This window comes from Magnolia sinica, chromosome 15 (assembly GCF_029962835.1).
Source record: "Magnolia sinica isolate HGM2019 chromosome 15, MsV1, whole genome shotgun sequence".
NCBI classification, from domain to species: Eukaryota; Viridiplantae; Streptophyta; class Magnoliopsida; order Magnoliales; family Magnoliaceae; genus Magnolia; species Magnolia sinica.
In genome coordinates, this window is record NC_080587.1 from 70,498,523 (window position 1) to 70,570,611 (window position 72,089).

Here is a 72,089-nt window from a genome sequence, read left to right on the forward strand (position 1 = left end):
TTCTAAAAACTAAGCAAATCCAAATATCAGGCGGACAACACCACCGGAAACAGTGGTAAATGAACATTAGAAAACTCTTTATGGACCACGAAAGTTTCGGATCAAGCTGATCTTTGTTATTTCCGTTCATCTATGTCTGGTTGACATTATCAACAGTTTGGATGGAAAATAAATATTACAGTGGGCCCTAGGAAGTTTTAACGGTGGGTATTCAATCACCACTGTTTCCTATCTGAGATTTATATTTGCTTAATTTTTGGGGATCACATCCTAAAATGAACTTTAAAAATGGATAGACGAAGGTGGACCCCACGTTAATGGTGACACCTATTATGGTTTTACTCGGTAACAACTAATCTGATCACCTGTGTTGACTGCAAGGGGGAAGTTTTATTCCGTCCCTACTCATCGATCCGTACATGTAATCGTGGATGACACCGGCTCACGGAATCGGATTGCGCTGGTCGAACTTTTAAGCGTCTGACCAGATTTCCGTGGGGCCACTTGATGTATCGGTTTATCCACGCCGTGCATCCCTTTTCTCACGTTGTTAATGTCTCAAATATTTTCAGTAATATGGTCCGTTGATGTCATCAACGCACCATTTGATATCATCGAGCTCTGTTCGATTCCATCGAACCGCTGCTCAATGCTATCATGAAAATTCAGAATTTCTCAAGTTAGTTGCCGGACTATTTGGCTATTCTATTCGATGCCATCGAAGTAAGTTTGATGTCATCGAAGACCCATTGAAGTGCAATCCAGAAAATCTGAAATTTTCATGTTTTGTCTCTGGAGCAATTGGTGTTGTGATCAATGACATCGGATTTAGTTCGATGTCATCGAAGCCCCGGCAATGTGTCCTCGAATGATCGCATAGATTTACACAGCGTATCTACGGGATTTGTTTCTGACTTCGGTTGTGATTCTTCCAATTGCTATAAATATGGGTGAAAATCAGAACTAGAACATAGACAAGAGCTTTATAATTCATTCTTAGGGTTTCAGGGGTGTAGCTTGGGTTGATTTGAGGCTTGTTCGAATCGGTTAATCTCTCTACTCTTGTAATTTTCTTCTTTCATAGTAATATCTATCACTTTGTGTCATAGTTTTCTCTTGAAAGAGTTTTTCCACACTAAAATCAGTGTTTGTGATTGTGTTTGTTTGGTATTATTAGAATACTTCACTTAATTCATCTTTGTGTGCTTCTATGGTCCCCCAACAAGTGATATCAAACGTTGGGGCACAACTTGAATACGAAAGTAGATTATCAATGGCATCTAATCCTAAGTTTGATGTTGAAAAATACTCAGGAAAAAATAATTTTGAATTATGGAAGGTCGACCTTATAGGCCTATTAGATCAACAAGGATTGGACGAGGTTCTTAAGAAGCGATCGGAATCTATGGAAGAAGATGAATGGAACAAGTTGGATAAGAAACTAAGAATCTCCATCCAATTTTGTTTAACAGATGAGGTTCTCTACAATGTCATGAGAGAGAAAACTAAAGCATGTTTATGGACAAAGTTAGAGGACATCTATGTGATGAAATCTCTTGAAAATCGCCTATATTTGAAGTTGAAGTTGTTCAATCTAAAGATGGTAAAGGGAGGACATGTTGAGGCCCACATTAACAACTTTAATAAGATGATTTACAAATTGTTGAATGTAAAGTAAATGGTTAAAAATGGATATTAGGCATGTATCTTATTGAATTCTCTCTCATCTTCTTATGTGTCTTTCAAAGACACATTGTGCATTAGTAAAACGTTTCTTAGTGTTGATACTGTTATCTCAGCCATTCAAGGAAAGACGATAAGAAAGAAAAATGGTAATATGGGGCCTCTACTAATGCATTGTTTATGAGGGGATGAAATTCTGATTGAAACAGTGGATCTTCTCGATCGAGATCCAAATTTAATGGCAAGGGTAAGGGAGAGTTAAAGTGTTGGAACTGTGGGTTGTTTAGGCACATGAAGAATGATTGTACAAATTCTAAGGCAAGAAAAGAGAACTCAGAGGCTTCTTACAAGGAAGTCAATATTGTCGCATCTGATGAAAGAACGAGTGGAAGTGATGTGTTATATGTGTCATTACTTGGACACTTACGATGATCGTAAGGACGAGTGAATTTTGAATACTGGAGCATCACATCACATGACTCCTCATCGGGGTTGGTTCACCAGTTACAGAGAATATGATAGTGATCAAGTATTTATGGGCAATGATAATACTTATAATGTTGTGGGTGTTGGTACAGTGTGCATCAAGATGTTTGATATGATGGAGCATACCTTGAACCGAGGTGAGACACATTCCTGACACGGGGAAGAGCTTGATATCTCTGGTGCACTTGAGGCAACTAGGTGCAAATTCACTGGTTTCAATGGTGTCCTTAAAGTGTAAAAGGGGGCACTCGTAGTCATGAAAGCATAGAGGCATGTGAACCTTTACAGGCTAATCGAGAGCACTTCATCGGGTGGAGCTGCATCGGCTATAGCGAATTTCACGTTTGCACGTATGTGGCATGCACGCTTGGGCCACATGAGCGAGCAGAGCATGAAGGTACTCTTTGATCATTGTTTAATTTCAACTTTTAAAATTTTTGATTTAAGTATATGCGAGCATTGCATATATGGTAAACATTCAATGTTATCTTTTAAATCTAGTAAACATGTACGTAAGGGTTTGCTTGATTATATGTATTATGATGTATGGGGGCTGTCGCCCGTAATTTCTGGTCGAGGGTCGTCATGGTTTGTCACGTTTATTGATAACTACTCCAGAAAGGTATGGATTTATTTCATGAAAAATAAATTTGATATTTTCACCAACTTCAAGCAGTGTAAGACAATGGTGGAAAATTAGACAGGACAAAAATTGAAAATATTAAGGATAGATGATGGAGGTAAGTTCACTTCAGGCGAATTTAGTCAATAATGTAAAGATGAATGGATTATAAAGCACAACATAGTGCACCACACGCCCAAGTAAAGCAGTGTGGCTAAGCGGATGAATCGAATTCTCTTAGAGAAGGTCCAATGATGATTAGTAATGCTAGATTGGACAAGGATCGATGGACGGAGGCCGTTAACACGACTTGATACGTGATGAATCGGTCCCATTCTATGACGATTGATTGCAAAAATCTAGAAGAAGTGTGGAGTGGTCGGCAGGTAGACTACTCAAGATGGGTGGTAAGGATCTTCATACCCGAAAATTTTTTGGGGTGTGCTCCATCGTCAATGTGCTCATGAAAATTTCCCATAAACCATCTAAATGTATATATTCTGTATCCAATCTATCTATTAGATGGGCCATCCCATACAAGAAACGGATCCAAATCCTATGTGAATCACACCTTAGAAACAGTAACGATGAATGTCCACCTAAAAAAATAAAGACACTTCATAAGGCTTACTGTAATATTTATTTGTCATCCTAACCCTTAAAATAAGGGCCCACACTGGACCTGGCTTGATATATAATGACACCGTCATTAGGTATGCCAACCTCCAAAAATTGAAACAGATCCAAAATCTCATGAAACAGTCCGAATTGAATGGCCATGATTAAAGCTTTACTATGGCCATCATAAAACCCTACCATGATGTATGTAATTATATCCATGTTGTCCATTCAGTGGTGAAATCCCACGGCGTGCGTGTGTGGGGTGTGCGCGCGCGAGTAAAAAAAAAAAAAAAAAACTTCACTGCAATGTGCTTATGCACACTGTTTGTACCTTCGCAGAAAGGTCCTGTGGTGATGTTTTTGAGAAATCCACTCTATCCATCCGTTTTGTGAGCTCATTTTGGAACATAAGGCCAAAAATTAGCCGGATTCAATATTCAGGTGGGCCAAAAACGCTAGGATTGAACATCTACGGTTGAAATATAAGTGTGGCCACAGAAGCTTTGAATCAAGCTAATATTTGTGTTTTCATTTCATCCCCGTAGGAAAGACGTTATAAACGGTATATATTACATGTAAACATCGCTGTGGACGCCAGGAACGTTTCAACGGCGAGAATTTCCTTACACACATTTTCCTTTAGTGCGGCCCACGTAAGTCTTGGATCCTGCTCACAGAACGGATGGACGGGGTGGATTTCCCAAAAACATCACGGTAGGCCCTACCTAAGTTTCCAGTGTATTGCAGGAAATCCGCGTCCAGGATGAACACGTCTAGGACGCGGATTAGGTACAGGCTGGGTCTTTGAGGGGCCCACAGTGATTTATGAATTTATCAACACCGTCCATCCATTTTTTTTTTTAATTTTTATATATCATTTTAGAGTATAAGACCAAAAATGAGGCATATCTAAGGCTTCTACTGCTCCCAAGAAGTTTTTAATGGTGTGGGTTTAATCCCCATTATGTGTTCAACATGATCCTTCGATCTACCTCATTTTTTATAGTTTATATCCTAAAATGACATGGAAAAATTGATGGACGGTTTTGATAAACACATACATCACGGTGGGCACCTCAGAGGCCCAGCCTATTCCGTGCTCCGGACAGGCGGGGTAGTACCTAAACCGCACTGTGCTGTATAAGTCCCAAAAGTCATCATGATCCAAAACTTAGGTGATGGGAAAACATGTTAAATCACGACCAAAATCGTTGATTCTCTTGGTGAGGCGCACCTGATTAATGAGTTAGATGAGAGAAAAACATCATGGTGGGCCCACACAAAAACCCAAGGTCGGTATTTGGTCATCTCAGTTTTTCACCTTACATTGAAAGGGTGCACATGACGAGCTGAAAGAATGTTATACTTATATACACCAAGGTGGACGGGGTAGATTTACCACAAACATGGCAGTGGGCCTACCCAGCTTCTTGCGCAGGAACTCCTTGCGAAAAGCCTTCCTTTTGATTAAGGATCGTAATCTTGGTATGTTTTAAGCTGAGTGTAAAACACTCATGTTTTTTAGGGCCTACTATATTTTATATATGAAATCCACTCCGTCCAAGCTGTATACGTAAATCACCTCCGTCCATCAAGTGGAAGCCTTCATTTAAACTGTACATACAAAAGACTAGCCTGATATAGAGTTCCGATAGGACATAACAATGTAAACAGTGTAAAATTACTCCTAAAACCTTTGTGTTCATGCAGTATGTCCCACCTGAGTTTCAGTGACAAATCCACTGCTCCGTCCATCTGTTTTGAAAAGACCAAACTACCATAATAGGATCCAGGACTTAGAAGTAAGTTTATTTTTAAGACATAGGCCTGTTTGTTAAATATGAAGTCTAAACTCTAAATCTGAAATATGAATATGAAATCCTTAGGCCTCGTTTAGCTCACTTCAATTGATCAAATAAATCATTTATCCTTGGCAGCCGGTACTTCTTCTTGATAATCACCTTATTAAGTTGACGGTAATCGATGCATAGCTTCAATGACTCATTCTTCTTTCTTACAAATAATATTGGTGCACCTTACGGTGACGTACTGGCCCTAATGAAGCTTTGGTCTTAGAGCTGCTGAAGTTGCTCCCTTAATTCTCTCAATTCAAAAGGAGCCATACGGTATGGCACTCTAAATATTGGTGCAGTCTCAGGTACTACATCGATTGCGAAATCAACATATCTCTTTAGAGGTAATTCAGAGATATTTTGAAATACTTCTGAAAATTTTTTATCAATCGAAATTTGTTCTACTCCTTAAGGTTCAACTTCCGAGATGGCTGACAAACTAACCGCTGCTCTCTTCCTTTGTGTCCTATGAAATTGTAACGGTGCTCGCCCATCGATATTCAATATGACTATCTTCCTAAAACAATCGATTTTGGCCTGATATAAAGATAACCAATCCATTCCCAATAAAATATTGTATTCTCGCATCGGCATAACTGTAAGATTAGTTGGTAAATTCACTAAGTTCTTTGTGCTCCCTCCTACGTCAACGGATGCATTATAGCGAGTTTACGGTCTACGACCCAATTTAATTTCAAACCATTATTTTGATACTAACTTGTAACGCCCTGAAATTTGGGGGTCAAGCAACACTCGACTTTCAAGTTCCTGGGTGTCACTTATATCTTAAGAGTTAGTAATTTTGTATATAAATCAAATGAAATGAGCAATAGAAGGATCAAATGGAATATAAACCACAAACTACAACTAAGCTATTGAATAAAATGCTGCTAAATAAATGCAAGTCCAATAAGGAAATATCATATGGGACGCACGAGACGACGCTCGGTAATATATACAAAATGGAAGTCCAAAATGTATGATGTGCAACTATCTCCTCGCCCAACGGCCCACCGCTAATCCCATGCGGTCTATGGGGATCCGCCCAAAAGATGGAAGTAGGAAAGCTCCTCTTCCTCATCTACGCTCACCCTGTCCAACGCGTCGAGCCCCGCATCACCTGCATCTAACGAAGTGTCTCGTGTTTTAAAACACCGTCCCAGAGTGGGAGTGAGTGATCAACTAAGTGAGTGTCATTAGCAATGAGTTACACAAAATATTAATTCCAAGGCGAGATTAATGAAAATCATACAAACACCAATACCTAACTACTCTTGTTAGTGCATATGCATGCATTATGGAATGATGCATGCCCTCACCAACAACACTCCCTCAAGCGACTTCATCTAACGTTCACATATGACAAACACTCCCTCATAGCGACCTCATGCTGCGTCGCTAACCTAACTAATGTGATGCAGTCATGAATGTGTTAGCCGAGTGTTTAGTTATGCTCATTCATCCGGTAAATTGGGAAAACTGGAACACTCTGAGGAAGTTAATGCCCTTATCCGTTTGCGAGGCCTAGGCCCCACGATCTTCGATCCCATTGGGTTCCTCGCCCCCGATGAATGCACGTGAGGAGTGCTAGAAAGGTGGATCACTCGCGGTCACTACAGGGAGGCTCGTCACCCCAGCGTATGCCGACAGCTCGGGCATAGTGTCTCATTCCACCATGCCTGACTCACGAGACTTGTGGATCAATTCTAACTGTTGTCAGTGGGCGTCCATGGGCGTGAGGTGTTTCAGGTTCCAAATAGGCGTGAGCAAACATGGTTAACGAACATGGTTGGTCAGTTGGTGGACCAATCTGTCCAAATTCAGGCGAGCACATAACGCATGACATCGGGTACAAGCATCTCACGTAGTCCCACTACTGTCGTCCATTCGCGTTCGCCCAAATCAGACAGTTTAGCCACGGGACAGCCCAACCGACGGGGCCACCCACATAGTTTGTGGCTTACTGACCAACCCGAAGCATGGGCTACATTCCTTAACATTTCCAGACAATTATGAATTATTCTTAGTTACAGAAGAAATTAAAGCATACATTCAATCACGACATAGATTGTAACGTACCAAAAGGGAATACGAACTACTCCTAATGGTAGTAATTAGACATGCATGCATACAGGGTTAGATTTCCTAAAAATAGAGAAAAGATCACATGTTACTCTTGTTGCAGGAAATTCAGTCATGCATGCAACAAACAACGAATATTTAAGTAAAATATGATGCATAGATGAACGCACAACATAGTTTTCAAGTTCAATCAAAATTGGGGGATGATCTAACTTTAATTATTCATGATAAGAAGGAAAATTTAGGAAGGAAGGTAATGTTCAATTCAGCCTAGTCTATTTGTCTTAAAATTAAGCGTTGATTTCCCTATGCATGTTAGGCAAACTACTATGAGAGTTCATTAACGAATTTCCTACAAATCGCACATGTGCAACAATTTCAGCAACCACAATCATTAATTTCATTATAGAATTGATAATTGGCCACCTAAAGATAATGGTCCGCACCTAAGGGTCGCTGAGAGCTTGCAGAGTCGTCCTAGGGGTGCCGAACTTGTGGGTCGATGCGCTGAGGTCTTAAGTCAATTGAACTCGCATGTTAGGATACAAGCAAGGGCATAGCTTACGAAAATATGAAAGAAATTTGGGTGATTACCTCCCAATCGGTGAGAAGTCGTTTCTATAGTGGTAGAGGCGTGGTTCGAAGCGAGTGGTTGTGGGAAAGGGAAGGAGGTTCTTCAAGGTTTCAACTCCCTTGGCAACTCCTCCTTCTACTCTCTCCTTCTCTCTCTTCTTTCTCTCTTGCTGCTGGGATTTGTTGTGGGAGTGAGTGTAACGCCCCGTGTTTTCAAGATCCGAGTATATGACCCGTTTTCCAAAAACTCGAGTGTTTACCTAAAAAGAGCCAAATTCCATATATAATCTTTTTCTTTTATCAGAGTTAGCAGATAAGCGTAGAATGGACAAGTCAGTATAAAGAAAAATCTTCATTTAATTTAGAATATACAAGAGGTTACCCATAATGACTTAAACAAACCAATGCCTTAGAAATTAACAAGTACAAGATTTACATGATTTGATATATGAAAAATAACAGAAAGTACATAAATATAAGCCATAAAATCACGTAACTCCTCTTAGTAATACAATCGTGCATCCCTGGCACTTGTACCCGGCTCCTCATCAGTCTGAACCTGAAAATTACTTAAGCCACCTGTGCTACTTATACAGTTATATATTTGATGGATTAGTGGCTAACTTAGTATGAATTCCCCTCAAGATTACACATTGTCGCCTCAGACAACTATATATGAAAGCAACAAAGCAATCAAAACATAATAAAATGCAGTCTTATTATATGCATAGATGTGAGAATGCATCATCGCCTCGAGGATGCTCATCCGTGCAGATATCGGGCTCGTCACCCAGTGCATCACGTACCTCATAACGACTGCTTATCGTACATCAAGTACGTTAGCGATAGACGCTGGTCTGTGCCATGTATGCATGATTAGCCAAACCATTATTAGTCCAGTTACAATCAGCCAATTTAAATAAGCTCAAGGTTACTGCGAGGGCTCGTCACCAGTGTAGGCCGACAGCTCGGGCATAGTGTCCCATGACCACCATCCCCGGCTCATGAGTCTATCGCCTTAGGGTGTGTATAAAATTCATCAACACGTGGCCAATCAATTCTCAATGTATGAGAAACTACCATCGTAGGTTGAGTAGAAATGACTGTCAAAGATACTAAAATACAACGATTAAAATGAGTCGGTAGGCCTGTCTTAAATACGAATAAGCAGCGGTGATAAAAATATCAAACAGTTTATCCCAAAATCAAATAGGTGGATTCACCCCATAGATGGTAAGTCCCATGAATAAATTGCCACTAACATAACCTCCATGTTGAAGGTCTATTTCTATCACAATCAGTCTCATTACACCTTGAGTATGGACTCTCTTTCTTAAATAGAGGTTCACCTCACAAACTAGAGAGATTTCGATTCACGTGTGTTTTGCAAGTAGTATAATAGCATATCCAACTAACATAGATATCAAGTATCGAACTAAGATACCATCCTAATAGAGTACAACCTAATTGCAAGTAGAAATACAGTTCAAGAACTATTAAATGAATCAAGGTCTAGCATATGCATTTGATATTCATGATCAATTCTCAACATATATCCAAGTAAGCTTATCATATAATTTATTAAGTTCTAAGACATCATTCATAATGAATTTCAAAAGCTATCATTGACCTAATTTAGAGATGAAAAACTTAAGGGGAAAAGTTATCACTTTATTTGTCGACTCACCTTCTAATGTTATTAGGAAGTGCGCACGCCCTTAGACTTGGATCCTATCATAAGTTATGAAATTGTATCATTAGATCCAAACTTATCTCACTATTATGTTCAAAGTATTGACCTACGGTTTAGATTACTTAGGGTCTTGATGTATAATTAGGGTTTTATCCTAGAGTTTAGTGCTAGGCATATAATTTAGGATTTGAACGCTAATTAGTGTAAAATTAATTACCATGCTAACTTAGAAACCATAACATAATTATTAACATTAATAATAATATCAATATTAGCTAATCATGGTAATAATAATCATTATGATGGTAGTAATTAGTACACTTCTACTGTCAATGATAATATTTAGGAATGGTGAATAAAATTCTAATATTTAATAGTTGAAATTTTTTCTAAAATAACTAATACTAGTGTAAGTGATATGCTAGTGGCTAATCAAGTTTAATAACCGCGATAATTTTGGTGATGCCAAAGATAATTAAAAACAATCTACTTTAGGGAGAAAGTTGACTTACGTTAGTCGGCTCAATCCAACCCACAAGCTCGATTTGCTCCCCACTTGAGTGGCTCAACTCAGCGAGTCTCAGCCCAGTTGACTCGACAGCACATATCAACTCCCGCTCCCCTCCTTTCCTTCCTTCCTTTTCTATTCTTCCTCCTCATCCTTTCCTATCCTCTTTCTCATGGAAAATAGGGTCATCAACTCGATCGGAACTCGAATCCACTTGGCTACCAACCGAGTCAACTCATTTGGCTAAGGAGGGACCCGGTCAGCAAGCCACCCCTTCCCTTTCTCTCCTTGCTTTCCTTCCTTCTTCTTCTTTCTATTATCTTCCATCTGCTAGAACTCCAGCCGGCCTGAACCCAAGCCCAACTCGACCCAGCTCATATGGGTCACCCCCTGACTCGGCAGCGAGTCAGACTCGGCCCGGTTCAAGCTGGTGCAACGACGCACCTACCCTCTCACCCTCTTTCTTTCTGATTCTTCTTCCTCTCTTTCTTTCTTCTCTCTTCTATTTTCTTCCTACTGGAAACACCCAGCAATGGAGTGTCGAGCTTGGCCTGACTCGGCCCAAACTCGGCTCGGTTTGAGTTGGTGCGGCATGCACCCTTTCTTTCACCCGTTTTCTGCTTCTCTTTTCTTCCTGGTTCTCTTCTCTCTTTCTCACGACCAGAGAATGTCTGGATTTGACCAGATCCATCCCTAGCTTGGACCGAGTCCGGGTGTGGTGGTGCGGTGCAACAACTGCACACCTGCATCTTCTTCTTCTTTCTTTCTTCTTTTTTTTTTTTTCTTCCTCTCTTCTCACTGCTTCTTTCTTCTTCCTTCCTTCCATCTGATCCTCCTTCCTCTTCTCTTCCAGATGGAAACATCCAGCAATGGACGTCAAGTTAGGATAGACTTGGTCCGATTCGAGTTAGTGCAGCAACGCACGCTCTCTGTTGGACTTTTGAACGCATTGGGCTCTATATAGGTTGTAGACCCCAACAAGTCATTGTTGAAACGTCCATCAGACAGACCTCATTACCACACAAACAGAGCTTGAATCACGACTCAGACGGGTGGTGCAACGGTGAGGAAGATGCTCGGCCATTAATGGCGTTTTTTGAATGGCCATGTGTTCCTTCGAAACGAGGCTGGTGGATGTCTTAGATTGATCCTTGGAAGCTTGCGGATAAGCTTTTTCGAAGCTTGGAGAGGGTTAGGTTGGTGGGTTCGAATGGAGGAGCTCTCGGCCAGTTTTTCTTGGGCGGCCGCAATAACAGGGAGGAGCCCTAATGCATCCAATTCCCAGCTTTTATATGGGGTTTTTCCAGTAATCCTAGACCATAGGATTCGAAACGTGTGGCTCGGATGGTGTTGTTTCGCAACGGCTCCAAATACAGCCGCTAATACGAAACCGGTAGCTGTTTCGGTTGCTGGTTTTCTATGAAAACCACAATTCTCGTGAATGGAATGAACGACTAAGATCTTCCAGGTTAAAGGGCAGAGATTTTTGGGAGCTAAGTTCACGCGGATTGCCATCGTGGCAATCCGAAGCCGATTTCCATTTTTGGAAGTTCCCATGGTGCAACTCCAGTTTGGCAGAGAAGTGTGTGTCCATGCTTAAATGAAAAATCGTGAGACCGATTGAGTTTTTGTCAGGCCCAGGTTCTGAATCAGATGGATGGTTTGGATTGGATCTAAGTGGCCCACCTTAACCTCAATGGAACAGTTTTAAAGAGGCTAGAAGCACACCTCCGCTCGCACGCTAGCCCTGTTGCACTCGTCGCTGTGAGCGTGCACGTGTGCATGGATTGTACAAACAACATATTTTTTGTCAGTTTTGTCGTCCCGACGTGATGGACGGTTCCGATCATCTTGGTGATCAATCCTGATGGCCCACCGATCCATTGCATCTCATAGTCCGTTTGCAAAGGACGTTGGCGAGACGAAAAAGGAGAGGAAAGGGTTTCCTCTTCGGTGTTGATCGGGTGAAAGCCCGGTCCGACCACTCATGGGTCTGGTGCATTGCGAGAGTGCACACTCTCTATGCACACACACTGCAACTGCAGGGCCCACATCAATGCCCTAAGGAATCCACTCCGTCTATTTCACTTGGAGGTCTCAAGCAGGGTCCGTGATCGAAGATCAGGCCAATGAAATGCCTAGATTTTGGGTCCTTTATATGGATTCTTACCGATCTGACGGTCAGAGCGTCCATAATTTAAACGTCAACGGTTAGAAGAACCTAATGGGTCATTTGTAGGACTTTTATAATAGATTACTATCCAACAATAAATTTTAATTTTAATTTATTTTATTATTATTACCTGTATATCTATTTTGTCGTGTTGTGGTCCCACTCTCATCAGGACTAACCATCTCATGATTTTATATTATTGAATATTTAACCATCATTACTATTATTATTACCTATACATTGTTATTTATTTATCTTCTTGTTTATTTATTTATTTATTATTATTATTAGTTCCTAAGTTGTTTATCGTGATTTGCATCTCGATCAATGCCATTTATTTACTCAATCAGTTGCCTCTAGGGCTTGATGAGAAAGATTAGATTATTTTAAATTGGTAAGTGAGCCATACCATGTGAACGTCCACTTATCCACTCTCGACATCCTAATGATTCAAATAATTCAACGATTGCATTGACTAATCTTTAGTCATTAATAGTCCTAGGCACCCTAAGAAGTAATTAGGTGTGATCTGGTAGTCAACTATGGGTACATATGATCTGGTTTGTGCTTCCAAAGGATGGGTAATTGAATGAGATGTTGTAGCCTGATGAATGGTGGATCTTGTGACTTTGATCCCTAATTTACTTTATGTGATTTAATTGTACTAAATAGGTGTGTTCTGAAATATCATCATGATCCAGATTCTAATGGTAGGATTATTTATTTATTTATTTAAGCACAAGGTCAATTTAATCATGTTATGTTGGTTAAATGGACAGATCAATCTCAAATCTTACAATTGTGTTATGAGTAGTCATAGTCCAAAATCAGATGGTTGAAAGGTCATTAGGGATCCAAGGCTGATTGAACTAACTCTTAAAGGTCTTGTCGTCCTATTCAACATCAAATGAGGATAGATTGAGGGCAACTGTTCAAGTAAGCTAGGTTAGAGTTCATACTAAGTTAGGTTATATAGTAACACCCGAGTATTGAAAATTACGGGGAGTTATAGTGAGTGAGAGAGAGTGTGTTAAAGGGTTTTATACCCTGGATTTTGGCCAGATGGCACTAGGTACTATTAATCCCTTCAAATGGCCCTGTGGGACCCACTTTCTGGTTGTTGGGGCTGCCCTGATGCCCCATGGCTCATTTAATTTGTGGGATAGGTGCCTCATGACCCGATAAAGGGCTGTGCAAAGTTTGACGGCAAACGGATGCGGGATTTTATCGTAAGGCTCCGATTTGCGATCAACGGTCACCATTCCACGATCGGGTTCAGATTTTGTGGACGAGTGCAGAAAAATGTCTTCAGCCTTCAGTGTAAATTTGGAAGAAATTCGACGGCTGAAATGCCTAATTTCATGGTTCTAAGCGGAGGGCCATTTGATTTAAAATTCAAACTTTATGCCAAGGTTAGGACGAGTCACACTTGGCAAGTGCCGCGAGACGATACGAATTTGTCTGTTTCTAGGTGTCGTCTGAGTCCGTGGTCCATTGATGGACCACAAGCCTAGTGAGGTCCACGGCCTCCCCAAGTTTTAGATTTTTCTACCCTTCTTTGGGCTTTACATGGCCGGTACAGACAGTTGCGTAGTACAAACAGGCAAACTAGCTCTACAGCCTACGTTTGACTCGAACATAATCAGGCTCAACCGCCTTAGTGGCGCAACCCGGGTTAATTTGTTAATGGTAACCTCACACGTGCGGTCAAATCTTGCGATCCTACAGCAATTCACACATGGACGCCATAGGACACTATTCTAGTTGGGCCGGCTGTTACACCTATAGAAAATAAAGATTTTTTTTTAACTATGAGAATCACTGTCCGCGCTACTATTTGTGGTGTGGTTCACTTAGCTTTGGATATGACTCATTTTCTTGGAATCTTGCTGAATGGATGAAGATTATGATATAATAAATACCTCATTGTTAGAACCGTTCGTGCAACTCGGAGCTCCATGAGCGTCCACACCACAAGGCTATCTTTAAGATGCCAATATTCTTCTATACCTACTCGATTTTTTAATCCACCCCGGCCATAGGGGTCCAAAGCATAAAGAAGTGATAGCTCATGTGAGTGAGGAGGATGGAAGGGATGGGGTTGATCACGGTCTTCCGCAAGGGGATAATTAGTTTCTCTAAACTCCTAATAGAGGTTCCATGAATCCATGAGTAAAAATAGAAAAATAATAAATTTTGTGAAATTTAAAAATTAATTAATTGATGATAATTAAAAATTTACAAGATTATGAACATTCACATCAGGAAACAGGGCTTTGATCAAGCTTTGGGCTGGGACTGATTGAGTGTGGGCCCAACCAATTTTCTACGGCCTTATCTGACCATTGGCACGATTTACATGATATGATACGAAGTTCATCCATCAAAATAGCCCAGAAGACAAAAACCAAAAAAAAATAATAATAAAAGAACTCAACTGGAATTTTCAAAATTGTCTCTAAAAAGCTCCTCCACCAGTTGGTACTCCCTATCGATATTACTAATCGTTGGAACAATCTCCACCGTAGGCCCACTTCCTGATCCGACGGTATCTGTGGCGATAGTCCTCAAAACTGAATCTCTATCCTCCGTCCGTTCCGCCTCGCTCAGCCTCCTTGCCCGGTATCTCGCAATCGTCGGAACCATCACCGTAGAAGACATGGGACAACGTCGGATCCTCTTATTTGATCTCTTTAACCTATGGGCGTGAGGCCTTGGTGGCACCGTAAATCCTAACTCAGCCTGTGGCCTACTGCTCCCATCGCAGCCGTAGATTGGCACCACATCCATCTCTGTCACCTCTTCTTTACACATCGGACATGTGAATTGGTTCTTGCAGTGTATCCAATGGTAAAGACAAGGCCAACAGTAGAGGTGGCCACACAATGTAAGGACAGGATCTCTCGGAGTTTCTAAGCATATTTTGCAGTCGAAACAGCTTTGAATCTCTTCCACCATATCGTAGATTTCAATGGAAGCGAAGTAATTCTAATTTTGGAGAGAGGTTTTGCTTTTATAGACGCGGGTTTCCTGCGAAAGCCTTTCGCAGCAAGTTTCTGCGCAAGGATGCTGGTTGGGGCCCACTTCCATGTTTGTGGGAATTCTAATCCGTTCATCTGTCTTTCGAGCTCATTTTACGACATTCAACCAAAAATGAGTTGGATACAAAACTTAAGTGGTCCACACGAGAGGAAACAGTGGGAATTCAATGAGAACCGTTGAAACATTATTATGGCCACGAAAGTTTTGTTTTAGGTTGAATGTTGACCTTATAGACGGTTTTGATGGTATATAAACATCAAGGTGGAGCCCAGGAAGGTTTCAACGGTATATATTTCTTTCCCCAATTTTCCCTCTCGTGTGGCCCACTTGAGTATTATATCCCCCTCATTTTTGGTTTTTTGTCTAAAATGAGCTCCCCAAACGGATGAACGGGTAGATTTACCAAAAACAGGGCGGTGGGCCCTACCCAGCATCCTTGCGCAGTAATTCGTGCGAAAGGCTTTCATCGCCTTTATCATATCATTTTAACGTATGATATAAAAATGAAGCATGTGCTCCAGCGGACCACACCAAAGTAAGCTGCAGTGATGATGACACCCACCGTTGAAACCTTTCTAAGGGCCACCTTGATGTTTGTTTACCATCCAACCTATTCATAAGGTCATTTAAACGTGGATGAAGTGTAAAAACAAATATCAGCTTGATCCAAAACTTCTCCAGCTCCCAAGAAGTTTTTAATGATGGTAGTTCAATCTCCACTTTGTGGTCCATTTAAGCACTATAACTGCCTCGTTTTTTGGCTCACACCTTAAAATGATACGAGAAAAATGATTAACAGCATGGATAAAACACTTACATCACAGTGGGCCCCACAGAATGTGGTAGGACGCAATCCACGTCCGATGAAAAGTCTAGGACGCGGATTAGGTACTATCCCAGCCTGTCTCGGGCTCGGAAGTGGCTGGGTCTTTGAGGGACACTGTTATTTATGACTTTATCAACACCATCCACCCATTTTGTTTTTCTTTTTTCATATCATTTTAGAGTATAAGCTAAAAAATGAGGCATACATAAGACTTCTACTGCTCCCAAGAAGTTTTTTAATGGTGTGGGTTTAATCCCCACCGCGTGTTCCACATTGTCCTTGAATCTGCCACATTTTTTATAGCTTATATACTAAAATGACATGGAAAAATTGATGGACGGTTTTGATAAACCCATACATCACGGTGGGCACCTCAGAGGCCCAACCTATTCCGTGCTCCGGACTGCCGGGGTATTACCTAATCCGCACTATACTGTGTTAATCCCAAAAGTCATCATGATCCAAAACTTCGGTGATGGGAAAACATGTTAAATCACGCTACCAAAATCGTTGATTGTCTCGGTGATGCGCACCTTTTATTATTATTATTATTATTATTTTATTTTATTTTATTTTTACACACGCGCACACACTCCCATACACACTTACGCTAGTGGAATTTCAGCACCTATGGGTTCTTGAACCCTTGACCGGATGTTGAAACTCCTGGGAGTCTACCACCCAAGCAAGAGCAGAGACCTTGGTGAGGCGCACCTGATTAATGGGTTAGATGAGAGAAAAATATTATGGTAGGCCCACACAAAAACCCATGGTCGGTATTTGTCCATGATGAAATCGGATTGCAACGGTCCACACTACAAGAAAGTAGGCCTTTAGCCTCAATTTTTTAGCCTCGGTTCAAAAAAAGGAGGCTAAATATGGTTTTTAGCCTGTAGTTGTCTTATCCACTTCTTCTATCCATTTTTTTAATTCATTTCAGTGGTTGAGCATAAAATTGAGGTATATCTAAAACTCAAGTGGACCATCCCACTGGAAACCGATGAAACCTTTTTATAGCCCACAGTGATGTTTATTTCTTATCCTGCCTCTTCATAATATTACAAAGATATGGATGAAGTAAAAACACAAATATTAGATTGATCTAAATCTTTCATGCCCTGTAGAAATTTTCAATGGTAGTTGTTCAATTCATACTATTTCCGGTGGTATGGTCCATTTGAGGTTTTGTTATACTTTATTATTGGGCTAACCAACTAAACTTATCTGCTAAAATATAGAGACGGAGTGGTTAAAATGTATAAAATGACTGTGGGACGCACAGAGTTTACTCAGTACAACTGAGCATACTGAGTTACTCAGTACGCAATCCGCTCCCGCACATGATGTGATGAATGAATGTTATACTTATATACACCTGGGTGGACGTAGGAAGGTCAGGGGAAGGTGAGGGACGCGGATTAGATACTGTCAAGCCCAGTAGCTAAATTGCTAACGAAGTGACCTCATCAAGCTCTGTGGACCCCACCATAATGCATGTGTTGTATCCATACTGTCCAACCATTTGTAGAGATCGTTCTCTGGCATGAGAAAAAGAATGAGATAGATATAAATTTAAGTGGACCCACCACGGAAAACCGTTAGAGCAGCCACACCCACCGTTGAAACATTTATAGGGCCACCATGATGTATTTTTGAGATCCAACTTATTCATAAATTAGCATAGAGAAATATGAAGTGAAAACAAAAATATAAGCTTAATCAGAAACTTCTGTGGCCCCTAAGAAGTTTTGAATTGTGGATGTCACTGTCCCGGTTGTTTTCTATGGTAGCTCCACTTGAACTTTAGATCTATTTAGTTCTTTTTCTCATGCCATAAAATGGTCTTTCCAAATGTATGGACAGTATGGTACAACACAACGATCTCTCCAAATGTATGGACGGTATGGATGCAACACATGCATGTGGTACGGTCCACAGAGTCCATTTGGCCACTTGTCAGTATCTAATCCGTGTCCGAAGGTTAGGGGACGCGGATTTCTTGCAAAAGCATATTGCAGGAAGTTCGTGCGCAAGGAAGCTGGGTGGGGCCCACTGAGATGGGTGTGAGAAATCCAACCCATTCATTCTCTTTGAGAGCTCATTTTAGTACCTGCTATTAAAAATTATGTGTATCCAAATCTTAAATGGGTCACACGAGAGGAAATAGTGAGGATTCAATGTGAATTGTGAAAATATTCTTAGGGTGATAAAATTTGTCTGTCAGGATTTTATTTTTATTTTTTGCATTTTCACTTCATCCCAATGTTAATAATTTTATAAATAGTTTGGATGCAATATGAAAATCAAGGTGGATCCCAGGAAAGTTTCAACTATAGGAATTTCTTTCCCCAAATTTCCCTCTTGGGTGACCACTTAAGTTTTAGAACCACCTTATTTTTTGGGGCCCCACCCAGCATCCTGCAAAGGGCTTTACAGGAAATCCGCGTATATTTCGTGCTAAAGCCTTTCCCAGGGAAACTAGGTGGGTCCCACTGTGATGTTTGTGATAAATCTTCTTCATCCATCCATTTTTTTAAAGTACATTTTAAGACGAGGCTAAAAATAAATTGGATCTAATTCTCAAGTGGGCCAAAAACATGGGAATTGATTGTCCAGAGTTGAAATATTCGTGGGGCCTTGGAAATTTTGAATCTTGCTAATATTTGTGTTTTCAGTTCATCCCTAGTGACAAGGAGGTTATTAGCGGTACGGAAGACATGTGAAGGCATGTAAGTATCGCTTTCGAACCTAGGGAGGTTTCAACAGTAGGAATTTCTCTAACCACCTTTTCCTTTAGTAAGGTCCACCTGAGTCTTGGATTAATGAGCTCACAAAATGGATGTACAGGGTGGATTCCTTACAAACATCACGGTGGGCCTCACCTAAGTTTCTTGCGCAGGAAGTTCTCCCATGAAACACTAAACAAAATGGGCCTTTACTGGCGGCCAAAAATGCCGGCAAAGGTCCAAATAACCGCTGGTACAGATTTTACCAGCTGTCATACAACAGCCGGCAAAGCCTCGGTTGGTAAAGGGTTTACTGGTGGCCAGCACTTTTACTGACGGTTTTGCAGGCCGCTGCTAAATCATAAATGTGAGAGGAAAACAGGATAAGGCCACGGATAAAATTCGTATCCATAGGCATGCCTTTTGGATTTAATCCGTAGCCATAGAACAAATGACGGATTGAATCACTACAATCAATAGTATGATCTAACATACATGTGTGGCCCATTTGGTAACTGGACCAAGCTGATTTCTGGGCCAGGCAATCATCACAGCAAGGGTCCGTCCATCACATCTAGAGCTCCCATATACTGTTATTGTGGCACATTCAGATGTGAGCCGGGATGCATGTGATGTTTCAAATCTTCATCTCTAATACCTCTTTCCAATGTTGTACCCAAATGTCTTTCCGTGCAAACTTGTTTGTTAACTTTCACATGCAACCCTTCCGATTTCTGCATTTTTGTCACTTTAGTGGAACACCTAAACAATGAAGAAGGTGAGCCACACAATGAAAATTGCATAGAGTTACACTCATTAGGTGGGCCACAAACATATATTGATTCAGCCCATCAATTGTCCACATGATTTCAAAATCATAGCCTGCCTAATAAATGGACCATGCCAGGTTTTACCCCAGATGATTTTCCAACATGGCCAACCTTTTGGGCTGCTATAATATATTGAAAGAAAAAACATTGCATGTGAGCATTAATCATCCCATGTGAGAACATCATCACAGCACTTCGGAGACGCACTTTCGACCTCCGTATAAATTCATGTAAAAAGAAACAACAAAAGGAAGAACATTAGCAAAGTCCAAACCATCATCACAGCCTTTGGAAAAAGAGCCTGAAATCTACGACTGAGAAAACAACCAGCCACAAAACCTAGCAATACCAACAATTTACTACTATTTACAAGCCAAGGAAAATACCCAAAAAATAAAAATAAAAAAACTAGAAAAAAACACCACCACCACCCTAACAATCCATAAGCCCACTCCGATATCTTTGATTTTGCCCTCCTAAAAGTTTTCAAAGCTGACTGCGTAGGTTGGCAGCAATCTGATAAAAGAAAATTCACATGGTTGGTACTCCCTTGCTTTGAATTCAATTTGTTTATTAGAGAAAATTTCAATTGGAAAAAAGAAATTTTCCTTATCACCTTCATGTAGACATCTACGTCGGAATCTAGCTTGATGTTTGCTGCTTTCTCTCTTCTCGACAGCTCCGTCAGCATTTCTACAAATTACACGAGAGAAAAAAATGCTAAACAATGTCGGTTATTTTCCCTGTAACCTGCCTTTTCCCCGTCAAAAAAATTACAAACTGAAACCAGCACAATTGAGCGACAGAAGGTAAACAAGAAAAATAGAATAATGAGAATGTACCGTTCCATTCTGTTCCTGAGCTTCAACAGGAACTTCTCATTGTCCTCCTCTGCAAATGCATACAAGTACATAATACAGAATGTAAATATATAAAGTACATAACACAAGTTTTACACTATGATGCATGGACACACACACACAACACGATACCAACAGGCAACACACGCATGGGCGGTCGACAGAATACCACCAGAGTGAAATCAACAACCCCCACGCAAGCTACTGCATGGATATTGACCAAGACAATGCAGTCATATTATAATCACTTCCAAACATCTAATGCAATGGAATTTGGAAGGCATACCCCTTAGGTCATGGCATGGTCACTAATGTCCTTGCCTTTACTTTTCGTGGAGATATTGCAACTGGCACGCATTTGCATGTGCACAGTACTGACAGCAGGATTTAGTGTGACATGCCCAGGAAGTGGAAGGTTCACATCCCTGGACAATCTTGTTGTGCCCATGATTGGTTTGAACAAAGCGTAGAATCTCATGTGTGCAGTTCATGAGACGCTAGGTTAGAGCCATTTTACTCAGGACAGAAACCCAGTAAAAATTGATAAAATACTATTCCCTAAACACAATTAGGAGTGAACTTGTTCTTTGACTATTTTCTGGAAAAACGGCAGTCCAGTATACAAGCCAATCCAGGAATCTCATACATACCTCACTGATGACTTCATTCACCAATTGTTTTGCAGATTCAATTTGTTCTTTGGTGCTGTCAATCTGTACGGTTCTCCCTGTTGATGTATCGCCAGGAGGGGGATGCAACGGTATCAACTGGACAAAAAATGTAGAAGGAAAAGACACAGGTATCAGTATATCAAAAGCACAGGATAGTATTATAACTCATATGAAACTAATACAATCAAGTGCCGACAAATGGGCTGATAAAGATGACTCTCATGATCAAATAATGGACCAGTCATGAAGGAATTTGCACCTTCTTTTTTTTTTTTCTTTTTTTTTTTTTTCAGGTAGCCACCTGGTTGCAATGGTTCCCCAATGATTCGGTCTGGCTCTGTCAAATCTCTTTCAATGACATGCACTCGGAGCCCATCCTGCAATCAGAAGCATGGAATAGGACTGCAATCTTAATTCTTCACACTCACAATCAGAACAGACAAGATATCTTTCAAAAGAAAAAAACATATTGAACCAAAGAACTAACTACTAGCCATTCTTACATGATTCTTTCAAAAGGCAGAGTATTCACTCTCCGGGCTTTTGGAATTCGAATTACATATCTTGCACAAGTGGCCAGAGAGACAATATACAAACATCAGTCACAAGTCACAACTCACAAAGGAACACAACTTGCAGGAATGCTAATGATAGGACTCAAAACAGTCCAAGTCCATTTTCCCACACTTTTCTTACATTTACTGTGCTAAAAGATTATTCTGCTCATCAGATTGCACCCATTTTACTAATATCAAGTTCAGAGTACTGCTGGCAAAAACTAGAGATCTTATTTGAAGGCTTTACCACACAAATATTCTAACTAATGTGAACTATTTAGGAACAGAAAGTAGCCAATGAAAGACGGATACAAAATGAAAGACGGATACAATATAGGCAGCTGAATAAACACATCAACAAAACTAAGTAACAGTTGAAACTCCACATGACTCACAAGCTTCTTTTCTTGTAGTTGTCCAAGAAAACCGTGCTGATTTAGTGCCCGGAAAACTAAGAAATCTGCCTTGCCAACATATTGCCTGACATTAAAATTAAAGGGAAAACGTTCAGAATATCGAAGAGTGAAAAAACATGGTCGAGTTATAACAAAAGAATGGTACATGCATACAGACAGAATAATCCATTTTGGATAAATACTAAAGAAAAATATCAGAAAGTACTTTTTTTTCATGTGATCCTGAGATATAAGGCGAACTATTTGCATTGTTGGAGGCCAATCAGCTGCAAGCCTGAAATGAACAGGGACAATACTTAGAAAAGGACTATGAATCTTTTCTGTACCAGAGACACATGCTAAAATAACTCCAAATATCAAAATGGATTATAGCTTTTATCTCAGTAGAAAGTCAAAAACAAAAATGCAGTTGCAGCTCAAGAACAGTTATTGCTACTCCATTGAGATGCAGCCCAAATTTGTATTTTCCTATTGTGACTCACATGAGCACTGGATTTGCATAAATTTTGATATGACCTTGCAATATAAGTCAACTCAATAAACATACAAAGCATACATCATATGGTTATCAAGATTAGCAACTTCATTCTCATATATAACCACTCTCAATAAACTGTAAATGCCAAGATTGTCTATTTTTCTTCTAAAAAGTGGAGTTGGAGCATTGTGGGGCCCACCTGCTGCACGCTTGGATGACTTGCATAGTCATTTAAAAATAATACGCACATCCCTCTAGAGTTGAAGCCCTAGAAAGGGTTTTAAGTTTGACTGTCTTTGGTAGCCCTATTTCTATTTTTTCTTTTCTTTTCTTTTTCTTTTTTGGGTTTGCTGTTTTACATGGACTGAAACTTTGTACTAGGTAAGGCTTGTAGAGACAGGCTATTAGATTGTCTTATGTATTTTGTTTGTCTGCCCTGCTTTTTCATTTTATGTAAATGGTTTGGTTTGCTGTTTGCAAATATCCCCTTTTCATCCCTTTCATTGTTGAAGATTGTTGAGAGTCAAATATTGCATATCAGACCCAGTTATTGCCTAGATTTATGAACATGGTACCATTTAATAGCCCATTTTAATTATGTTTGTGTTGCAAGGTGTAATTGCGAGCTTGGACTGGATCGGGATGCTAAAAGCATGGATTTAACGTTCAGAATGCACCAAGGCAAGGGACGGATTCCAGGGGACCAAGATCGACAGAATTACACACCAGGGATCCGAGGAAATAAAGCCGTTCACGTTAAAGAGGCCCGAAACTGGCGCAGAATGCAAGATCACAGGGTTCTTGCCATCCGATTGGCTCAAAACTTTATACATGGCTCGAGGACCAAAAACTAACCGTATACGTCAAATTTCAGCCATTGGATCCCTCTAGAAGTGGCTTAACGGACAGATTAGCCCATAAATCAGTGATTTGGGGCCCGCCTGGTATCTGAAAATGCTTCAATCTTGGGCTCAACTCATTAAATGAGCTGACAAAACAAATGGATGGATCGGATCTTACATATACATCACAATGGGCCCCGTATGTACAGCGTGTGTACAAAACGTACACACGCTCCCGCCGCGCACCGAACCGAGTCAGCGGGTCAGCAGGCGCTGACCCGCGCCTGTTTCTAAAAACGGCAGCAGCCATTTTCGCGCTGCGTAACGGACGGACGGCGTCCGTTTTGCGGACGCTAGTGGGCCCCACAGAGTAACTTTTCGGATGATCCAAGCCGTCCATCGTGTAGAGGGCTTCGAATACTACAAAACCTTGCTGAAATTTTACACCCATGCGTGCACATGTGCGCGATACAGAGGCCACAAACAGGCGGTCCTGCGACGTTCAAAATGATTTTTGGCGTGATTTCTTCTCTGGGCCTCGTGAATGGACGTTCAAAACCACCCATTCTTGACTGAAATTTCATCCTGAATCCAATGGACGGGGTGGATTTCTCCAAAAATACCTCTGTGGGGCCCACCGATCACGACAGCGAAGAGGTGCGGAAGCTTTCGCACATCCGCAAAAATCCAGATTTCCAGGCGGTTGTGGCCCACCATCTTTCATCATATGGTAAATCTGAACCGTCCATCATGTAGAACACTCAAAAACGTCCTAAGGGATGGTGTTTCTTTGAAAATTGAGCGAGGAAAGTGGCAAGTTTGAAGGCTCCGAAGTTTGCTGCGAAAAAGCTTTCGTTGCGCGTGTGTAGCTGCTGCGACAGCTTCTCCACCGGCCCTAGTAGCTATAAAAACGTCCTAGGAGAGCTGGAGAAAGGGGAGTTTTGGGGAACAGCTAGGACGTGAAGCACAGGAGAGAGAGTTTGTTTGTTTTTCCTATTCTTTGTTTGTTTTCTTCTTCTTCTTTTCTTTTCTTTTTGAGATTTAGCCTAATCATGTTTATGTGTGGCTAAACCTCTTAGCTGGGGCTAAGAGGGGAAGCTTGTGGCGTGATGGGACTGACTCTATGCCTTTGATTTATGCTAGACTGATTGATGTTGATTTTAGTTCAATTAAGAGGAATACTTTCAGTTTGTTTTAATGGTTTGTTGTGACTGAAATTACAATAGATCTGCGATGGCTTTGAGTATTTCTCCCTCCTTTTGATGTTTATGACGTCAGGAAGCCCTGTTGTTCACCATCGTCTCATGGGCATGGTTGGATGACGGTATCCTTCCTAACCTTCATGCATTGTTGAGTGGTTGGTAATTAGTTTAATTCTGTTGTTTGCTTTGCCTCCTGGGCATGGTTTGATGATGAAATCTATTCTAATTCATATACCTTTCATCTCTTTAAAACTATATTAAAAGAAGTTCAGTTTAATTTTCATGGTGATGGCATAAGATCTCCCTGATCTCTACAAGTGGATCCTCTGAATCCCCAGTTTCCCTTCCCTGAATTGTTTAAGTTTTCGATAATTATTCCACAATTATTCCTTAAATTCTATTTGATTTAGATTACATCTTAGTCAAGTTCTAGCTCTACTTAGTTTCAGATAACGTACAGGTATCAATCCCTTGGGATTCGACCTCGGTCTTACCGAGTTTATTACTACATCACAACCCTATACTTAGGGAGTGAACAAAGATGGATGGTTTAATTAGAGAAATATATTGGAGAATTTGGAGTTTTAAAACATTAAAACTTACTACCAAGCAGACTTTGAATAAAATCAATCATCATCACAGTTCACATTGAATTGCCCTTAAATTTGGGTGTTGCAACAACTGTTCTGATTGAAATTTGAGAATATTTCCTTCTCATCTATCTCTAATCAAGGAATTTGTGTATTGATACATGCACCATACACACAAATGTCATTTGAAGTTTCCTGGTAAAGTAAAGAGCAGGTTTGCTTCCATCAAAATAAAGGAATCTGTATCTATTGCATCTTACTTGTGCTGTAAATGTAGTTGTCTTAAACAAATAAGGAGTTCTGGTCTGACGGGGACTGTAGCCAGCTAAAGTAAACTGTCCAATGTACTTCGTGGGTTGAGACAACACTCTTACTAAAGAATGATCTGTTACAAGTTAATAAAATCATTAGATGGGTTGAGACAACACTCTTACACTAAAGAATGATCTGTTACAAGTTCCAGGAAACTGGGAGAAAGGAGAATGATCTGTTACAAGTAAGGAGTAAGCTAAGTATCTAACCATATCCATGACAATAGCAAACAATAAAAGATTGCATATTGATTAGAAATTATTATTATTTTATTTTTATTATTTTAAAGTTATAAAAGATTGCAGGTAATCAATGAAAAAATAAACGTAAAAATTTTCAGCTATAGCAAAGGGAACAATGTGAATAGGAAGTTACAGTCTGTTACATGTGTTGTGGTTTACCTTTTGCTCGGTGAAACTGTAGGCATGACCTTTCTGAAGCTTCAGAATCGAAATTAATGGTTCGAATCCCACAGTTTCCTTCAGTAAAATCTGCACTGCACAAATTGTCTTAAGTAATCACCACAAAAGCATATTGGGACTAGGCATCTTTAAAAGCCACAAACTTGGTCAGATGCATTGTTACGGAGAAGATTGTTCAGTAATTCAAGACAATCCTGTTTAGAAACAAAATATCAGCGGATGCCATCAGTACCCATCAATATGCTCAAAGAATTCTGTGCTAGGATTTCCAGACAACTGTTGAATGCACTACAAATCCCATGCCAGGTGTGATCATATTAATTCAACATAGGTGATTAGACAGAAATATAAGCAACCAAACAGCTAATTTTGGCAGCTTAAAAAAATAATAATAAAAAAGAACAACACTAGATCTGGGTTCTATATAGTCTGGTAAGACTACACAACACAAGAAACATCTAGAAGATCTTTAGTCAACAGGAAGTTTTACACAAATCTAAGTTGTCATCTGATAAACTGAAAAATAAGCTCTGAAAATAAATCAAGTGCTGAAATCGTAAAGTGATTGTAATTTGAAATAATCTTAGGGATATTTTAATCAAAAGTGAAAAGAAATTTTAATCGACCACCACTTTCAGCATTTAGTGAAGGGAGGGGAGCTGAAAAAAAGACCCATATTTTCAGTGAAAATTAATTTAAGCACTTGATAATCTGGATTTGCCAAACGATCTGAATAGTATAAGTGCTGAAAATAAGTTTCATAAAACAGCACCCAAGTCTGGTTTGAGGGAAACAGGTTCTAGAATATCCTAGTTAAGTTTTTTTAATTACACATGTAGATTTCTTAGTTTTATAGGTTAATATGGCTGTGGATCTTGGTGGAGCAATGAATTTTGAAAGATATTTTCATAGTTATTGTTTCTAATGTTGTACAAATCAGAAAGTCCAGTTCCATTTTTTTAAAGGATAACCACCAATTTATTCAAGCCAAAAAGGAACACAAAAGAAATCAATTCCATAATGGGCAACTTCATGTGAAAGGCTTTCGCAAGATATCCGTGCCATGCAGCAGGTGGGCCACATCAATTGGATAAATGGACAACCAATTGCCTGAGTCAGCACTCAAGTGTAACCCATCTGATGAGTGGATCAGCCTCATTTTCGAAATGGCTGACATTTGTGATGCAGCCTACTGCCTATCTTGTATGGATGTGCTCCACAACTAGCATATTGGCACAAAAAATCTAGATATGCTAGCAGGACAGGCTGTGGTGCCTTTGACTGATGGTATTGATACCTGGAATATAATATGGAGTTTGGTGAGGTCACTGCAATACAATGAAAACTAATGAGGAATATCATATATTAATGGAAAGCCACCTAACCTTATTTGTTTTGGACTTAGATGACTTGCGCAGCAAAATGAGGTTGTTCAGATGTACTCGTAAATAGAGCTGCAAATATCCTGTTTAATCAAGAAGATATTAACCCTCCAATTTCAATTATTGTTACTGTCTAACTAGAAATTAACATACTTGCAGTAGGAACCCCAGACCCTGTATACTAAAGCTAAGGAAGCAGACCACAATTTGATTATTTTGAGTTCATAAATCAAATAAATTTCAATTCGATTCAATGGTATATCCAAAAACCCAAGGAAGCTTTTGTTTTTTAACAAGTATTATAGATGCAAATCACTAAGGATTGTTGAGAAATAAATATAAATTTTGTAAAATTATTATAGTGTGGTAAACCAAGTAGTGTACGAGTAGAAACTTCAAGAGAGCCGCCTAGAAGTTTTATTATTTTATTATATTCCCCTAGTAGCAAAAAATAAAAATACAGCACTTAAAAGCTAAAAACATTCAAACAGGGGTGAGAATTCTGCTTTGAAGCCAATGATTATTTGGGCTAGGCCAGGGTTTTTATCTTCTTAATGGCCTGAGAAGCTCACCGGTCGTCACTTATTTAAACTCTCCATGCCTCTAGTACTTGCTAGTTGACTGAGTCAGGCCAAGATCCTTAACTAGACAGACTGAGGCTGCAACATAATAGATCAAATAGGTAAAACACTAACAACAAGTTCCATCAAGCATAAGCAAATAGGCAACAGAAATGAAAGCAGAAATGCATTAGAGGCGCCACACAAAACTCCAAGACAGTTTAGGTACAGCTACACTAGTCACAAAAATCTGAAAGCATTCTGCTGTCAGAAAGTCCAGTTCCTGGAAGCAACAAGTAGACAATCAAAAACTCCTTCAAACACAAAAAATAAAAAGGAGAATTGCTGCCACATAGAGGTTAGCATGCTTACCAGTGGAACATGTCATCAACAATAGGACCTATAATCATATAAAATATCCAATTCAAAATAGCTGAAAACCAACTATAAAAGACCTTAGAGCTAAATAGGGAGCCAAACCCAATCATAAATCAGAAACAAATAGAAAATGGACCATGGAAGTAATTTCCAGCAGTCTGCTAGTCTATTCAACTAGAAAGAGAAGGCAGAAACAACTAGTAAGTACCTAATAATTATACAAACCGTACAAGAATCAGAAAATATTCAAGCAGATGCAATTATACAAAGTAACAATTAAAAACAAAAATAAAGATGGCATTAAAATCAAATGTTGCTTCAAATTGAAAACCATCAACTCAAACACCTAAAGTCAATCACAAAAACACAACATCAGTCATTAAGGAATAAGTGCATTACAGATGAAGAATTGCCAAAAAGTTCAAAGGGAAATCTTTAAATGGATTATGCTCCCCTTGATTGGTAAAGAACCCTTCAAAGCCATCTACTCTTCTAACTTCATACTTAGAACGTATGATGCCAGGAAAGGTAATTAAAATGCCAGAGTACTCTAGACCAGCAGAGCTCCCACGCACCTCCTAAGCTTATCTTCATACATGTGGCAAACATGTATAGCATCAAACTAAAAATTAAGCAGCCCTACCTTAGTCAGGTCATAATCCAAAAGGTAAAAACACACTGATTGTAATATTCGCATCTGTTGAACTAGAGAACCTTTTCTTGAAGAATATCAATGGTCAACAGGACTGGGTTGAGCTGTTGACCATCCACAGGATTCTCCCTTTCAATGGTGAGGATTGTTTGATAAATGTGATTTTGGGATATGACCATCCAAGGAAAGGTCTGCTGATGATAAGTTTGAATCTAGTTCTTGTTTACAAAGTCCTCATGATTGGTAAACAAGACAGTTATTTCATGTTTTAGAGGATTCATTTGCAACCAAATGCAGCCTTTGGATTTTTTTAAAAAAAATGCATCAACGTTTACTGTTTTGAACCTTTGTCGTGATTTTTTTTTTTCCGCAGGGCTGGCAGCAAAAACTTGATCCAGATTATGATGTGATGCAGACACTACAAGCATTGCTATTCAAAGTTGATTGGGCACAGTCCCTTGCCTACACAATTGAAGGACTCATGGCCCCATAGAAGGCCACAAATGGTGCTCTCATCTATTTCTGTTCTTCCCAAACAATTTTGACGGAATGAAAACTAATATATAGAGGAGAAACATTTATGTATAAGCTAAGCACAGCAACACCGTCCCACAAAAATAAATTTCTGGTTTGTGTTGGCTCTGTTTCTGCTTCATTTTAGCCATTCCTATTGTTTGTCTTAGGGTGGGTTTTCACGCCGGAATGTTAACACCCTTCTGTATTATTTGTTCATTATTTTTCCCTAATCAGTACAATTTGCTGAATCTTCACAACTCCATGAGTGGAAAACAGTTTAGAAGAGAGAATGAATGAGAGAAAATAAAGTGGTAAAAATCCTTTTCATTTTGTCTTCTCCTTTATTTGAATGTCATATTTTGTTTGGTTCTGAGGATATGGCTTTATGCTTCTTTCCTTCTACCATGGTGCCATTGATATTTACGTGGATCTTGAGGCAAACTATTCATGATTTTCAACTTCAGTCTAAAACATAAGCCTAATTTTTCGTAGGTGACTAATCACCAAGGTAATGATACTCATATCACATCATTCGGAAAAAAAAAAATGGAATACCTAGCTTGGATTCTCTGATAAGGGGCCCAGATGATGGATCCCCTTTCCCAAGACCTTAAAACTAGATCTATTCAGATCTCTACACCTGCTACACCTTTTCAATTGGGCTAAAAGCCCGAATTGACACAATTGTCAGAAATAGTTCAGCCCTATAATACTTGTGAATTGCAACCATATCTTGAGAAATTGGATCTAGGCACCCTGTTCACAATACCTGTACCTATATTCCACTAACATTGCCCAGAAAACTGAATTCCACATAATCATTTCGATCCACCTGAATATATAATTCCCAATAACCATTTCAGTTTATGGTTTTTAATGGTGTAAACAATATACAAATAGAAAAAGATATTTGCATAATGTTTAATACTCCAAACAAACAATATCAACTCACCTAAGGCCCTGTTTGGTAGACACCTAAAAAATGAGTTGATCTCATTTTGGTTAACAGAAACTATGCATTAATCTTGATCTCTAATAGATAATGAGTTCATGTTAAAAGTGATTATGTAATACAGATAACAATCTCTAATACATAATTATTGTTAACTAAAATGAGATGAACATATTTTTGGATCTACCAAACAGGTACTAAATGTGTCAAATAAAATTGCAGATTCAACTAAACAGAAAATATGAAGTAGAATTGCTTAGTCTATTTGTTCCTAATATAAAGAAGCATGAGAATTAACATCTTTTAAGACTGAGATTATTGGCATTGTTAAGCTAGCATTTATTACATGATTAGAAAGCCATAGCTTAGATCTAAGCAAAAATAATAATATTGTAGCTTGAAAATAGCTTTTTTCCTTCTAAGTTAAAAGTGAATAAAGAAAAAAAACAAAAAAAACAAAAAACAAAAACAAAACAGCACTGAACAGAATTCATATAAAATCTATATAGTCATCCGTAGAAAACAGAATTCATATAAAAAACAAAACAGCACTGAACTTTGCAAGCTTTAAAAACTATTTGGGTATACCCCTAAATCACAACTGCATCTGCTTTTTGGTGGTCCACCAAGCACCTGAGACTGCACAAACAGGAATTGCATTTCACAGGCTCCCATTATCTATCCCAAACTGATGGTCAAACTGTTTCAAGCCAGGGCAACTGGAAACTATCCGACAATATACCCGGGAACAAAAGCATGTCAACCCTAAAAAGGGTTTCGACAATGCAAATCCCTAATCAGGCATTCTAAATTGCAGAAAGCAATAGCAAGAAGGGAAAAGCTTTACATCATACCTGAGAATCGGAGATTCACGAGCAGTGGAAGGCCGAACTGCAACAGAGGGCCGAGGAGAGAGAGAGAGAGAGAGAGAGAGAGAGAGAGAGAGAGAGAGAGAGGAAGGGAGAGGGAGAGGGAGAGAGAGAGAGAGCGCGCGAGAGGGAGAGGGAGAGGGAGGAAGAGCGAGCAGAGAGGGAGAGCTTGAGGGGCTGGAGAGGGAGAGGGAGAGGTAGAGAGAGAGAGACTCGGTGCACGGTTGGAGATGACAGGGCGGAAATGAAGGTAGGTTTTTTTTTTTTAAAAAAAACTTTTTATAGGACCCTTTGCCCGCGGCTGTGAAAACCGGCCGCCAGCAAACTGTAGCCCCGTCCATCCGCTAAGCTACACTTTCTTGTAGTGAAATCTGCGTCCCTTGTGAGGAGGAAGCGTATTGGCTGGTGTACCGCACCACTGACCTCACCAAGCTCCGTGGATCCCATCATAAGATATGTGATATATCCAAAATATCCGTCCGTTAGGCGAGCTAGTCTTGAGGCTTGAACTTAAAAATAAGACAAATCCAAAGATCAAGTGGATCAGACTCAGAAAAAGCAGTGGAGGATTAAACATCTACCATTGAAACCATTTTGAGTCACAAAAGTCATGGAAAGTATTTGTTTTTCCTCTTCATCCAAGTCTTTGTGACCTATAGCAAACGAACGTTATGGTGGCCCTAAGATTTTTTTTTTTTAACTATGAGAATCACTGTCCGCACTACTATTTGTGGTGTGGTTCACTTAGCTTTGGATATAACTCATTTTCTTGGAATCTTGCCAAATGGATGAAGATTATGATATAATAAATACCTCATTGTTAGAACCGTTCATGCAACTCGGGGATCGATGAGCGTCCACACCACAAGGCTATCTTTAAGACGGCAATATTCATCTATACCTACTCGATTTTTTAATCCACCCCAGCCATAGGGGTTCAAAGTATAAAAAAGTGATAGCTCATGTGAGTGAGCAGGATGGACGTGATGAGGTTGATCATGGTCTTCCTCAAGGGGATAATTAATTGCTCTGAACTCCTAATAGAGATTCCATAAATCCATGAGTAAAAATAGAAAAATAATAAATTTAAAAAAATTAAAAATTAATTAATTGATAATAAAAAAAAATTACAAGATTATGAACATTCACATCAGGAAACAGGGATTTGATCAAGCTTTGGGCTGGGACTGATTGAGTGTGGGCCCAACCAATTTTCTACGGCCTTATCTGACCATTGGCACGATTTACATGATATGATACGAAGTTCATCCATCAAAATAGCCCAAAAAAAACAAAAAAACTCAACTAGAATTTTCAAAAATATCTCTAAAAAGCTCCTCCACCAGCTGGTACTCCCTATCGATATTGCTAATCGTTGGAACAATCTCCACCGTAGGCCCACTTCCTGATCCGACGGTATCTGTGGCGATAGTCCTCAAAACTGAATCTCTATCCTCCGTCCGTTCCGCCTCGCTCAGCCTACTTGCCCGGTATCTCGCAATCGTCGGAACCATCACCGTAGAAGACATGGGACAACGTAGGATCCTCTTATTTGATCTCTTTAACCTATGGGCGTGAGGCCTTGGTGGCACCGTAAATCCTAACTCAGCCTGTGGCCTACTGCTCCCATCGCAGCCGTAGATTGGCACCACATCCATCTCTGTCACCTCTTCTTTACACATCGGACATGTGAATTGGTTCTTGTAGTGTATCCAATGGTAAAGACAAGGCCAACAGTAGAGGTGGCCACACAATGTAAGGACAGGATCTCTCGGAGTTTCTAAGCATATTTTGCAGTCGAAACAGCTTTGAATCTCTTCCACCATATCGTAGATTTCAATGGAAGCGAAGTAATTCTAATTTTGGAGAGAGGTTTTGCTTTTATGGACGCGGTTTTACTGCGAAAGCCTTTCGCAGTAAGTTCCTGCGCAAGGATGCTGGGTGGGGCCCACTTCCATGTTTGTGGGAAATCTAATCCGTTCATCTGTCTTTCGAGCTCATTTTACGACATTCAACCAAAAATGAGTTGGATACAAAACTTAAGTGGTCCACACGAGAGGAAACAGTGGGAATTCAATGAGAACCGTTGAAACATTATTATGGCCATAAAAGCTTTGTTTTAGGTTAATTTTTTTGTATTTTCACTTCATCCAAAGTGGTAATGACCTTATAGACGGTTTTGATGGCATATAAACATCAAGGTGGAGCCCAGCAAGGTTTCAACGGTATATATTTCTTTCCCCAATTTTCGCTCTCGTGTGGCCCACTTGAGCCCGGGAAGAAACTTCCTGCGATGGACGCGGATTGCGTCCTACCCCAATCCGTCCGGGCGGGGCTCTGTGTGGCCTACCGTAATGTAAGTATTTTATCCACACCGTTCATTGCTTTTCTAGGATCATTTTAAGATACTATACAAAAAATGAAGCAGATACACAGCTCTAGTGGACCACATCAAAAGAAGCTGCAGTGGTAATGACACCACCGTTGAAACCTTTCTAAGGGCCACAGTGATGTTTTTTTTACCACCCAACCTATTAATAAGGTCATGTAGATTTGTATGAAGTGAAAACACAAATTTCATATTGATCCGACACTTCTCCAGCTCCCAGGAAGTTTTTAATGGTGGACGTTAAATCCCCACTTTGTGGTCCAGGTAAGCTCTGAAACTAGCTGTATTTTCGATTCATGTCTTAAAATAATTATATAAAAACGATTAACGGTGTGGATAAAATAATTACATCACGGTGGGCCCCACAGAGCCCTGCCCGGACGAATTACTGTCCGGGCGGGGGTAGGACGCAACTTTCGCAGTAAATCCGCGTCCGGCTTTAGATTGATAAGGATCGTAACCTTCGACTGGCTTAAGCTGAGTGTAAAACACTCAAGTTTTTTAGAGCACACTATATTTTATATATGAAGTCCACTCCGTCCATCAGATTATAAACATTATCTTAATTTTCCAACGAAAATATGAACTTCAAAAATGAATCAAGTCGGTCACACCAATGGTAGCATGTAAAACTGTGGCTAAATCTCTAATTTCATGAGTTATCACCCACAAGAGTTTTTCATCAGGATGATTTGTGTATATTGCCTTCATCCTTTTAATTCACACATGATGAACGGGTTTGATGAAAGATACACAATATGGTGGCCCCACTGACAAACCTAAGGTTGGCATCTCATAGCTATTTTCCCTTGTAGTGTGGCCCACATGAGTTGTTTATTTGACTAATTTTTGTATCAATGGTGTATAATTGAAGGAGTCACTTGATGGACGGAGAGGATATCACATTCTCAGACATACAACATGGTTTGGCCGAAAAAGTTGAGTAATTCAAAACAAGAAGAGGCGTCGAGGATTCCGGTTCGCTCGTTTGGGTGTCTTAATTTAGGACGCGGATTGCGTCCTACCCACACCCGTACAGTAATGTGGCCCACCGTGATCTAAATTTTTTATCCACGCTGTTCACCGATTTTTTCATATCATTTTAAGATATTATTATAAAATTTAGGCAGGTCCACATCTCCACTCGACCACACCAAAGGAAGCTGCACTGATAATGACACCCATCGTTGAAACCTTTCTAAGAGCTAACGTTATGTTTTTTTTACCATCCAACCTATTCATAAGGTCATGTAAACGTGGATGAAGTGAAAACACAAATATCAACTTGACCTGAAACTTCTCCTGCTCCTACGAAGTTTTTAATGGTGGAGGTTCAATCCCCACTTTGTGGTCCACTTCAGCATTGGACATGCCTCGTTTTTTGTTTCATATCTTAAAATTATATGAGAAAAAGCGTTGAACCGCATGGATAAAACAATTACATCACGGTGGGCCTCACAAATCCCTGCCCAGAGTAGGACACAATCCGCGTCCGTTTAGTTTATTGTTTGAGCAGGAAACGTTGGGCATGCCTCATTTTTTATTTTCCTTTCTTTTTCTCTTGTTTGGAAAGAGAGGGACAGGAGTCCTCTACATATGCCACCAAGCTGTATACGTAAATCACCTCCGTCCATCAAGTGGAAGCCTTCATTTAAACCGTATACACAAAAGACTAGCCTGATAGAGGTTCCGATAGGACACAACAATGTAATCAAAAAATTACCCCTAAAACCTTTGTGTTCTCGCAGTATATCTAACCTGAGTTTCTTTTCCGGTTTATCTTTGCACATTCGCTTAGTCGTGGTACCTGTACTTGGTTAATGGATTTGATGAAAGATACATAAAATAGTGGCTCAAACACAAACTTACCATTGGCATCCCATCCCCATTGTTCCCTGTGTAGTGGTCCACTTGAATTATATCTTTGACTATTTTTATCATCTAAGGCTTAGAATCGAGGATAAAACCTTATGGACGGAGTGGATGTTATATAGACAGCATGATATGCCCCCAAAGAGTTTGGTGTTACACCGCTGTGTACAGTAGGTGTTGCGGAGGATTGCGGTCCATATGGTAGGGAGCGGATTGCCCGTGGGATGTCAATTAGAAATTCACTCCATCTGTTTTGACGGTGACAGAAGTTTTGTATCATGCATATCCAAAACTCAGGGGCCACACCACACCACACGAAACAGTTGGGATTGAACGCCCCACGGGTGATAGAAGTTTTGTATCATGATGATATTTTCTTATATTTTATTACTGGTTTGGATGGATTATAAACATCATAATTGTTATGGCAAAAAAGACACTTCTGAATTCTCTTTTATTCATGTGCTCCGATATTCCACAATTCTAACACTTGAATTTATAACATTAATCGTGAAGATCCATTTTCCCACTTAGAATTTCACCCCTTTGTAACCAATGCAACTGTAGAGAAACCTACGTTACAACTTTTATTTCTCAACGCCTTCAACTGAAGGGCTGAGATAACAGTTCTGACAGTAATAGTCAATCTACCAGTGCACAACAAGTCCTTGAACTAGTTATATGAAGTCGAAAGAGAATTCAACAAAAATGCATGCTTAATCCTCGTCTTTCGTTGTTTCCTCTACATCCAACAATTTACATATTAACTTGTCGAAGTTACTAATATGGCCCTTAACATCGTCTCCTTCTGCCATCTTCAGATTGACCAATTGAAACTTTAAGTACAGGTGATTTTTAAAAGATTTTTTTGTGCAGATGTCATGTAATTTTGCCCATATACTTGTTATAGTTTTCTCTCTCACGACATTATAGTATATATCATTCGTTAAGCATAGTTGGAAAGAGATTCTTACTTTCTTATCCATCTTGTTCCATTCATCATCTATCATAGATTTTGACCGCTTCTCAAAAAGAGTATCGTCTAATTCTTGTTGAACTAGAAGACCAGTCATCTCGACCTTCCATGGTTTAAAATTAATTTTAAAAATATTTTTTTACATGGAACTTTAGATAAGATGTCATTGATACAATGCTTTCAACTCTGTGTTCTCTTGTGTATGCTTGGTGTCATTGTATTGCTATCTTAGATCTAGATCTGTGTGATTCCGCAGCACGAATACCAATTGCACAACTAAGTCCGAATACAAAAGAATCCGAATTTAACGTAGAAAAACCCTTGTGGAAAAAAACTATGGCACAAAGTGACAATGATGCACTATGAAAGCATAACATTTCAAGAGACAGAGATTACCGATTTGAACAAGCCTTGAAGCTCCCTTACAAGCCCAAGTTATTCCCTTGAATCCCCTTTGGAACAAATTAAAAAGCCGTGTGTGTGTGTGTATCTCGAATCCCGATTACACCCATTATATAAGGTTGCATGAGAATTACAATCAAAATTGGAAACAAATCCCGCACTTACTTAGTTTTGCAAATATGCTCGATGGCACCTTCGATGAGACTTCAATGGCTTCGACGATCTGTCAATGGCATCGAATACCTTCGATGACATCGAGGAAAACACTAAAACATTCTAGCGATAAAACATAATTTTTTCAGATGACATTGAATATCCGTTGATGGCATCGACATTTGCTCGATAGCATCAACATCTGCTCGATGGCATCAGGTTGTTTGTCAATGGCATCGATAGACCCTGCTATTTATAGATTTTAAAACATCAACAACAACAGTGGTTGGAATGAATTTCATATCAACACTGTGGTGGAGCCTACCAAAGCACTCAAATTTTATATATATATATTACCAGAAGGTATCCATTAATAATCATATTAATTAATTAATAGCTCATTGAAAACCTTTTTGAAAAAGTTAACGGGATATAAATGTCATATATTTTGTAAAATTTACTATTTATTATTATTTTTAGTATCCAAAGAGATTGGCAGTTGGCACCGTTTCCTCTAAAAAGAGCTTGGATCGAGGACTGGTTTTGCATTAAGCTTCAACAGAGGCTGCGAAGGGACAGCAGGAGCAGGTAGACCCAAACCCAGTAGATCATCAATGCCTGAGCTGGTTTGTGTTGCGTTAGTCGGTAAAGTGGGAGCTTGAATATGCTGTTTGAGATGGCGTCTGCATAGTGGCCAGAGATGCAGAAGAAGCATCAAAGTCAAGAGCACTGTATGCAGAACCGTTATTGCTAGGAACTCTAATTTCTTCCTTCTCAGATGTGCCTAGCAGCAGATCATTGTCATTTGCTTCGAATCTTTGAGCTTGGATTACGTTAACTTCGGATTCGGCTCCTACCGACAAACCTCCAAGTTCTTCCGAAAATTCAAACGGACCACAGTGTTCCTTGTCAGTAAACATGAAGTTGGCTGCAAGTTTTGTAAATTTTCAGTTAGATGAGTAAGGAAACTTCAAAACTCATTATCATCATCATCTAAGCCTTACCCCAACGAATTAGGTTCAGCAGAGAACTCGAAAACTACATCAGATTTTTTCTTCTTCTTCTTCCTGAATGAACTTCATAAGAAAGCTTTGAAGACGAGCAAACATAAAAGGGAGAAAAAGAAAAGGGCAACCAACAAGAAATACTGAGAATTGTATAGTCTAATAAAATTGCGGGAGGAAAATGCCTCCTTCTGATATACAACAGAGAGGTCGTTAAATTCATCAAATATGTGATCTTTGACTTCACTGCTCTGCGTATCAGCAAAGACTGAAACTGCTTGCTTGGGAGGGTCAACCACACGTTCTGCTACGGCTACATCGTATTGTAAAAGCATGTAATAGAACAAGGCTCTATCATGAACATCCTGCAATAAACCAGTTTATTAGTAGAAGATCTGTGAATAAATTGTAATGCATGAACTCTTCATTCTCAGTAGATGCAAGCAGAGTCTGATGGAAGACTCAGAAAATACTAATTTCTAAGAACAGGACATCAAGATATCAGTCCCTTCTTGCTAAAATCGAAAATAGAAACTCAACATTTCAAGGATCTTGTGCAGCTTGTATCCAGATTTCAGGCTGTCAAGTTAAGAAGCATCCAAAAGGGCAAAAACATTAAGGCTGCATTTGGATGCACAAGTGACCATAATTACAAACATTCAGTTTAATCAAGAGAATTACAAAATGAAAATCTGTAGCATTCTTGAGTCAAGAAATGGTCATCATGTTACTAGAAAGCAGCAATTCCCTAAAATCTAAAGAAAATCCAGAGACACCCATCTCTCCAAATCTAACAAAACATACATTCATTATAGGAGAATAAAAATCTGATTAAAAAAAAAAAAAAACCACAAATATAAGAAGAATCAGAAGGGAAAAACCTAATCAAATGAACAGATCCAGGGAAGTTTATTCAATTGAGAGAATCCAAAGCTAACCATATATCAACTTCAGCAACAACATGTTGAGATTGAACTTACCATCAACATTCAGCAAGAAGAAAATGACAACAAAGATCCAAAGGCAACAACTGCAATGAAAGTGAATTGAAAGGAATCAGAATTTCAGAACAAAAAGAAGAAGAAGAAGAAGAAGAAGAAGCATTCATCCTCAAGTACATATGCGGTATGCCAAATGAACAAGACCCTGTGCTAAAAAAAATAAATAAAAATAAATAAAAATAAAACTGCCAGTTCAGGAATAAGGCAGACACATATGTTCTCAATCCAAAATGAGAATGCGGCGGTAACAGGTCTGACCTGTTATTCTTAAATTCTCATTACAGGGCAGATTTTGCTGATACAAAGAGGCCCTTAGCCTTGAGTGTTAAGTATCTAACCAATACACCAAAATGCCATTTGGACACTAACAGAAACTTCTCAGCTATTAGAACTGGAATATAATGTTATGAATGTTTCATCCCTTGCCACAAACAGAAACTTCTCAGCTATTAACCCACTCCAAGAAAGTAAAACAAAAGCAATTTATTTCAAAGGCAAAATCAAACAAAAGGGAACAAACTCATACAAAATTGGTCATTGGTCCCCAAGGAGGTAAAACTCTGGATCCGAGATTTAAAATACTTCATTAAAACAAAATGACTAAAGGTCTAACAAATGAAAGCAGGAATATATTTTCAACACCATTAAAGTTTAGAGGGGAAAAAAATTCAGAAGCATGCATAATCACATCAATGCCGTGTGATTGTCCAAATATATTAATTTTCTTTTTGATAAATCAGAATGGGATTTTGGCTAAGAATGTTGACTTTCACTGAATGAGGAATATACCGCCCCCATTCACTCCCAAGTACGGTATGAGGGGGTTGTATGAACGGTGGCCATTCAGAATAGATATGTTTGAAGTTATGGTTGTCTTTGATGGCCATGAAACGATACAGTACTATGCTCTTGTTCTAATGTATTTATTTTATTGAATATTGAGTTCTTAAAATGTTGTGATTCTTTTTCCTTTTCTTTTTTTAATTTTTTTTTTTTTTATAGTTTCAGATCAGGTATTTTAAGTCATTTTTTAACGACATTGCATTAAAGTTGGGCCTTAAAATCATATATTGTGATGATAAATAATCACGTTTTACTTAGCAATGGTGGTATAAGATAAAAACTTAGGTGGTAGATGGAGATGCAAGTAACAACAACTCGTTCATTTTGATGAGGGGAGATGTTTTTCGTGAATTACCACTTCAGCAAATGCTAAATTTCCATCATCAGCACGGTCGTACAGCGACAATGCTCATAAAAAAGTAATGCAACTAGAGTATTGAGTTTCTTAATCTTAATAAGAGTGTTCTTGTAAGACTCGTGACTTCGAAAATGAGAGAGATGTGCTTGTGTGTTGAGGCACGGTCATTTTAGGTATATAGTACAAGAATGACACATATCCAAAGTTCCAAGTGAAGTGGACCATTCCATCAGTGGCCTGAAAAGAACAATTAATTCAAAAAATAATGAGAAACGGCAGGCAATCAACTGGATACAATCACTTGTTTTTTCACAGTGGGCCTAGGAAGGTTTCAACAGTGGGTGTCATTATTACCGCTCCTTCCTGTTGTGTGGTCCACTTGAGCCTTAGATCTGCCTATTTTTCGGATCATGCCCTAAACTGATCCGGAAAAATGGATGAACAGTACGGATAAAACCCATATATCACGGTAAAGGTCTCCGATCGGAGGGATCGACAGAGTCGGCATTCTCTGGCCGTCCCTGTCAACCGCAGCCATGGTCACCGATCTGGTTTTGATGCGTTCGGGGCAGCCATCGCTTTACCAATCGAACCGAGTCGTTCCTTCTCCGGCAGAGAAGTGAGAGGGGAAAACCCATTAAGAACAATTTTAGCAAGGGTTTTGCATTGCCGCCGGTGAGATGGGTTTACGCCATTAATGGCCGACAGACAAACAAAGCAAGAAAAAAGGAGAAAAGAGGAAGATGAGGCATCCGTATCTATCGGCCGTTGCTGTTGCTGTTGCTTGATCACCGCACATCAGATGGCCACCGATGCCTGGAAATCTCGCATGGAAGACAGTGTGCGATAGCCGTAAACGGTGGAGTAGAAACTGGTCACCGGCGGTCGGAAAGCAGTGGCCGTTAGGGCTTCGATCGTCATGGCTGTGGAAGGGGAAGGGGTTTCCGCGCTCCCTCCGTCGATCGAGACCCAAATCGTCCTCTCCAACATCAGACGAAAGACGGCGATGGCAGCCATGAAATCCGGCGATGTCATCGACAAAAAATTAAAAAATAAAGCCCTTCATCGGCACCTATTCTTCGCCGCAGCCTGCGTCAAGGAGACCCTGGCTTAAGCAGGGGACCCTCCGATGCCAAAGTCAGGCCTGGATTCTGGGTCTAAGCGTATTGAGGGGTTTTGAGATAGAATTTTTTTGTCCTTCCCCTACAAGACGAGGGAGGTCCTTCTTTTATAGCTGCTGGAGCATTTATTTGTACGAGGATTGTTCTCCTGATATCGTGTGCGAGATCCTCTCCTGGTATCACGGAGAAGGGATCGTGCCTATCTCCAGTCTTCGTCCGATCCCGTGAGCTTCGGGGTCGGGGATCTTGTTCCAAAATATTCGGGATGAGGCTTTATCTTGCGCTGGCCGATCCGATAAGAAAATCGGCCCGATGCATGCCCGGATTGCTGATGTGTAGTCCGAGCCGACTCAACTTCTGTCTCGGTTCAGTAAACCATGCCTCGGATCTGACACATCCTTTGGCGACCCGAGGCATAGAGTCCGAGTCTCCGAACTCCGTATCTTTTGTCCTCAACAGTAAGCCCCCTTACTCCGTGTGTTTCATATGACACTTAGGAGTAGCGAGTTTTGAGTCGGTTCACAACCCAGTCCGAGACAGTAGGTAGTCATTTAATGCGTTCCATGTCACCTTTGACGGGAAACGGTTCAGTTTCTGACATCGCATGCGCCGTCAGCCGTCAAATCGCTCACCCCGCCAATGAGGGTTGGACACGTAGCAAGGGCATTATTATCGTCAGTAGACGTGCGTCACGTGTCGAGTGGGGGAGTCGATGCAGGCGTCGAATCATTTCCCCATCAATTGCTTCCGCCATTCTATAAAATGGTGGGGGTCCCGCATTTCAAACTTTTATTGCCATTCCCGCTTTACATTTCCTTTGGAGCCTTTTCGGCCTTACGTCTTCTTCCTTTCTTCTCTCTTAACTGCCAGCGCCTCCTCTCGCCATTCCCGTTTTCCTTTCTTTCTCCGGTGAGTCTTTCCTTCCCCTTTATTTAATGATAATGGCGGATAGAGGTCCTCGAAGTCCCCAGGAGGGAGTTTTCGGAGATGAGGGCGAAGCGCAACGTTTTTGGAATGTTGCGGAATCGCCCTCCTTACTGACAGAGATAGCAGTCGATGCTAACGCTGCTTTTCTTTTTGACTCGTGGTGGGTCGTCTTTATTAACCCGGAAGGCCTAATTTTCCAAGGGCATGGAGGAAGAAGAGGAGGAAGAAGAGGAAATGTTGATTGCGAGGAACCTCTCGATCGGTTCTGTTGATGAATCGGCATACGCCGAGTCGAAGGAGAAGGATCGGGGAAGATTTAAGCGGTCGGTTCCTCGGTCATCGAGGCGGATTTAGAGGCAGTCCGAATCGGGTATCACATCCCCGATCGGTCATCACTTATCTCCCCCCGAATGACTTGCCGGATCACCCTCCTGCGTGGGGCGTCGCGATCTACCAAGTGTCGTCAATACAATGCGGCTTGCGTCTGCCCCTTCGGGCCTTGTCCAGGGAGTTTTATCTCGTATTCAGATTGCCCCGGGGCAAATAGTCCCGAATGGGTGGAGGAACTTATTCGGTTGTGCGGTGTTGTGGGCTGAGATGGAACACCCACCGCTAACAGTCGAAATTTCTCCACTGTACCAGTGCGGGTAAATCCGAACTACCCTGACTCTTCGCTGCTTGGCGAGGCGGAGGCGGTTCACTGATAACGGACCCTCCCACTTCCAACAACCATTGAGAGAGCGTTGGTTTTGGGCATGTGGTCGCTCTAGGAGACGGATGAGTCCGGGTCCTGCGAGGCTCGTGTTCCTCGGGCGTTCAAGAGCAGGTGACTTGGGTCTTCTCCCTTGCCCTTTTTATTTTCGTAATATTACAAGACTTGTGTCTGGCAGATATCCCGAAGAAACGGGCGAAGCTCGGCTTCAGTGCCTCGGCTCGGATCAAAGAGTTGAGGGCGTTGGATTCGAAGAATAGGTCTTGGAAGGTGCTTTTACAAGTAGGAGCGCCTTCATCTTGCAGTCTAGACTCGGAAGTCACGGGTAATTGAAAATGTATCTTCATGCATCTTCCGAATTTTTCCCGACTTACTTCATTTTTTTTTTTTTTTTAGATTTGCGGAGCGACTCCCAATCTCGGGATTGCTCCGATCCGGCTCCTCGAAATGGCGGAGCTCGTCCTCCTCTTAGGGCGATTACGAAGTTAAAGGCTCCTCCGCGATCGGTTCTTCTGTCGGCCGGCGAAGAGGCAAAGAGTGGTGCGGAAGGAGAAGAAGCCCGCGAGTTCTTCCGCCCCTTCTGTCGTCGTAATTTCTGACCCGAAAGGGTGGAAGCGACGGTGGCCGCAGCCTCGGAACCTCGGGCGGCACCCGACTCGGGACACGTTGAGATGTTCCGAGACAGGAGGAAGAGGCTAGGGCCGCGTCTTCCAGAGGGGAAGGTGAGACGAGGACCGTATCCTCCAGAGGAGGAAACGAACCAAGAAGGGCCGTCAACTGCCGAAGGTGGTGTCGGGGATGGTTCCCAGGGCCTTAGCCCATGGGGGCGAAAAAGAGTTCGTGAGGCTCTAACGCTCCTTCATCGCAAACCGTCGGCCATGCATCAAGGGTGCTTTTTGAATCGCACATGGTAGGTTTCAAGGCCGCAGAGTTATCTTCGACTCATCGTCTGCGAGCTCTTGTCGGAGGCCGAAGGGCGAGCGAGGAAGCCGAAACTAGGGTCGGCGCGTCTGAGGCGAGCGGCCCTTGCCGGAAAGGCTAGACGCGAGCGGGGCGGCTTCCTCGAAGAGCCCTTGATGAAGCGCAGGCCGAGGTCGCTCGGATCTTGGAGTGCACTCAGTGAAGAAGAGAACCAACGAGTTCTCGCAGTCCATGCTTCTTGTGCGGATGACTTAGCTCGGGCTAAGCTTGAGGCGGCGGGCATATTCAGCAGGCCAACGAGAAGATTCGGGAGGCCGAGAAGGCTAGGACAAGCCGTCCAAGCTTTCCTTGAGTCGGCGGAGTTCGAGGATGAGAGGGATCGCTTGTTCCAAAGCGGATATATGGAATGTGTCAAGGATATAAAGAAATCTTTTCTGACCTTGACCTTTCGGAAATCGAGGGTGGAGGAGCCTCGGAATCCAGAGTCCAGGGCCGCTTGAAGTCATTCTGCTGGGATGAGGCGGTAGGTGGAATGCCGATTACCGGGCCCTTGGAGATTCTTTGATGTATTCACATGTTGTACTCGCACGTGGTTATGAATGAAAGAAAAATGCTTAGTTTTATTCATTTGACTTGGCTTTAATCTTTCTTAGTTCGGAGTCCTTAAACATGGAGTACCGAGCTAAGGATAGTAAATCTTGAGGTGTTCGGCGTTCAAGGGTGAGGCAATGGTTGTCCGTTTAGGTCTTCTAGCCGATACGTTTCTGGTCGGATGGTGCCCGAGACGATATAGGGTCCTTCCCAATTGGGTCCCAAAGTACCCGACCCAAATTCCTTGGTATTGAAAAATACCTTTCGGAGAACTATATCTCTCATTCGAAACCTCCTGCTCTTAACTCGGGTATTGTAGAACCGAGCCACTTGTCGTTGCCGTGCCTCCGTGCGCAGCCGCGCCACTTCCCTTTGTTCGTCCAGAAGGTCGAGTCCGAGTGTAAGGAGTTCTTCATTCTCTTCGGCATTGAATGAGGTGATTCGAGCCGAAGGTAATCCGATTTCAACGGGAGTGACGGCAGCCATACGCGAGTGAAAAGGGAGTTTCTCCTGTGGCGGTTTGGGCTGTAGTTCTAAGCCCAGAGAAATTTTGGGAGCTCTTCGGCCCATGCTCCTTTGGCCCGGTCAAGCTTGGTCCGAAGATGTTGCTTGATAATCTTGTTAACCGCCTCAACTTGTCCGTTAGTTTGAGGATGATGAGGTGAAGAATAGACGTTTCTGATTCTGAGGTTGTCGCACATCTCGCGAAAGCTCCTATTATCAAATTGCCTTCCATTGTCTGTAATAATGGTACGAGGTACTCCGAATCGGCAAATAATATTTTTCCATACAAACTCGGTGATCTTCTGCTCGGTTATTTTAGCTAATGGCTCTGCCTCGGCCCACTTCGTGAAATAATCCACTGCTACCACAGCAAACTTGGTCTGACCTTTTCCCATAGGGAGTGGACCTATGATGTCGACACCCCACTGTGCGAAGGGCCAGGGACCAGTCATCGGCGTCAGTGCCTCGGGGGCTTGCCTCGGAATTGCCGCGAAGCGTTGACACTTGTCGCATTTTTGGACGAGCTGGCGAGCGTCGTGTTGGATAGTGGGCAGTAATATCCCTGTCGTAGGACCTTGTGGGCGAGAGATCGCCCTCCAGAGTGGTTTCCGAGATTCCTTCATGGATTTCACGTAATACATAGTTCGCCTCACTGGGTTTGAGGCACCGCAGTAACGGAGCGTAGTAACCTTTCTTATAGAGGGTTCCGTTGAGTATGGTGTAATGGGAGGCTCGGATCTTAACTCGTCGAGCTTCGACACGATCTTCAGGCAACTTTTCCTTGTCAAGGTATTGGCGGATTGGATCGATCCAGGATGGTTCCGAGTCGATTGTATTGATGGCCTCGCTAATTGGTTCATTTATACTCGGCTTATCGACGTATTCGAGACGGACCTAGGTATATCATCTTCATCGGCGGAGGCGAGCTTTGCTAATAAATCGGCTTTGCTGTTTTCTGTACGAGGGATCCGAGTGACACGACAGAGTTGAAATCCATTGATAAGTTCTTTCGCTTTCTCCATGTATGCTCTTAATTGGTCTTTTCGTGTCTGGTACACACCGGTAACTTGATTAACAACCAATTGAGAATCGCTGAAAACACTTAGGTGCGTGACTTCCATGCTAGCGGCGAGTCGGAGGCCGAGTAACAATGCTTCATATTGTATTGTTCGACGCTTGGAATCCAAGTCGTAAGGCATCTTGTATATAGGTATGATCGGGGTTTCGGACACCCCAGCCCCACTTGCCTTTGAGTTGGAAGAACCGTCGACAAACAATTTCCAGGGAATAGGGCAGGTCAGGGTCGGGGGAGCGGTTGTTGTTGGAGCTGCAACATCCTTTGGCATATCGTTGACCAGGAGTTTCGGTTGGTGGTATTCCTTCGGCGATAAAATCAGCTACGGCTTGCCCTTTGATTCCTACCTCTTCGGTTCGTATTGAATGTCAAACTCACTCAGATTCGATAGCCCATTTCGTGAGTCGGCCGGAAGCTTCTGGGTTCTGCAATACCTGGCGAAGCGGAAGATCGGTCATTACGATGATGGTATGGGCATGGAAATACGGCCTTGAGTCGGCGAGAGGAAGTTATTAAAGCCAAGGCCACTTTTTCCAAGCTTGGGTATCTCGTTTCTGCTGGCAATAACGTTTTGCTGACGTAGTAAACCCGGATTCTCGTATTAAGGCCGAGCTAACCGCTGCCTTGGACACCGCTAGGTAAAGGAGCAAAGACTCCCCCGATTCGGGCTTTGATAAGAGAGGTGCAGAACCGAGACATGATTTTAATTGTTGGAATGCCGCTTCACATTCTTCCGTCTAACCCATTGTTTGTCTTCCTTTCAACTGTTTGAAGAAAGGGAGACATTTATCCGTGGATAGGAACCGATTAAGTGCTGCGACTCGTCCAGTCAACCTTTGGATGTCCTTAATGGTTTTAGGGGATTCCATATCAATCAAAGCTTTTATCTTCTCAGGGTTTGCCTCTATTCCTCGCTGACTAACCAAGAAACCGAAGAATTTCCTAGAGCTCACCCCAAAAGCACATTTACTCGGATTCAGCTTCATCCGAAACTTCCGTAGGATGAGAAACATTTCTTCCAAATCATTCACATGATCTGCCGCGTGTATACTTTTGACGAGCATGTCATCAATATATACTTCCATGGTTCGGCCTATAAGCCGAGCAAGATTTTGTTAACTAATCTTTGATAAGTTGCGCCGGCATTCTTTAGACCAAATGGCATCACTCGGTAACAATAAAGGCCTTTGTCGGTGACAAAGGTAGTTTTTGATTTATCCGTCTGATGCATTACAATTTGATTATACCCTGAATATGCATCCATGAAGCTAAGGAGCTCATGTCCGGCTGTACTATCTACCAGCTGGTCTATCCTCGGAAGCGGAAAGCTATCCTTCGGGCAGGCTTTATTTAAGTCAATATAGTCAATACAGACTCGCCACTTCCCGTTGGATTTCTTTACAAGCACGACATTCGCGACCCATTCTGGATAGTGTATTTCTTCTATGAAATTAGCCTGGAGGAGTTTATTGACTTCTTCTTCAATGACGGCGTATCGTTCAGGGCCGAGCGGTCGTCGCTTCTGTCGGATCGGTCGATACGACGGATCGATGTTGAGTCGGTGAGTCATCACAGAGGGGTCGATCCCGGGCATATCTTCATGACACCAGGCAAATACGTCGGCGTACCTACGGAGCAGGGCTATCAGCTTTTCTTTCAAGGGGGACTGTAAGGACGAGCCAATTCGTACCGTCTTGGATCCATCTGTTTCGACCAAGGGGACTGAGATAAGATCTTCGGCCGGTTGCCCTCGTTCATGATTCTCGGCCCGGGGGTCCAATGATTCGATCGTTGATATGTTGATCGAACTTTTGTCGGCGGTTCCCTTTACAGCTATCATGTAACAACGCCTCGCATCTTGCTGGTCTCCTTTGACAATTCCTACTCCGACTCGGTCGGGAATTTCATTGAAAGATGGTATGTGGATACCACGGCCTGGAGGAGACTCAATGAAGGTCGGTCGAGTATTGCGTTGTATACTGAGGGTGATCGACGACCAAGAATTCAACCATCATCGTCTTCTGATGTGGGGCACTACCAGCGGTGAGTGGTAACGAGACAATCCCTTCGAGCAACTGTCCTCCGGAAAAACCGATCAATGGGGTCCGAATCGGGCATAGCATGGATCGTTCGATCCCCATTTTGTCGAACGCCCGTAAATAACACGTCTGCAGATGACCCCGTATCGAAGAGTATCCGAAACACTTTTCGGTTAGTGATAGTCGTAACAATCAATGCGTCATCGTGGGGGTGATAGATACCTCGGGCATCTTCCTCTGTGACGAGATGCAATATCTTTCCCTTTTCTTCTCCTTTGGTGGCCGATCTATAATCATAAGCTCGGACTTAGTCTGACGAGCTTCCTCGCGTGATTCCTTCGAGCATTGTTTGAGTCGCCTCCACCTGTGGGCCGCCGATAATTGTCCGGATTTCTTTCATAGGCTGACTCTCGGTCGGCCCTCAGCTACCCCAACTTTAACCACATGCTCTTTGAGTCGGCCGTCTTTATGAGTCGTTCGATTTCTTCCTTTAGTGTCGGCAATCACTTGTGTTATGCCCGTGATCACGGTGATAATGGCCGTATTTATCCTTGTCCCGCCGATTAGGATTACTCCGGAGCTTACTTGGGCTAGTTGACAAAGCCTTCGCTTTTGATTTCCATCAATACCTGTTCCTGAGTCTTGTTCAGGGGGGTATATATGGAAAATCTTCGATCTGGCCGTTTGCCTGACCTTCGCTCATCATGCGCTTGATCATCCTTGCGTTTCCTTCCTCCGGCCGAGTCGGCTTCCTTTTTGGCCGACTCTTTGACCAAAGTTTTGGTTTCACGCAGAATTCGTGTTTCTTCGGCGTTTGCATACTTATCCGACCGTGCCATAAATTCTGCTAGAGTATCGGGCGGAGTTTTGTCTAGAGATGCCAGGAATGGCTTATCTCTAACTCCTTGCATGAGCGCATTGAGAGCCGTTTCTTCTGAATGTTTTCGAACCTGAAGGGATTCGAAATTGAAACGCCTGATATAGTCTTTTAATAGCTCTCCCTGCTTTTGAACTATGTTGTTCAGATGTGCAGGGGGCTTCAATTTCTTTTTTCCGCCGATGAAGTTTGTGAGGAAGGCGTCGCTCAGCTCAACGAATGAGCCGATGGACTTTGGTTTCAACTGTTTGAACCACAGTCGAGCTACATCGGTCAACGTAAGAGAAAAGGCCCGACACATCACTGCATCCGAGGCATCGTGGAACTCCATATTGGTTCTGAAGCATTCGATGTGCTCCGTCGGGTCGGTCTTGCCGGTGAAAGGAGTGATCTGAGGTAAGCGAAACCTCTCGGGCAACCGAGCCTTCATTACCGAGTCCACAAAGGGGGACGCCTTGGCTTCGGATCTGGCCGAGTACATATTCCGGCCATGATTTATGTCTGCCATCTCTTTCGCCATTTCTTCCCGCACTTCTCTTTTAAAATTTTGAATATCGGCCTTCCAAGGTTCACTGCTCTCCGCTGTGCCTTCCATGGAAGGGCGGTTGCGCCTTCTTCGCTCTATCTCATGTCGAAGATCGGTCGGGGCCAGGGAAGCGTTGGCCGACTGCGCTGGAGATGGTTCTGATTCGCCTTGGGGTTGGCTCGGCCGGAAAGATTGCGACGCGGAAGGTTGAGGATCAACCGCCACAGTCGGTACGTGCGCTGTCTCCCCTTGAGGATGGGGGAGTGGCGGCTGCATTTGCTACTGATACATTCGTTCCAGCATCTGCTTCATCATATTCATATCAGACCGAATTTCTTGAACCTCCTTGTTCAACCGCCCATCGTCGCGACCCCGCTGACTGTTGCTTGTTCTGGTCGCTCCTCGTTGGCGGTTGTTAGGTGGGTTCTGGGCTGCGGGGACCGCGACTGGGCCCGCTGGCCCTGTGATCGCAATCTCATTCAAATCTTCTTCTGGGACCGTCCTTCTAGTCATCACCATGGAACTCAATATGGAGGTATGAGATGGCTTTTTTGTACGGTTCCCACAGACGGCGCCAAACTGCTGATGCAGAAATCTGGGTCGCCCTCTTAGACCTTCGTGTACTTGCCAAAAGAGGACAAAGGAGACCCTGGCTTAAGCGGGGGGACCCTCCGATGCCAAAGTCGGCCTGGATTCTAGGTCTAAGCGTATTGAGGGGTTTTGAGGTAGAATTTTTGCCTTATTCTACAAGACGAGGGGGTCCTTCTTTTATACTTGGAGCATTTATTTGTACGAGGATTCTTCTCCCGATATCGTGTGCGGGATCCTCTCCGGTATCACGGAGAAAGGATCGTGCCTATCTCCAGTCTTCGTCCGATCCTGAGCTTCGGGGTCGGGGATCTTGTCCCAAGATATTCGGGATGGGGCTTTATCTTGCACTGGCCGATCCGATAAGAAGATCGGCCCGATGCATGCCCGGATTGCTGATGTGTAGTCCGAGCCGACTCAACTTCTGTCTCGGTTCAGTAAACCATGCCTCGGATCTGACACATCCTTAGACGAAGGACGGTGATGGCAGCCATGAAATCCGGCGATGTCATCGACAAAAAATAAAAAATTAAAGCCCTTCATCGGCACCTATTCTTCGCTGCAGCCTGCGTCTGAGGTTGATCGAGCCCGGCATAGGCCGCCGGATTCTTGAAGAAACCGGTGAACGGTGGCCGGTAGGGCGGCTAGGTTTTGGACCGGATCTAGTTTCGGTATCGGGTATGGGCACTCTTTGAAATCATGTCGGGCCGATTCGGCGGGACGCGGATTAACGTCAGTATGAAGTGACGTCACTAAGCTATGTGGACCATTAAACCATGATGCATGTGTTGTATAGAATGAGATGATCTAAAGTTCAAGTGGACCACCACAGAAAACCGTGGGAGCAATCACACCGAAGGTTGAGACATTTAGAGGGCTGACCGTGATGTATTTTTGAAATCCAACCTATTCATAAGTTACGTAGAGATAGATGAAGTGAAAAAAGAAAATATCAGCTTGGTCGGAAACTACTGTAGCCCTTAAGAAGTTTTGAACGGTGATGCCACTATCCCCACTGTTTTCTATGTGGATCCAATTGAACTTTAAATCTATCTCATTCCTTTTGTAATGCCATAAAACTATCTCTCCAAATGGTTGTACTGTATGGATGCAGTATATAGATCATGGTGGGTCCACAAGCTCAGTGATGTCACTTAGGCCACTGACATTATCAGTATACAATCCGCGCCCGATTCAGCGGGCCTGTTTTAACCTGTTTTAATAGATCAAACTGGCCGAATCCTATTAGCTAGTGTACCCCACACCACCGGTATGGTTGGTGTGTTGACGTCACTAAGTTCTCTAGGTCCTATCTTGAGGCATGTGTTATATCTAAACCGTCAGTCCATTTTGCGAGCTTATAGTAAGTTTTGAGACCAAAAATAATACGGATCTAAATATCACATAGTGGGGGATTGAACGCATACCAATGAGACCATTTTGGAGTCATAGAAGTTTTGGATCAATATGATATATATTTTTTTCTTCATCTAGTTAGGTGTAACCTTATGAGTAGATTGGATGGAAAATAAATTGTTATGGTAGGCCCCACAAAAGTTTTAACGGTGAGAATCATTGTCCCCACTGCTATTTGTGATGTGGTCCACTTTAGATTTGGATATGGCTCATTTTTGGGTTCATAATCTAAAATGATGTCTCTAGCTGGATGAACCGAAGCTGGATGAAAAGAATGAATATAATAAATACGTCATCGTGCGGCCCATGTAACTTTGATCTCCTTTTGAATTAGTCGTACAACCTAGAGATCAACTAGTGTTAACCCTAGTCTTCACGCAACACTAACTCACACCTGCTATATTGGTGGTGTGTGGTACACTAGCCAACCTGCTTCCCGCGTTTGTGGCCCTTTACTTGGAAGCTGATTGCTTCGTGTACTGACTAAACTATGTGGGGCCACCATTATTTATTTATTTTTCCATCCTAATTCGCCCATTTCAAAAGATAATTTTAGGGCATGTTTGATTTTCGGGCTCGACTATAATTACCATGTAAATGGATAATAATTATAGGTAATTACCACATCTTTCCATATAAAAATTTACAAAATTAATGTGGGGCCCATCATGATGTATGTGACTTATCCACACCACTCCTTTGTTATGCCAGCTAAATTTAGGGCATAAGAAAAAAACATGAGGCAGATCCAAAGCTCAAGTGGACCACACGAATCCCCACTATTAATGACTTTATGAAATCCACCGGAATTTTTATTTACCATCCAACCCGTTAATAAGGTCACAAAGACCTACACAAAGAGGGCACAGAAATATCATCTTGATCTAAAGCTTTTGTGGCCCACAAGTAGTTTTTAATGATCAATTACAATTGTTTCCTGTACTATGGTCTTTTTGGGATTTAGATCTGCTTCATTGTTTGGATCATGCCATAAAATGATTTTTCAATACAGATGAACGGCCTTGATGTAGTCACATACATCAAGGTGGGCCCCACAGGGGTGCCACGCACCTCGGTGGATCCGATGATAGTAGCCGTACATCCACGAACAATAGGTGGCGCCATGTGGGCAGATAATCCCGACTATCAATATGTACACACGAATGTGGGCAATGCAAAGAAACTATTCGCCGTCTGGCTTTCATCTACATAAATCAATGGTCCAGATCATCTTCAAGTGTGATTATTTGACCATGGGCCACTCAAAGTAGGAAAACGCTAGGTAAACGTGAGTTTTGGACGAATATATGGCAGTGCAGCTGATGCACGGGGTGGATCTCATGCACACGTTGCCCCATGTACTGCTGGTATAGCATTATACCCCACTCGTGTAACTTCTTTTAAACAGGATACAGATGGACGGTTCCAACCTTCGACAAAGCAGAACGAAATCACAGTATTTGTTGCATGGGGTGAATAGGGTCCACTACTTTGGCCAAGCTGAGAGAATGTAGTGTATAATCTGCAGAAATTAGACGGCTGGCCATGGGGCTTTAGGGCTTGGCCGCTCATACTGGGCTTAAGCCAAGACCATGGGCCCAATGGATGGTATGAAATTAAAGCTAGTTTATATACTGGCCCAGGAGTTAGATGCTTCTGAGAGCTCATAGCCAAGACCATGGGCCCAATGGATGGTATGAAATTAAAGCCCGTTTATTTACTGAGCCAAGAGTTAGCTGCTTCTAAGAGCTCATAGGCATTTATCAATCTGGTCCATTCAAGGTTTCAAGGGCATTTTTGTAGTATATAATGCATGGTGGGCATGCCTAATGAATAACTTGAATTGGGCATAGTTTTTTTCAAGGTGGCCCCATAAGGAGTGGAGCAGATCTTCCATTCTGTTTAGATTCTTCAAGGTGGCCATGAAAATTTGATTAGATATTACTCACAATTTAAATTGAAAGTTGATGAAACAAGTGCTCAAAAACAAACTAATTAGTGCAATTAAAGTTCGTAAATGACAACATATTAGATGTAACAAAGTTCAAACCAAAAAAAAAAAAAAAGAGTCCAGCAACGCATCTCTGATCAATTAGTTTGGTGGTGGTTGCGGTACAACGATGGCATTAAAGGCATTGGAAGTTACATTCCTACTGTTCCCAAGAACCACCACGTCTTCCAGCATAATCTCATCTTGGACTTTTACTTCACGTCCAATGCCTACCTATGAAATATGGGTCCACTGACCCACCACCGAGCCCGACCCAATAATTGAATCCTTCACAATCGTAGCCTGCTTAACAGTAACACCATTCATCAGCATAGAGTTCTTCAATCTAACATTGTTTTCAACTACACAATTCGAACTGATCACGACACATGAGCCAATATAACAATCAGTGCCAATAGTTGCAGTTTCATCGATGAGAACATCATTAAGCACCCTGTAAGGACACTCGTCTATTCCTCCCATTTCCTTAATAATAACGTCCCCGATCATTGCTTTAAAATCTATCCACGTTGCATCAGTGATTATGGAATATAATTCTTATTTTTTAACTAAGTCACGTAGGACATCTTCTAGAGAATTTGAGAAGATTACAATTGGTGACTCCAAGATTGATAGGTTAAAAAGATAGACCGTAGCATTATGTTTGGGCGCAACAAAAGATTGGAGGTTAAGGTGGGCCTTGTATGGTCTAGATTTTCCAAGGGGTTGTAGAAATCTATCCCTTGGATTGACGGTCGTTTCCTGTTTTAATTTCATTTTTACTATAAATACTAAGTTTTAGTTTGGTTATTACTCTTCATCCGTCGGGCTTTAGGAGTTGCGCCAACGTGAAAAGAGCTTAGAATAATTAGGAGAACGGTTTGGTGAAGGCAAATAGACACTTACTATTATTGGTCGAAAACCTTGCACGCGTAGACATCACGACCGTCTATAATTAGTAAGTTTACTATTTATAGTAAGTTTCAACTACACAATTCGGACCGATCACGACACATGGGCCAATATAACAATCAGTGCCAATAGTTGCAGTTTCATCGATGAGAACATCATTAACCACCTTGTAAGGATGCTCCTCTATTCCTCCCATTTCCTTAATAATAACGTCCCCGATCTTAGCTTTAAAATCTATCCATGTTGCATCGGTGACTATGGAATATAGTTCTTGTTTTTTAACTAAGTCACGTAGGACATCTTCCAGAGAATTTGAGAAGATTACAATTGGTGTCTCCAAGATTGATAGGTTAAAAAGATAGACCGTAGCATTATGTTTGGGCGCAACAAAAGATTGGAGGTATCCCTTCTTCATATCTTCAACTAATCCTGTTTCATCATTTGAAATCACCAACTCTCGTGGAAGAATATATCGAAGAACCGCCTGCAATCATGATAGTCATCACATGAATGTTCAGATTACAATGGTTATTTAGGAAAATTGTTCAATATGTGTTAACTCAACATGTTTATGTTAGAATTATGTAAGGTGGGCCTTGTATGGTCTAGATTTTCCAAGGGGTTGTAGAAATCTATCCTATTAATCTGTTTTGCCAGCTCATTTTAAGACATGGATACAAAAATTAGAAAATCCAAAGCTAAAAGTTAGCCCCAATATAACCCCAAGATGTTTCAACGGTGGATTTCAAACTGATTATTTTTTGTTGTGTGGTCCACTCTAGCTTAGGATCTGGCTAATTTTTGGGCCGTAGCCCTAAAATATCTGGCGGAAAAAGATGGACAGTGTGGATTTCAAAAAAACAAACCACATCCTATGAATGCTTTAATGGAGTGTGTTCAATACCCACTGTTTCCCGTTCATATAGCCACTTGAGCTTTGGATAGGCCACATTTTTTGGCCAATGCATTAAGATGAGAGGAAAAAAAATGGATGGACCGGATAGATTTGTCACAAGCGTCATGGTGAGTCTTGAGACGGCCCCAATTAGTTTCCACTGTAGGCGTTTAATCGCACTATTCCCAAGTTGCCCACTTGGGCTTCAGATCCATCTTTTTACAGCCCATGCCCTAAAATTAATTGAAAAAGCAGATAGACGGAGTGGATTTATGATGGACATCAAGGTGGGCCACGGATGTTTTAACAGGGTTCGGTATGCAGTGGTTTCAACATGGATTTAGACATACCATTTTTGGTATCCGCTGTCATCTTATATGTAAATGTATTACGGTTAACGGCCGCATCCTTGCATACCCAGCTGTATATGAGATTTAAATTAAAAAAATTAAAAAAAAAACATTTTTATTTCTCTCCGTAAGCATCTGGGCCACATATCGAACGCTCCAATTATCGAGACCTTATGGATTAATGAACCATGGGCCCACTTCTCAGAATCGAAAACCCGAGGATAGACTGTAAAGTCGTGGACTCGTAGCATATGATCAAACCATGCACCTAACCCACTTCTCATAAGATCAAACCCGAATATAAGTGTTGCGTATCATATGATAGAAAACGGATCCTCTGTTTGCGTCAAGCAGCAAACCACTTATCATAAGATCAAACCCGAGTATAAGTGCAAAGCTGCGTATCATATGAACGAATACGGATCCTCTGTTTGCGTCAAGCAGCAAAATTGTGGTTGTTGCAATCTATTTGGACCGTGTGATTGTGTAATTGCATCGGTGATTGAGATGGACCAATCACTATTCAGCAAGCGAGGAAAAAAAGCTTTTGGGAAACAGAGGATCCGGACTCTGTTACGAGTCTCTTCCAAGATGACTCTTATTTAAGCTATAAAGAAATTCACTACTAGTTATATTACCTTTACAAGGAGCATAGTCGCCATACGACCATGGCGTTCATGGAAATCTACCATCTCTGGAAGCCGTAAATCACGGATAACGTCGCCCCTCATTAAAACGAAGGATTTGCTCACCTCTCCTTCTATTAACCATTTTTTCACCTTCTCCCACCATTGCCAACTGAAAGAGGATTCTTCACCAGCATAGTATGAGATCTTGAAGCCCAAGATTAGTCCAACATCTTCAAAAAATGATTTCTCAATGTTGCTCTGAAAAAAAAAAAAACCCCACATCATTTCAAAAACTCAATCAATATTTAAGAAAATAAATACGTTAAATTAAGTAGAATTAGAAATATACGGCTTCGTATCCATCAAAGACCACCATGACTTCGGTTACATGAGCTGCTGTTAGACATTGCAGCTGTGGCCCGAGGATCTTTTTGATATCTTGGAATCAGGGAGCCGACAAATGAATGATTAACTTCATCTCTTCGAATGAAAATGCTTAGAAAGTAAAGAAAATGGAAAATGGACTGAGAAAAATGAGAGGAAATGAAAAGATTGGAAAAAAGAGAGAGAAAAGGTGCAGATTATATAGAGCTCAGCTCCGCTTCTAGATGATTCCAGGATAACAACTGCCTATCTGCGACAGAGGTCGTGCCTTAACGGCAATGTGGTGGCTCACTGCAATGTGGTCGCTCCACGACAATGGTCTATTGGTCTGTTAGTTGTGTAGCCTTCTGCGAGAGAAGGCGTGCGTACGTACAGATTCGCTTTGCCGAGCTGGAGACCGGTGGTGCTCTGTGGAGCAAACAAGGTTCCCGCGCTGGACACCTAGGTGGGGCACACTGTCATGATTTTGAGAAATCTACCCCATCCATCCGTTTTGTGACATTATTTTAAGATTTTAGACCAAAATTGAGCATCATCCAAGACTCAAGTGGGCTGCATTAAAGGAAAAGGGGGCTAGGGAAATTCCTACCGTTGAAACCTCCCTGGGGTCGACAGTGATGTTTACATTCCATCCATACCGTTCATAACGTCATTACTACTGGGATGAACTGAAAAACAAATATTAGACTGATTCAAAATTTCTATGGCCCCACAAATATTTCAACTGTGTAAGAACAATTTCAGCAAGGGTTTTGCATTGCCGCCGGTGAGATGGGTTTACGCCATTAATGGCCGACAAATAAACAAAGCAAGAAAAAAGGAGAAAAGAGGAAGATGAGGCATCCGTATCTATCGGCCGTTGCCGTTGCTGTTGCTTGATCACCGCACATCAGATGGCCACCGATGCCTGGAAATCTCGCATGGAAGACAGTGTGCGATAGCCGTAAACGGTGGAGTCGAAACTGGTCAGCGGCGGTCGGAAAGCAGTGGCCGTTAGGGCTTCGATCGTCATGGCTGTGGAAGGGGAAGGGGTTTCCGCGCTCCCTCCGTCGATCGAGCCCCAAATCGTCCTCTCCAACATCAGACGAAGGACGGTGATGGCAGCCATGAAATCCGGCGATGTCATCGACAAAAAATAAAAAATTAAAGCCCTTCATCGGCACCTATTCTTCGCTGCAGCCTGCGTCTGAGGAGACCCTGGCTTAAGTAGGGGACCCTCCGATGCTAAAGTCAGGCCTGGATTCTGGGTCTAAGCGTATTGAGGGGTTTTGAGATAGAATTTTTTGCCTTACCCTACAAGACGAGGGAGGTCCTCCTTTTATAGCTGCTGGAGCATTTATTTGTACGAGGATTCTTCTCCTGATATCGTGTGCGGGATCCTCTCCTGGTATCACGGAGAAAGGATCGTGCCTATCTCCAGTCTTCGTCCGATCCCGTGAGCTTCGGGGTCGGGGATCTTGTCCCAAGATATTCGGGATGAGGCTTTATCTTGCGCTGGCCGATCCGATAAGAAGATCGGCCCGATGCATGCCCGGATTGCTGATGTGTAGTCCGAGCCGACTCAACTTCTGTCTCGGTTCAGTAAACCATGCCTCGGATCTGACACATCCTTTGGCGACCCGAGGCATAGAGTCCGAGTCTCCGAACTCCGTATCTTTTGTCCCCAACAGTAAGCCCCCTTACTCCGTGTGTTTCATATGACACTTAGGAGTAGCGAGTTTTGAGTCGGTTCACAACCCAGTCCGAGACAGTAGGTAGTCATTTAATGCGTTCCATGTCGCCTTTGACGGGAGGCAGTTCGGTTCCTGACATCGCATGCGCCGTCAGCCGTCAAATCGCTCACCCCGCCAACGAGGGTTGGACACGTAGCAAGGGCATTATTGTCGTCAGGTTAGACGTGCGTCACGTGTCGAGTGTTGGAGTCGATGCAGGCGTCGAATCATTTCCCCATTAATTGCTTCCGCTACATGGCAATCTTATAAAATGGTGGGGGTCCCGCATTTCGAACTTCTACTGCCATTCCCGCTTCGCTTTTCCTTTGGAGCTTTTTCGGTCTTACGTCTTCTTCCTTTCTTCTCTCTTAACTGCCAGCGCCTCCTCTCGCCATTCCCGTTTTCCTTTCTTTCTCCGGTGAGTCTTTCCTTCCTCTTTATTTAGTGATAATGGCGGATAGAGGTCCTCGAAGTCCCCAGGAGGGAGTTTTTGGAGATGAAGGCGAAGCGCAACGGTTTTGGAATGTTGCGGAATCGCCTTCCTTCCTGACAGATAACAGTTGATGCGAACGCCGCTTTTCTTTCTGACTCGTGGTGGGTCGTCTTTATTAACCCGGAAGGCCTAATTTTCCAAGGGCATGGAGGAAGAAGAGGAGGAAGAAGAGGAAATGTTGATTGCGAGGAACCTCTCGATCGGTTCTGTTGATGAATCGGCATACGCCGAGTCGAAGGAGAAGGATCGGGGAAGATTTAAGCGGTCGGTTCCTCGGTCATCGAGGCGGATTTAGAGGCAGTCCGAATCGGGTATCACATCCCCGATCGGTCATCACTTATCTCCCCCCGAATGACTTGCCGGATCACCCTCCTGCGTGGGGCGTCGCGATCTACCAAGTGTCGTCAATACAATGCGGCTTGCGTCTGCCCCTTCGGGCCTTGTCCAGGGAGTTTTATCTCGTATTCAGATTGCCCCGGGGCAAATAGTCCCGAATGGGTGGAGGAACTTATTCGGTTGTGCGGTGTTGTGGGCTGAGATGGAACACCCACCGCTAACAGTCGAAATTTCTCCACTGTACCAGTGCGGGTAAATCCGAACTACCCTGACTCTTCGCTGCTTGGCGAGGCGGAGGCGGTTCACTGATAACGGACCCTCCCACTTCCAACAACCATTGAGAGAGCGTTGGTTTTGGGCATGTGGTCGCTCTAGGAGACGGATGAGTCCGGGTCCTGCGAGGCTCGTGTTCCTCGGGCGTTCAAGAGCAGGTGACTTGGGTCTTCTCCCTTGCCCTTTTTATTTTCGTAATATTACAAGACTTGTGTCTGGCAGATATCCCGAAGAAACGGGCGAAGCTCGGCTTCAGTGCCTCGGCTCGGATCAAAGAGTTGAGGGCGTTGGATTCGAAGAATAGGTCTTGGAAGGTGCTTTTACAAGTAGGAGCGCCTTCATCTTGCAGTCTAGACTCGGAAGTCACGGGTAATTGAAAATGTATCTTCATGCATCTTCCGAATTTTTCCCGACTTACTTCATTTTTTTTTTTTTTTTAGATTTGCGGAGCGACTCCCAATCTCGGGATTGCTCCGATCCGGCTCCTCGAAATGGCGGAGCTCGTCCTCCTCTTAGGGCGATTACGAAGTTAAAGGCTCCTCCGCGATCGGTTCTTCTGTCGGCCGGCGAAGAGGCAAAGAGTGGTGCGGAAGGAGAAGAAGCCCGCGAGTTCTTCCGCCCCTTCTGTCGTCGTAATTTCTGACCCGAAAGGGTGGAAGCGACGGTGGCCGCAGCCTCGGAACCTCGGGCGGCACCCGACTCGGGACACGTTGAGATGTTCCGAGACAGGAGGAAGAGGCTAGGGCCGCGTCTTCCAGAGGGGAAGGTGAGACGAGGACCGTATCCTCCAGAGGAGGAAACGAACCAAGAAGGGCCGTCAACTGCCGAAGGTGGTGTCGGGGATGGTTCCCAGGGCCTTAGCCCATGGGGGCGAAAAAGAGTTCGTGAGGCTCTAACGCTCCTTCATCGCAAACCGTCGGCCATGCATCAAGGGTGCTTTTTGAATCGCACATGGTAGGTTTCAAGGCCGCAGAGTTATCTTCGACTCATCGTCTGCGAGCTCTTGTCGGAGGCCGAAGGGCGAGCGAGGAAGCCGAAACTAGGGTCGGCGCGTCTGAGGCGAGCGGCCCTTGCCGGAAAGGCTAGACGCGAGCGGGGCGGCTTCCTCGAAGAGCCCTTGATGAAGCGCAGGCCGAGGTCGCTCGGATCTTGGAGTGCACTCAGTGAAGAAGAGAACCAACGAGTTCTCGCAGTCCATGCTTCTTGTGCGGATGACTTAGCTCGGGCTAAGCTTGAGGCGGCGGGCATATTCAGCAGGCCAACGAGAAGATTCGGGAGGCCGAGAAGGCTAGGACAAGCCGTCCAAGCTTTCCTTGAGTCGGCGGAGTTCGAGGATGAGAGGGATCGCTTGTTCCAAAGCGGATATATGGAATGTGTCAAGGATATAAAGAAATCTTTTCTGACCTTGACCTTTCGGAAATCGAGGGTGGAGGAGCCTCGGAATCCAGAGTCCAGGGCCGCTTGAAGTCATTCTGCTGGGATGAGGCGGTAGGTGGAATGCCGATTACCGGGCCCTTGGAGATTCTTTGATGTATTCACATGTTGTACTCGCACGTGGTTATGAATGAAAGAAAAATGCTTAGTTTTATTCATTTGACTTGGCTTTAATCTTTCTTAGTTCGGAGTCCTTAAACATGGAGTACCGAGCTAAGGATAGTAAATCTTGAGGTGTTCGGCGTTCAAGGGTGAGGCAATGGTTGTCCGTTTAGGTCTTCTAGCCGATACGTTTCTGGTCGGATGGTGCCCGAGACGATATAGGGTCCTTCCCAATTGGGTCCCAAAGTACCCGACCCAAATTCCTTGGTATTGAAAAATACCTTTCGGAGAACTATATCTCTCATTCGAAACCTCCTGCTCTTAACTCGGGTATTGTAGAACCGAGCCACTTGTCGTTGCCGTGCCTCCGTGCGCAGCCGCGCCACTTCCCTTTGTTCGTCCAGAAGGTCGAGTCCGAGTGTAAGGAGTTCTTCATTCTCTTCTGCATTGAATGAGGTGATTCGAGCCGAAGGTAATCCGATTTCAACGGGAGTGACGGCAGCCATACGCGAGTGAAAAGGGAGTTTCTCCTGTGGCGGTTTGGGCTGTAGTTCTAAGCCCAGAGAAATTTTGGGAGCTCTTCGGCCCATGCTCCTTTGGCCCGGCCAAGCTTGGTTCGAAGATGTTGCTTGATAATCTTGTTAACCGCCTCAACTTGTCCGTTAGTTTGAGGATGATGAGGTGAAGAATAGCGTTTCTGATTCGAGGTTGTCGCACATCTCGCGAAAGCTCCTATTATCAAATTGCCTTCCATTGTCTGTAATAATGGTACGAGGTACTCCGAATCGGCAGATAATATTTTTCCACACAAACTCGGTGATCTTCTGCTCGGTTATTTTAGCTAATGGCTCCGCCTCAGCCCACTTCGTGAAATAATCCACTGCTACCACAGCAAACTTGGTCTGACCTTTTCCCATAGGGAGTGGACCTATGATGTCGACACCCCACCGTGCGAAGGGCCAAGGGACCGGTCATCGGCGTCAGTGCCTCGGGGGCTTGCCTCGGAATTGCCGCGAAGCGTTGACACTTGTCGCATTTTTGGACGAGCTGGCGAGCGTCGTGTTGGATAGTGGGCAGTAATATCCCTGTCGTAGGACCTTGTGGGCGAGAGATCGCCCTCCAGAGTGGTTTCCGAGATTCCTTCATGGATTTCACGTAATACATAGTTCGCCTCACTGGGTTTGAGGCACCGCAGCAACGGAGCGTAGTAACCTTTCTTATAGAGGGTGCCGTTGAGTATGGTGTAATGGGAGGCTCGGATCTTAACTCGTCGAGCTTCGACACGATCTTCAGGCAACTTTTCCTTGTCAAGGTATTGGCGGATTGGATCGATCCAGGATGGTTCCGAGTCGATTGTATTGATGGCCTCGCTAATTGGTTCATTTATACTCGGCTTATCGACGTATTCGAGACGGACCTAGGTATATCATCTTCATCGGCGGAGGCGAGCTTCGCTAATAAATCGGCTTTGCTGTTTTCTGTACGAGGGATCCGAGTGACACGACAGAGTTGAAATCCATTGATAAGTTCTTTCGCTTTCTCCATGTATGCTCTTAATTGGTCTTTCCGTGTCTGGTACACACCGGTAACTTGATTAACAACCAATTGAGAATCGCTGAAAACACTTAGGTGCGTGACTTCCATGCTAGCGGCGAGTCGGAGGCCGAGTAACAATGCTTCATATTGTATTGTTCGACGCTTGGAATCCAAGTCGTAAGGCATCTTGTATATAGGTATGATCGGGGTTTCGGACACCCCAGCCCCACTTGCCTTTGAGTTGGAAGAACCGTCGACAAACAATTTCCAGGGAATAGGGCAGGTCAGGGTCGGGGGAGCGGTTGTTGTTGGAGCTGCAACATCCTTTGGCATATCGTTGACCAGGAGTTTCGGTTGGTGGTATTCCTTCGGCGATAAAATCAGCTACGGCTTGCCCTTTGATTCCTACCTCTTCGGTTCGTATTGAATGTCAAACTCACTCAGATTCGATAGCCCATTTCGTGAGTCGGCCGGAAGCTTCTGGGTTCTGCAATACCTGGCGAAGCGGAAGATCGGTCATTACGATGATGGTATGGGCATGGAAATACGGCCTTGAGTCGGCGAGAGGAAGTTATTAAAGCCAAGGCCACTTTTTCCAAGCTTGGGTATCTCGTTTCTGCTGGCAATAACGTTTTGCTGACGTAGTAAACCCGGATTCTCGTATTAAGGCCGAGCTAACCGCTGCCTTGGACACCGCTAGGTAAAGGAGCAAAGACTCCCCCGATTCGGGCTTTGATAAGAGAGGTGCAGAACCGAGACATGATTTTAATTGTTGGAATGCCGCTTCACATTCTTCCGTCTAACCCATTGTTTGTCTTCCTTTCAACTGTTTGAAGAAAGGGAGACATTTATCCGTGGCTCTAGACAGGAACTGATTAAGTGCTGCGACTCGTCCAGTAAACCTTTGGATGTCCTTAATGGTTTTAGGGGATTCCATATCAATCAAAGCTTTTATCTTCTCAGGGTTTGCCTCTATTCCTCGCTGACTAACCAAGAAACCGAAGAATTTCCCAGAGCTCACCCTAAAAGCACATTTACTCGGATTTAGCTTCATCCGAAACTTCCGTAGGATGAGAAACATTTCTCCCAAATCATTCACATGATCTGCTGCGTGTATACTTTTGACGAGCATGTCATCAATATATACTTCCATGGTTCGGCCTATAAGCCGAGCAAGATTTTGTTAACTAATCTTTGATAAGTTGCGCCGGCATTCTTTAGACCAAATGGCATCACTCGGTAACAATAAAGGCCTTTGTCGGTGACAAAGGTAGTTTTTGATTTATCCGTCTGATGCATTACAATTTGATTATACCCTGAATATGCATCCATGAAGCTAAGGAGCTCATGTCCGGCTGTACTATCTAGCTGGTCTATCCTCGGAAGCGGAAAGCTATCCTTCGGGCAGGCTTTATTTAAGTCAATATAGTCAATACAGACTCGCCACTTCCCGTTGGATTTCTTTACAAGCACGACATTCGCGACCCATTCTGGATAGTGTATTTCTTCTATGAAATTAACCTGAAGGAGTTTGTTGACTTCTTCTTCAATGATAGCGTATCGTTCAGGGCCGAGCGGTCGCCGCTTCTATCGGATCGGTCGATACGACGGATCGATGTTGAGTCGGTGAGTCATCACGGAGGGGTCGATCCCGAGCATATCTTCATGACACCAGGCAAATACATCGGCGTACCTTCGGAGTAGGGCTATCAGCTTTTCCTTCAAGGGGGACTGTAAGGATGAGCCAATTCTTACCGTCTTGGATCCATCTGTTTCGACCAAGGGGACTGAGATAAGATCTTCGGCCGGTTGCCCTCGTTCATGATTCTCGGCCCGGGGGTCCAATGATTCGATCGTTGATATGTTGATCGAACTTTTGTCGGCGGTTCCCTTTACAGCTATCATGTAACAACGCCTCGCATCTTGCTGGTCTCCTTTGACAATTCCGACTCCGACTCGGTCGGGAATTTCATTGAAAGATGGTATGTGGATACCACGGCCTGGAGGAGACTCAATGAAGGTCGGTCGAGTATTGCGTTGTATACTGAGGGTGATCGACGACCAAGAATTCAACCATCATCGTCTTCTGATGTGGGGCACTACCAGCGGTGAGTGGTAACGAGACAATCCCTTCGAGCAACTGTCCTCCGGAAAAACCGATCAATGGGGTCCGAATCGGGCATAGCATGGATCGTTCGATCCCCATTTTGTCGAACGCCCGTAAATAACACGTCTGCAGATGACCCCGTATCGAAGAGTATCCGAAACACTTTTCGGTTAGTGATAGTCGTAACAATCAATGCGTCATCGTGGGGGTGATAGATACCTCGGGCATCTTCCTCTGTGACGAGATGCAATATCTTTCCCTTTTCTTCTCCTTTGGTGGCCGATCTATAATCATAAGCTCGGACTTAGTCTGACGAGCTTCCTCGCGTGATTCCTTCGAGCATTGTTTGAGTCGCCTCCACCTGTGGGCCGCCGATAATTGTCCGGATTTCTTTCATAGGCTGACTCTCGGTCGGCCCTCAGCTACCCCAACTTTAACCACATGCTCTTTGAGTCGGCCGTCTTTATGAGTCGTTCGATCTCTTCCTTTAGGTGTCGGCAATCACTTGTGTTATGCCCGTGATCACGGTGATAATGGCAGTATTTATCCTTGTCCCGCCGATTAGGATTACTCCTGAGCTTACTGGGCCAGTTGACAAAGCCTTCGCTTTTGATTTCCATCAATACCTGTTCCTGAGTCTTGTTCAGGGGGGTATATATGAAAAATCTTCGATCTGGCCGTTTGCCTGACCTTCGCTCATCATGCGCTTGATCATCCTTGCGTTTCCTTCCTCCGGCCGAGTCGGCTTCCTTTTTGGCCGACTCTTTGACCAAAGTTTTGGTTTCACGCAGAATTCGCGTTTCTTCGGCGTTTGCATACTTGTCCGACCGTGCCATAAATTCTGCTAGAGTATCGGGCGAAGTTTTGTCTAGAGATGCCAGGAATGGCTTATCTCTAACTCCTTGCATGAGCGCATTGAGAGCCGTTTCTTCTGAATGTTTTCGAACCTGAAGGGATTCGAAATTGAAACGCTTGATATAATCTTTCAATAGCTCTCCCTGCTTTTGAACTATGTTGTTCAGATGTGCAGGGGGCTTCAATTTCTTTTTTCCGCCGATGAAGTTTGTGAGGAAGGCGTCGCTCAGCTCAACGAATGAGCTGATGGACTTTGGTTTCAACTGTTTGAACCACAGTCGAGCTACATCGGTCAATGTAAGAGAAAAGGCCCGACACATCACTGCATCCGAGGCATCGTGGAGCTCCATATAGGTTCTGAAGCATTCGATGTGCTCCGTCGGGTCGGTTTTGCCGGTGAAAGGAGTGATTTGAGGTAAGCGAAACCTCTCGGGCAATCGAGCCTTCATTACCGAGTCCACAAAGGGGGACGCCTTGGCTTCGGATCTGGCTGAGTACATATTCCGGCCGTGCTTTATGTCTGCCATCTCTTTCGCCATTTCTTCCCGCACTTCTCTTTTAAAATTTTGAATATCGGCCTTCCAAGGTTCACTGCTCTCCGCTGTGCCTTCCATGAAAGGGCGGTTGCGCCTTCTTCGCTCTATCTCATGTCGAAGATCGGTCGGGGGCAGGGAAGCGTTGGCCGACTGTGCTGGAGATGGTTCTGATTCGCCTTGGGGTTGGCTCGGCCGGAAAGATTGCGGCGCGGAAGGTTGAGGATCAACCGCCACAGTCGGTACGTGCGCTGTCTCCCCTTGAGGATGCGGGAGTGGCTGCATTTGCTGCTGATACATTCGTTCCAGCATCTGCTTCATCATATTCATATCAGACCGGATTTCTTGAACCTCCTTGTCCAACCGCCCATCGTCGCGACCCCGCTGATTGTTGCTTATTCTGGTCGCTCTTCGTTGGCGGTTGTTAGGTGGGTTCTGGGCTGGGGGACTGGACTCGCTGGCCCTGTAATCGCAATCTCATTCAAATCTTCTTCTGGGACCGTCCTTCTAGTCATCACCATGGAACTCAATATAGAAGTATGAGATGGCTTTTTTGTACGATTCCCACAGACGGCGCCAAACTGCTGATGCAGAAATCTGGGTCGCCCTCTTAGACCTTCGTGTACTTGCCAAAAGAGGACAAAGGAGACCCTGGCTTAAGCGGGGGGACCCTCCGATGCCAAAGTCGGCCTGGATTCTAGGTCTAAGCGTATTGAGGGGTTTTGAGGTAGAATTTTTGCCTTATTCTACAAGACGAGGGGGTCCTTCTTTTATACTTGGAGCATTTATTTGTACGAGGATTCTTCTCCCGATATCGTGTGCGGGATCCTCTCCGGTATCACGGAGAAAGGATCGTGCCTATCTCCAGTCTTCGTCCGATCCTGAGCTTCGGGGTCGGGGATCTTGTCCCAAGATATTCGGGATGGGGCTTTATCTTGCACTGGCCGATCCGATAAGAAGATCGGCCCGATGCATGCCCGGATTGCTGATGTGTAGTCCGAGCCGACTCAACTTCTGTCTCGGTTCAGTAAACCATGCCTCGGATCTGACACATCCTTAGACGAAAGACGGCGATGGCAGCCATGAAATCCGGCGATGTCATCGACAAAAAATTAAAAAATAAAGCCCTTCATCGGCACCTATTCTTCGCCGCAGCCTGCGTCTGAGGTTGATCGAGCCCGGCATAGGCCGCGGGATTCCCGAAGAAACCGGTGAACGGTGGCCGGTAGGGCGGCTAGGTTTTGGACCGGATCTAGTTTCGGTATCGGGTATGGGCACTCTTTGAAATCATGTCGGGCCGATTCGGCGGACGCGGATTAGATACTGACAACGTCAGTATGAAGTGACGTCACCAAGCTATGTGGACCCATCAAACCATGATGCATGTGTTGTATGAGAATGAGATGATCTAAAGTTCTAGTGGACCACCACAGAAAACCGTGGGAACAATCACACCGACGGTTGAGACATTTATAGGGCTGACCGTGATGTATTTTTGAAATCCAAACCTATTCACAAGTTACGTAGCGATGGATAAAGTGAAAAAAGAAAATAGCAGCTTGGTCGGAAACTACTGTAGCCCTTAAGAAGTTTTGAACGGTGATGTCAATATCCCCACTGTTTTCTACGTGGGTCCAATTGAACTTTAAATCTATCTCATTCCTTTTGTAATGCCATAAAACTATCTCTCCAAATGGTTGTACTGCATGGATACAATATATACATCATGGTGGGTCTACAAGCTCAGTGATGTCACTTGGGCCACTGACATTATCAGTATACAATCCGGCCCGATTCAGCGGGCCTGTTTTAACCTGTTCTAATAGATCAAACTGGCCGAAGCCTATTAGCTACCCACACCACCGGTATGGTTGGTGTGTTGACGTCACCAAGTTCTCTATGTCCTATCATGAGGCATGTGTTATATCAAAACCGTCGGTCCATTTTGCGAGCTTATAGTAAGTTTTGAGACAAAAAATAATATGGATCAAAATATCACGTAGCGGGGGATTGAACGCATACCATTGAGACCATTTTGGAGTCATAGAAGTTTTGGATCAATATGATATATATATATTTTTCTTCATCTAGTTAGGTGTAACCTTATGAGTAGATTGGATGGAAAATAAATTGTTATGGTAGGCCCCACAAAAGTTTTAACGGTGAGAATCATTGTCCCCACTGCTATTTGTGATGTGGTCCACTTTAGATTTGGATATGGCTCATTTTTGGGTTCATAATCTAAAATGATGTCTCTAGCTGGATGAACCGAAGCTGGATGAACAGAATGAATATAATAAATACGTCATCGTGCGGCCCACGTAACTTTGATCTCCGTTTGAATTAGTCGTACAACCTAGAGATCAACTAGTGTTAACCCTAGTCTTCACGCAACACTAACCCACACCAGCTATATTGGTGGTGTGTGGTACACTAGCCAACCTGCTTCCCGCGTTTGTGGCCCTTTACTTGGAAGCTGATTGCTTCCTTAGTGTACTGACTAAACTATGTGGGGCCACCATTTTTTATTTATTTTTCCATCCTAATTCGTCCATTTTAAAAGATAATTTTAGGGCATGTTTGACTTTCGGGCTCGACTATAATTACCATGTAAATGGATAATAATTATAGGTAATCACCACATCTTTCCATATAAAAATTTACAAAATCAATGTGGGGCACATCATGATGTATGTGACTTATCCACACCACTCCTTTGTTATGCCAGCTGAATTTAGGGCATAAGAAAAAAACATGAGGCAGATCCAAAGCTCAAGTGGACCACACGAATCCCCACTATTAATGACTTTATGAAATCCACTGGAATTTTTATTTGCCATCCAACCCGTTAATAAGGTCACAAAGACCTACACAAAGACGGCACAGAAATATCATCTTGATCTAAAGCTTCTGTGGCCCACAAGTAGTTTTTAATGATCAATTACAATTGTTTCCTGTACTATGGTCTTTTTGGGATTTAGATCTGCTTCATTGTTTGGATCATGCCATAAAATGATTTTTCAATACAGATGAACGGCCTTGATGTAGTCACATACATCAAGGTGGGCCCCACAGGGGTGCCACGCACCTCGGTGGATCCGATGATAGTAGCCGTACATCCACGAACAATAGGTGGCGCCATGTGGGCAGATAATCCCGACTATCAATATGTACACACGAATGTGGGCAATGCAAAGAAACTATTCGCCGTCTGGCTTTCATCTACATAAATCAATGGTCCAGATCATCTTCAAGTGTGATTATTTGACCATGGGCCACTCAAAGTAGGAAAACGCTAGGTAAACGTGAGTTTTGGACGAATATATGGCAGTGCAGCTGATGCACGGGGTGGATCTCATGCACACGTTGCCCCATGTACTGCTGGTATAGCATTATACCCCACTCGTGTAACTTCTTTTAAACAGGATACAGATGGACGGTTCCAACCTTCGACAAAGCAGAACGAAATCACAGTATTTGTTGCATGTGGTGAATAGGGTCCACTACTTTGGCCAAGCTGAGAGAATGTAGTGTATAATCTACAGAAATTAGACGGCTGGCCATGGGGCTTTAGGGCTTGGCCACTCATACTGGGCTTCAGCCAAGACCAAGGGCCCAATGGATGGTATGAAATTAAAGCTACTTTATTTACTGGGCCAGGAGTTAGATGCTTCTGAGAGCTCATAGCCAATACCATGGGCCCAATGGATGGTATGAAATTAAAGCCCGTTTATTTACTGAGCCAAGAGTTAGCTGCTTCTAAGAGCTCATAGGCACATACCAATCTGGTCCATTCAAGGTTTCAAGGGCATTTTTGTAATATATAATGCATGGTGGGCATGCCAAATGAATAACTTGAATTGGGCATAGTTTTTTTCAAGGTGGCCCCATAAGGAGTGGAGCAGATCTTCCATTCTGTTTAGATTCTTCAAGGTGGCCATGAAAATTTGATTAGAAATTACTCACAATTTAAATTGAAAGTTGCTGAAACAAGTGCTCAAAAACAAACTAATTAGTGCAATTAAAGTTCCTAAATGACAACATATTAGATGTAACAAAGTTCAAACCAAAAAAAAAAAAAATGAGACTCCAGCAACACGTCTGATCAATTAGTTTGGTGGTCGTTGCAGTACATCGATGGCATTAAAGGCATCGGAAGTTACATTCCTACTGTTCCCAAGAACCACCACATCTTCCAGCATAATCTCATCTTGGACTTTTACTACATGTCCAATGCCTACTTGTGAAATATGAGTCCACTAACCCACCACCGAGCCCGACCCAATTGACCCAATAATTGAATCCTTCACAAACGCAGCTTGCTTAACAGTAACACCATTCATGAGCATATAGTTCTTCAATCTAACGTTGTTTTCAATTACACAATTCGGACCGATCATGACACATGGGCCAATATAACAATCAGCGCCATTAGTTGCAGTTTCATCGATGAGAACATCATTAACTACCTTGTAAGGACGCTCCTCTATTCCTCCCATCTCCTTAATAATAACGTCCCTGATCTTAGTTTTAAAATCTATCCACGTTGCATCAGTGACTATGGAATATAGTTCTTGTTTTTTAACTAAGTGATGTAGGACATCTTCTAGAGAATTTGAGAAGATTACAATTGGTGTCTCCGAGATTGATAGGTTAAAAAGATAGACCGTAGTATTATGTTTGGGTGCAACAAAAGATTGGAGGTTAAGGTGGGCCTTGTATGGTCTAGATTTTCCAAGGGGTTGTAGAAATCTATCCCTTGGATTGACGGTCGTTTCCTGTTTTAATTTCATTTTTACTATAAATACTAAGTTTTAGTTTGGTTATTACTCTTCATCCGTCGGGCTTTAGGAGTTGCGCCAACGTGAAAAGAGCTTAGAATAATTAGGAGAACGGTTTGGTGAAGGCAAATAGACACTTACTATTATTGGTCGAAAACCTTGCACGCGTAGACATCACGACCGTCTATAATTAGTAAGTTTACTATTTATAGTAAGTTTCAACTACACAATTCAGACTGATCATGACACATGGGCCAATATAACAATCAGTGTCAATAGTTGTAGTTTCATCGATGAGAACATCATTAACCACCTTGTAAGGACGTTCCTCTATTTCTCCCATTTCCTTAATAATAACATCCCCGATCTTGGCTTTAAAATCTATCACATTGCATCAGTGACTATGGAATATAGTTCTTGTTTTTTAACTAAGTCACTTAGGACATCTTCCAGAGAATTTGAGAAGATTACAATTGGTGTCTCCAAGATTGATAGGTTAAAAAGATAGACCGTAGCATTATGTTTGGGCGCAACAAAAGATTGGAGGTATCCCTTCTTCATATCTTCAACTAATCATGTTTCATCATTTGAAATCACCAACTCTTGAGGAAGAATATATCAAAGAACCGCATGCAATCATGATAGCCATCACATGAATGTTCAGATTACAATGGTTATTTAGGAAAATTGTTCAATATGTGTTAACTCAACATGTTTATGTTAGAATTATGTAAGGTGAGCCTTGTATGGCTTGGATTTTCCAAGGGGTTGTAAAAATCTATCCTATTAATCTATTTTGCCAGCTCATTTTATGACATGAATACAAAAATTAGAAAATCCAAAGCTAAAAGTTAGCCCCAATATAACCCCAAGATGTTTCAACGGTGGATTTCAAACTGATTACTTTTTGTTGTGTGGTCCACTCTAAATTAGGATCTGGCTAATTTTTGGGCCTCAACCCTAAAATATCTGGCGAAAAAAGATGGACAGTGTGAATTTCTCCAAAACAAACCACGTCCTATGAATGCTTTAATGGAGTGTGTTCAATTCCCACTGTTTCCCGTTCGTATAGCCACTTGAGCTTTGGATAGGCCA

General features: G+C 42.7%; 1 protein-coding gene and 3 long non-coding RNA genes across 5 annotated transcripts; all 4 read right to left on the bottom strand.

Moving 5' to 3' along the window:
- Positions 1–19,981: 19,981 nt before the first annotated feature.
- On the bottom strand, positions 19,982–20,439 carry LOC131228007 (uncharacterized). The gene is made up of 2 exons (XR_009162685.1): positions 20,335–20,439; positions 19,982–20,234 (listed from the first exon to the last, which is right to left on the bottom strand). It is a non-coding gene; the product is annotated as an uncharacterized LOC131228007 (long non-coding RNA).
- A 912-nt stretch (positions 20,440–21,351) lies between these two features.
- LOC131227596 (uncharacterized) lies at positions 21,352–22,120 on the bottom strand. The gene is made up of 3 exons (XR_009162379.1): positions 22,081–22,120; positions 21,753–22,047; positions 21,352–21,626 (listed from the first exon to the last, which is right to left on the bottom strand). It is a non-coding gene; the product is annotated as an uncharacterized LOC131227596 (long non-coding RNA).
- Positions 22,121–22,122: 2 nt separating this feature from the next.
- On the bottom strand, positions 22,123–28,414 carry LOC131227597 (uncharacterized). 2 transcript variants are annotated; one of them, XR_009162380.1, is made up of 4 exons: positions 28,023–28,414; positions 27,454–27,533; positions 22,428–22,496; positions 22,123–22,286 (listed from the first exon to the last, which is right to left on the bottom strand). It is a non-coding gene; the product is annotated as an uncharacterized LOC131227597 (long non-coding RNA). The 2 variants fall into 2 exon arrangements; XR_009162381.1 differs by lacking the exon at positions 22,428–22,496 and having other exon boundaries at positions 28,023–28,412.
- A 9,719-nt stretch (positions 28,415–38,133) lies between these two features.
- On the bottom strand, positions 38,134–39,918 carry LOC131227976 (beta-adaptin-like protein A). The gene is made up of 2 exons (XM_058223790.1): positions 39,154–39,918; positions 38,134–38,538 (listed from the first exon to the last, which is right to left on the bottom strand). Exons 1-2 carry the CDS (start codon positions 39,160–39,162, stop codon positions 38,248–38,250), a joined length of 300 nt encoding a protein of 99 aa, XP_058079773.1. The 5' UTR covers positions 39,163–39,918; the 3' UTR covers positions 38,134–38,247.
- Positions 39,919–72,089: the final 32,171 nt, after the last annotated feature.